This window comes from Poecile atricapillus, chromosome 6 (genome assembly GCF_030490865.1).
Source record: "Poecile atricapillus isolate bPoeAtr1 chromosome 6, bPoeAtr1.hap1, whole genome shotgun sequence".
Lineage (NCBI taxonomy): Eukaryota > Metazoa > Chordata > Aves > Passeriformes > Paridae > Poecile > Poecile atricapillus.
In genome coordinates, this window is record NC_081254.1 from 4037795 (window position 1) to 4102895 (window position 65101).

At 42.6% G+C, this 65101-nt stretch overlaps 3 protein-coding genes and 1 non-coding gene across 9 annotated transcripts in view; 2 read left to right on the forward strand and 2 right to left on the reverse strand.

Annotated features, from left to right (window-relative positions):
* The window catches only part of CTNNA3 (catenin alpha 3), a 397084-nt gene extending 376995 nt beyond the window's left edge, over positions 1 to 20089 (reverse strand). Inside the window, exons 1-4 of one of the 2 annotated variants that reach the window (XM_058841820.1) lie at positions 19944 to 20089; positions 12150 to 12256; positions 6946 to 7138; positions 1 to 105 (exon numbers count right to left, since the gene is read on the reverse strand). The exon at positions 1 to 105 is cut by the window's left edge and continues 62 nt beyond it. In XM_058841820.1, coding sequence (XP_058697803.1) covers positions 1 to 105; positions 6946 to 7138; positions 12150 to 12251 — 400 coding nt within the window. In that variant the 5' untranslated portion in view covers positions 12252 to 12256; positions 19944 to 20089. Of the gene's footprint in view, positions 106 to 6945; positions 7139 to 12149; positions 12257 to 15981; positions 16116 to 19943 lie in introns of those variants that run through there. The other variant, XM_058841819.1, reaches the window with a different exon arrangement.
* A 6935-nt stretch (positions 20090 to 27024) lies between these two features.
* TRNAS-UGA (transfer RNA serine (anticodon UGA)) lies at positions 27025 to 27106 on the forward strand. Its single transcript has one exon. It is a non-coding gene; the product is annotated as a tRNA-Ser (tRNA).
* A 4872-nt stretch (positions 27107 to 31978) lies between these two features.
* On the reverse strand, positions 31979 to 45060 carry DNAJC12 (DnaJ heat shock protein family (Hsp40) member C12). Of its 4 annotated transcripts, none has more exons than XM_058841828.1 (7): positions 44443 to 45060; positions 44164 to 44319; positions 40964 to 41075; positions 38020 to 38098; positions 36232 to 36371; positions 34816 to 35008; positions 31979 to 33094 (listed from the first exon to the last, which is right to left on the reverse strand). In XM_058841828.1, the coding sequence occupies exons 3-7, from the start codon at positions 41039 to 41041 to the stop codon at positions 33000 to 33002; spliced, it is 585 nt and encodes a 194-aa protein (XP_058697811.1). In that variant the 5' UTR covers positions 41042 to 41075; positions 44164 to 44319; positions 44443 to 45060; the 3' UTR covers positions 31979 to 32999. The 4 variants fall into 4 exon arrangements, with proteins under 4 accessions (XP_058697811.1, XP_058697809.1, XP_058697810.1 ...); XM_058841826.1 differs by having other exon boundaries at positions 44164 to 44340; XM_058841827.1 differs by lacking the exon at positions 44164 to 44319.
* Positions 45061 to 45248: 188 nt separating this feature from the next.
* On the forward strand, positions 45249 to 60564 carry SIRT1 (sirtuin 1). Of its 2 annotated transcripts, none has more exons than XM_058841821.1 (9): positions 45249 to 45698; positions 47999 to 48115; positions 48978 to 49219; positions 50402 to 50554; positions 51549 to 51696; positions 53922 to 54001; positions 56058 to 56244; positions 57071 to 57628; positions 58511 to 60564. In XM_058841821.1, exons 1-9 carry the CDS (start codon positions 45266 to 45268, stop codon positions 58831 to 58833), a joined length of 2241 nt encoding a protein of 746 aa, XP_058697804.1. In that variant the 5' UTR covers positions 45249 to 45265; the 3' UTR covers positions 58834 to 60564. The 2 variants fall into 2 exon arrangements, with proteins under 2 accessions (XP_058697804.1, XP_058697805.1); XM_058841822.1 differs by lacking the exon at positions 45249 to 45698 and adding an exon at positions 45937 to 46245.
* Positions 60565 to 65101: the final 4537 nt, after the last annotated feature.

A 65101-nucleotide genomic window follows, 5' to 3' on the forward strand; every position in this document is an offset into this window, starting at 1 on the left:
TGACAGCGGCCAGCAGGGCACGAGCTGCTGGGACAACAGCCTGCCTCCTGGGCAGGGAGCAGGGATCGCTGGTGAACGCCTCTGCCGACACCTGCAAGGCCTGACCTGCAAAAGGAAGAAACATTTCCTTAGGCTGGATGGCAGCACCCAGGAAAAATGAAGTCACTGAAGTTCCACCAGTTATTTGGCAAGTCACCAGTATTGCCAATAAATCTGGTATCTCTTTGTTGCCCTAATGCCTTGAAATGAAGGTCAGTTATTACAGATCGTGCAGGTTAATGTTCCACATCTTCCATGATGTTCCCTTTCTGTTCTACCGCATCATTTAATTCTGAAATAATTCCTTTGGCCTTTTCACTATTACTCTTAACTGTACACAACAAAGCCAGGGCCTTTGTTGAACTTTCCTAGTCACTACTTGCTATATTACTATGTACTTTGGTGTCCTTGCTATTAAATAATTCCTGGTCACAGAAGAGAATCAAATATTGCTCTTCTCATTGCAAATATAAGTTAATGGATTGAAAACCTTGTACACTCAGACATCTGACTGACAAAGTGAAACCTGTGCCATGGAGCCAGTGACTGCCAGCAGACAACAATACACCGCTCTCCAATGTGAAGTTTGGCAAATGAAATTCAACAATGTGGACAAGTGACAAACATCATAAATACCTGAAGGGAGGTGAAAAGGAGATGGAGCCCACCTGCTCTCAGTGGTGCCCAGCAAGAGGGGGAGAAGCAACAGGCACAAACTGACACACAGGAAATTCCATGTAAGCATCAGCAGATGTTTTTTCACCACGAGAGTGACTCAGCAGTGGCACAGACCAGCCAGGAAGGCTGTGGAGTCTCCTTCCCAGGAGATGTTGAAAACCTGACTGGACACGGTCCTGGGCAGACTGCCAGCCCTCCCTGACCTGTAGCATTGGAGCAGATGACCCCCAGAGGTCCCTTACACCCCTCAACATTCTACAATTCTGCGAGCAAACACAGGTCAGAAGGGTCAGCTCTTAGAAATGAGCATGACAAAAGCTGGGATGGCCAGATGAACACATAAAATCATAATCCTAAAGCAGAGCCATGAGATGCAGGATAGACAGATAGGAGCTACAAGTACAAACAGCAGAAAATGACAACTCCAACAACATATGATATCAAAACTTTCTTAAATTGCAGTAGACAGCATGACAGTCTGATGCAATTTAATCTATTTTTAATTCCCATGAAGTGGATATTCTTCCAAAATTACATTTGTCACAAACCATGAATCACAAAAAATGCCCATTTAGTGGCACAAGTAGGAATTCAGACAGACAGCAGCATTCATAGGATTTCAATTATTTCAGACAATCAAACAAAAAGCAATTCAAAGAACCGAAGCCAGGATCTATCATAACTACACAATCACTGTCAGGCAGATATTTCCAAGACTGTTGAGCACACCCAGATAGATGACTCCCAAAGTAAATGTTGCTCTACCATCAGCTCATCAACAACTGACAGCTACTGCTGTGTCAAATGACTGCTACTTCCACGTGCCTACAAAAATCTGCTCAGGCACAGGGAAATGTAAAAACACTCTTCAGCCATAAGTAATTTTTTAAGAAGTTAGAGGATTCACACACTTCATCCAGCACCAAAAAACATCCAAAAAACTCAAGATGAAAATTCCTTTAGAAACAAGTGAGCTGTGAGGCTGTTGGCAATCAGCCGCCAGCTCGGGCTGTGTCTGTACAGAGACTGCGACACCGCCACCAACCGCGGGCAGCGAGCGCCCCTCGGTGACAGCGCTCAGCATCACACCGACAGCAGCCAAATCCTCTGCACTGCTTTAGCAAAGATCAGCGAAATTATGCTTTATTCTTTTAATTCTTTGAACAGATTTTCTTTCTCCTTTAGAAATCCCATCCAAGCATCACATTTTTCTCTCTTCTATTTGTATTTAAAACTGGCTCTCTGCTCTCATTTTGTAATTTTAACTGCAGCAGTGTGAAATGCACATGGAATGCAGTGAACTTTATGCCATTCTTGTGTCCTCCTCCCACAAGGAGGTACTGCTGCCAAGAAAGTCCCGTCACCCACTCCTGAACTGCACTATTAGAGGCTGATGGCCTTACAGTTCCAGAGAAATAGTTGACAATAGGAGCCCATTTACTAAGGGGGACACAGACATACCAAAGTAAGTAGAAAGCATTTCCAACATTTCAGTCTCAAACTCGAGAGAACAGAAATACAAACTAGCAAGAAAAAACCCACAATGGTTTATAATACTGAATCCTAGAATGCTTTGTGTTGGAAGGATCAAAGATCATCTAGTTCCAGTCCTCCTGCCCTGGGCAGGGACACTTTGCACTAGCCCAGGTTGCTCCAAGCCCCATCCAACCTGGACAATTCCAGGGATGGGGCAGCCACAGCTCCTCTGGGCACCCTGTGCCAGTGCCTCAGCACTTTCATAGTGAAGTATTTCTTCCTAGTATCTGATCTAAAACACCCTCTGTCAGTTTAAAGCCTTTCCCACTCATACCAAGTCCCTCTCCAGATCTCTTGTAGGTCCCCCATGGGTCCTGGGAGCTCTGGTAATGTCTCCCAGAGCCTTCTCTAGGGGCTGAACAAGCCCAGATCTCTCAGCCTGCCTTAACAAGAGAGGTGCTCAACTCCGTGCGTTGTCTTTGGGGCCTCCACTGGACTGGCTCCAACAGGTCCACGTCCTCCTTCTGCTGAGGGCCCCAGAGCTGAGCAGTATTCCACATGGGGTCTCACCACTAACAGAACACTTATTAGCTCTTATTTACACTGCCAGGTACAGCCTCAAATTCTGCCAGCATGAACTACCACATTAAGCAGAATAAGTACCAGAGAAGGTTGGGAGTCAAGGTCACATCACAGCACAGAACAATCTACCCTTTCTAAAAACACGAGATTAAACCATACAAGTGACCAGTACAATCACCTCTTCTGTTACAACAAATACCATCTCCATCTGCTACAGCAAATAAAAGGATTCTGCTCCAGCCAGCCAGCTGAAGTGACACTATCAGTGTCAGGGCACAGCAGATCGATACCTCCTGCATGTTCCTAATATTCAACACCGTGATAACTCAGATTCTCACAATAGCTTTCTGGAGCTGTTACAGGACATTTCTCCCCTGCCACACAGGCTCTTATTCCACTCAGATACCACTGGATTCTGTTGCACTGCAACTATTTCACCACTGCATATCAGGAAGTTCCATTTCCACATCTCACCCAGTTCTTCCAAAGCGTTAATCAGAGCCACCACACATCCCCATCGTGCCTTACACCCACGTTTTCATTCTGCCTTTCCCACTCAGGGGCACCTGACCCAGTGATGCTGATGTCAAAAGCTGTTCTGCAGGGGACCTGCTCTTGGGTTGATGAAAGGAGTGTACAGCACAGGTTATTTTAAGCTGTTTGAGTTCTGCCTCCCAGAACAAGAGTCCCTTAGATGCAGAATACACACATGTACCTCTTCATGTGGGATGAGAAAGTTAAGTTTACTTTTTTTAGATGAGGGGAGGGACAAGTAAAAACACAAGTAAGATCACAGCGTAATACACAAGATCCCTATACCCTTCCTTTAGTAAATGCCCTTTTAAGTAAGCTCTCCCCTTCTTGCCAGTGAATGGTAGTGTTTTCCAGGCCATCAAACTCTTGCCTCCCCTGTTTAATATCAAAACATATTAAATATGGCCATTCGAAACATCAAAGTATTTGTTAGAATTTCCTTTTCAAGAGTAACTTAAGGCTCAAAATGTAACTCCAGCAAGTTACTTGCTTTCAATTCACTGCTCTGTGTGATGACAGGCTTATCTGGGAACACACATGAGCGTGATAACAGCTAAACACAAGAAACCCTGACACTGCAATAGATAGAAACAAGGCAGACAACAACTGTTGTGTTTCTGACTATATATAGTCAGTCAGCCATGGCAGTAAATACCAAACATTTCAGTTATGCCCGTGCAACTGCTTTGAGAGCTGTAAGCCATCACACCTTAACATAAATGTAAAAACTCATCATCCAAAGGATAATGCTAGACTTCAGATTTCTACAACAACATTTCACCACATGAACAGCAGCACAGTTTTCCCTTAAAATTGATTACATCTCAGGATGAGGACATGAATTTGAGGTTGATATTTAGTGTCAGAAGCATTCAGGGTTGAACAGTGCTCCTTACACCCTTTGCATAGGGGTCAACTATTCCACAGAACACTGAATTAGAAGACAATCCTTTGAAATGCTGCATGCACACGAAACCTCTCAGTGAGAGTTTTTCAATACACTTACTTTGACGTTTATTACACTATTTTAGAATAAAACTGTGGCCATAAGTAGCCTCCAACAAAGCTTCACCAAATCAGATCAACAGGAAATCGTGGCAGTTCTTCAGTTACATGCATACAATCCACCACCCACACACCTTCCTGCTGACCCACTTAGCAGAGCTCCAGAAAAAGATGTTATCAAGATGTGGGTAGGCCTTAAAAAGCACTTTCTTGAGATGAAACAGAGAACCTCTATTAAATGTTTGGCTCCAAGCCTGTAACTCTTTGGTAAAACTTTGCAGTTGTCAAAGGAAGCAGACACCGTATTTATCCAGGTAACATGTCTGTCATCCGTTATAGCAACACTTTCTTTCAGAGGTCACTAATAGAATCCAACTGAATTTGAGACTCCAAAATCTCATCTACTGACAGTGCCAAGAGCAAGCTGTAGTCAGTGAAGCTACACTCATGTCATGATTTCTGAAGACCATGAATCACACAGAGGTGAATTAAATACAGCAAACATTACCCCCACTCTTCATTTTTATTCCATTCATTTCCTCCTTTATTCTCCAAAGCATTATTATGAAATGAATTGTCAGAAGCAGATCAAAAAAATTCTATCACTCCTTTAAAAAGAGCCCCAAATCAATGAGCTCCAAAAGTAACAAAGAAGTGTTTTCACACTGGCAATTGATGTTCCAAAGGAATAAGTGTTTAATGCTCATGTTGCAGCCCCAGCTGAACAAGTTCAGCATGTGACATGAGGTGAAACGCAAGAGGAGGTGAGACAGGATTTATTCTTTCCAGATCTCAGTGTGCAAATCTGAGTTAGGCTGATGTGAGCTAAATTATCTAAAGCATTTCTTCAAAATTCCATTATCCAGGAAATACAGGCTGTAGCCATGCAAAAAACTTCCTAATTAATTAAAGATTGTCTTAATAAAAGTCACCACAGTGCCAGTCCCACAGAAAATTAAACACTCTACGCTGTGCCATGCGTGGCAGGTGGCCTCTTGCAAACTGGGCTGATGACCCACATCCCTTCAAAGAGCTTGAAGTAAATAACATGAGACATTGAACAGCAGCAGGATGTGGCCTGAATAACAGGCAATAAAGTTACATATGATGTGGCACACCACAAATTAAAAATAGCACACAGCTTCAAAGGTTAAAAATATCTGAAAAATTAAGAAAATGCTACCTTTTTTACAATTGTTTCAACAATTTCTTAAAACTAACCTGTGCAGTTTGGCAAATCCTTGAAGAGAGATGGGCTGCAAGCACTCACTTCATCATTGCATAATGATAGGTGATAACATGGACTTAACTTTCTTTTAAAATGTATGAGGGATATATAATCTACTTTATGTATTATTTATTTTTGTAGTTACCCCTGGTCTTGGCTGAGAATCTATAAGTAATATAAAAATATTTCACATTTTCAATTTCTCTATGTATAAAAATCAATATAAAACTATATATTTTATTCTTACCTTGTGTTATCAGCCTGTAATGGATGGGCTAAGATTTTAAGAGTACTCCAAAATGAATGATTTTGCAAGAGCCTCAGCTGCTCAGTGTGACAGATAACAGTGATACTTGCTGGTCATAATGCTTTTAATCACAAAGGACCTGAAGGTATCTCAGACACCATATGCATAGATCAAACTCTAAACCACAGCCATCTCTGGATTCAGAGGAAGCCAAAAGCAAGTAATCACTGCCCTGAACAACAGCAGAGACTCAGAAACCACCCCAGCTGCATGTGCAAGATGACTAAATAAAATAAATTTAAATTCAAAGAAAAACCTGATTAAGTGCCATCTTTAGTAAGGACAGGATGATATAATTAAAACACATATGAACTTTAACTTGTAATTTCTGCAGGAACACATTTAGGATGTTGGTCATGTGACTCACGGCCTTAGTGCTCACCCAAATATTCCCAGTTTCCATGGGGAAAAGTAAAACTCAAGAAAACAACAAAGAGCCAGAAAGAAAATGGCTACAACATTCTCTGCAGATCACAAAAGCTAGTCCAGTTCTGGGAATCAGGTTCAAAGTGGAGAGATTAAGTCAGGAGGACACAGAATATGACACCAGTCACCTCAGAGGAGATGCTCTATTGGGAGGGGATGACTTGTGGTAGGTTAAAGGATCCATCTTCCTCCTACTCTCAAAACATACCTCCACACTGGGCTCTTATTATACCTTCCCAAATGAAATCCTCACTAAAGCACAAAAGTGGGAAGATTTTAGGTTTTAAATTTTTAACAAAAAGGCCTTAATCCGAGATTCAGGTCAACAGTTCTTTTCAAGAAGTTAAGATATGCATTAACTTTCAGTCGTGTTTAATGCTCATGTGTTTAATCATGTTTAGTGTTTAACAGCCACTAAAATGATCAAGAGGCATCCTGTCCTCATGAAAGGAAAAACAAAACCACATTCCAAACCGCAAAACTTACACTGATACACGTATTTTTTTCCCAACGGGGCCCAGCTTGCGCACTTTACCTCCTTATAGGTGATATCCCAGAATACACAATTAGACAACTCCGAGTTCAGACATCTGCACATCACATTTCCCACAGATATCCCAGCTTTGCTTTGACACCAGGCATGGTTAAACCAGTTCCTGAATTTACTTACTCTCTTTCCGCACATCAGCGAGAGCCGCGTGAAGTTCCTCTTTAAACACAACTGCTTCCTTGGCAATTTTTTCTCCCTTGTCCAACAGATTCCAAGTGGCTTCTTCCACAGAAGCAAGCAAGACACGAGCTCTTTTGGAACGGCCCTTTTTCTTACTAGAAGGATTCTGTGGACAGTTCACTAATGTTGTAACCTACATTTAAAAGAAACAAAAGGGACAATAATGGTTTAAGTCCTACAAGTGAGCTTTTATTGATTTTAAAATTTAAAAAAAATGTAATTAAGAATAAGCAAAGAGATTCCCTCTGTTTTAGAGACAGACAGGCAAGCTCAGCATTAATAGCAAGAACGGGCAAAAGCAGTGAATTCAATCTGACACAGTTTTACTGAATACACATCTTCTTTGTGTTCTTCCTTCTGTAGGATCAAAGCAAAGTCAACAGAAATGTCATTGTTCTATTAACCCTGATGCCAGCTCCTGCCACTGCTTGTTTTAAAATGTGCTCATAACAAAATAAAAAAATACCAGTGCTGTCTGAGGAGGTTTCAGCAAGGCAGGAATCACGGAACCATTAAGGTAGGAAAAGGCCTCCAAACATCAAGTCCAGCTGTCAAGCTAACATTGCCAAGTGCACCACTAAACCATGTCCCTAAAAACACCACATTTGAATACTTCCAAAGAGGGTGACTCCCCTGTGTCCCTTGGCAGCCTGTTCCAATGCCTGGCACTCCTTTCAGGGAAAGAATTTAACATCCAATCTAAGCTTTCCTTGGTGCAACTTGCAGCCACTTCCTCTTCTCCCAGCACATGTTACTTGGGAGAAGAGACCGACCCCAGACTCTTGTCAGCGAGTTGTAGAGAGCCACGAGGTACCCCTGAGCCTCCTTTCCTCCAGACTGAGCCTCCTCCTCAGCAGATTTGTGTACCAGCCCCTTCCCCATCTCCCTTGCCTTTCTCTGGACAGGCTCCAGCGCCTCGATGTCCCTCTTGTCATGGGAGGCCCAAAACTGGAGACAGGGCTCGAGGTGTGGCCTCACCATTGTACAATCACTGCCCAGGTCCTGCTGGCCACACCATTTCTGATACAAGCCAGGCTCCCACTGGCCTTCGTGGCCACCTGGGCACAGGCTGGCTTGTGTTCAGCTGATGTCAGCCAGGCACCCCCAGGTTCCTTCTCCACAGAAGTGCTGGGGGTTCCCATACTTCCAGCGTAAGACTTGCAAGGTATCCCAGAGCAAATACCCAAAATGAGTACAGTCACCTTTCAAAATGCTTCCTCTCATTACAAAGAGGTATCCCAGTGGCCAGAGCTCTACACCTCCAAATTCTTCAGGGTGCTCTCAACATTAAAATTGTACATCAATTTGCCCAGGATTTAAATTTACTGCAGCTTAGTCCAAATTGTATTTTTACCAATGCACTTCAACATCCATAAAGAACTTATTTTTACAGACCATCCCACTCCACATTCCTCATCTTCTGAGTACAGCCTCCACACTCCAACAGAATGTTTCTGAAGGACTATTCTCTAAGGCACTGCTTGAGCTGTAACACTAAGGAAAGACTCCCAAAACATTTTTCTTAAGGGTTATACAGATACTTTAAAGCACACCTTATTTTCATGAAGTTCACCCATGCTTTTTAATCCTCCTGTTCTCTCTGCCAAGACATGGGTAGTACAGTGCTACAAGTGCCTTAGCTCACCTTCAGATCTTGTCCATGGATTCATGCACTTGAGTGCTCTTCATGAATCATCACTTCTAAACGTAACTGACAAATATCCTCCGGGTAACATTTCTATAAACACATCTATAAATATAAAAGCCCTGACCCCTGTACCATTCATGTGCAATTTGGGGGAGGAAGAACCATCCACTTGACATCAACTGCTCTGGCATGTCACAAGGGAGAGAACAACATAAATAACTCGGGCTCAGATTGTTAAAGAAGGCTTGGGTATTTTTCTGACTGTGGCTCAAAGGAAGAAAATGGAATTATTTATTGCACATAAATCAGCCAGCTGGTAGTGAATGCACTGGGAATAAAAATCTTTATCTTTTATCTTCTCTAATGTCAGTTTCAGAACATTTAAGGCAGTTTCAATGACCACATCTTTAACTGTGAGTCAGAGATTACAGGCTGATACTTCCAATAAGAAAGGCATAAAACACCATCACAAATTAGAAGCAGCCCCCAAAAAAACAACCAACTAAAAGGTATTTTTTAAATTTTATGCATTTAATCACTATTTCACTAGAAGATATTGTATTCTACTTCGCAGGTTTTTACTGTAGTTTTTTTAAGTGTAAAATATCATTCTATACCATGTTCATTGATATGTTGAGGAGGAAAGGAAATAAAACAAATGAAAAAGTATTAAAAAAATAACCATTCCTGCAGGTGAAAACTCTTGACTGTAAGACTGCATTTTCTGCATCACTCTCAGGAAATACTGGAGGCAGCAGCTGATCTCAAATACAAGTCAAAATTTGTTAGATAGCTCTTTGCTCATGGAGATCATGGAAAACAGAAAAACTGCTCTGAATTCTCCAACACAGAGCCCCAGTGAGGAATGTAACAACCTTTTACAATCCTACCCAGAAAGGACTGAACCACAGACTAATACAGTGTGCCATTGTCAACAGAGCTGGTACTGCAGTGGCAGAATACACAGTCACTGACATGGTTATAAGAGAAAAGAAAAACACGTCCCCATTATTCCTGCTGAGGATTTCCCAGCTATCAACACCTTCTTGTTGCCATGCACAGCAGGTCCCTCAGCCTAGCTCTGGGAGGAGGAGCACACTTGTGCTAAGGGCACAAAAAGTTTCCAAGCCATTTTCTAGACATGTGCCACCACATCCACAGAGCTGAATCGTGCCTCTGGTGCCTGTTATTGACATTACTTATTAGGCTGAAGGGGCAGGGTTTCTTGTGGGGTCATGGTTGTGCCACATACCAAGTTTCTAGGAAACTCAGCAGCAGGTCTTCCAATGCTACATTCAGTTACTGGCAGCACTTAGAGACAATCTCTTAATACTGCAGTAGCTCAGGAAGCAATGTCTTGATACTTTGAGTATCCTAATACTTTATCTTACTATAAAAAGTATTTTTAAGCATCAATCATAACACATTCTTCTTTTGTTAACAAGGTAGTTCAGCATAGCTAGATGTCAATCCCTAGACATTTAGGAAAAAAAAGACATTAACTCAGTGGCCTAATGACAACAGCAAAACCCCTGCCCACTGTTTCAAATCCAAAGTATTTCCCATACAAACAAACACTGGCTAATCCCACCCAGTGAGGAGAAGGTGAACTCACCATCTGTAAAACTCCAACCAACAGTGTGTGTTTTCCCTGTGAGCAAAGCTCTGTGCTGTGGATAACAGGTGGGAACACAAGCCTTTCAACTTGCCTGTTCTTCATCAGTGATCCAAGGGATTCCAAAATGCAGGGATTTGTCCACATGTTGTGTCAGCTGAACCATGCTAACTCTGCCAACTACCTTTTCTAACATGCCAGATGCATTGACTGAGAAGTAGACTGAGAAGTCTTCCTTTCAAAACTAACATCCTCAAAACACCTGGAATAAAAGGCCACAGACAGAGGGAAACCCCCAGGGCAATTCAGGGAAATTGCTTTATTCCAAGGATAGAGAAGTTGCCGACTCACAGAGGGTTTTACACAAACCAGTTGCTGTGTTATTTTCAGAGTTTCATAGTAATCACCACTGCCAAGTGCACATTGCAGGGAAGAGAGTCAACTCAGCAAGTGATCTACAGCTATTTCCACAACTGCTTCCTCGTCACTTCCCAGCCTGGTTTTGCCTCGATTTTTTTCCTGCATTGATGCCCTAACACTTTGCATAACTGGCTAGAACAGACTTCAGAGAACCTCAAACACTTCCATTGTTTCTTTCCTGCCACAGCATTACAAGACTATTAAATAAATAAATTACAAGAGAAATCTCAAAATAAAGTTAAACTGTGTTCCAAGCAGCAGTTGCTAAAGTGAATCTGGCGGGAAGATCATTTTTATCTGTGACTGGTCCAATTCTCTTTGTAATCACAGATTAATTTTCACTTATTACCCTTCCAGCCTCTCAATCACCCTTCATTGAGTATGAGCTTTAATCCCTATTTTTAGATTTTCAACATTTTCTTTCGAAAGATCCACTCAAAACATAAGTTTTCCTTCCACAGGTCTGAAACAAGCAAAGCATTAAAATTAAGAGAGGGAAGAAACAGTCAAACTAATCTCTTAGAACCAAAGCATTTCCAATTACAACAGCCTCAAACTTTTCAATGGCTGAGAAGAGCTGGGAGGAAAAAAACCCCAAAACTTAGATGGTTTCTTTGTTTTATTCTGGAACTGTGATTTCTTCATTTTGTCAGGTTTCTTTGATCCTGAAAAACTCAAATCAAAATTTTCTTTTCTTTACCTCCTCTAAAAACACCCACAGTGTTGCAGCTGCCTGAGCACAGTCTGACCTACTGGTCTACAGGAGGTTCTTAAATTCAGTCTATCAAGACATCTATTCTTACCACTCTGAAATTAATTTTATAACCCATCCACATATCCTTGACAACTTCCACAAACCACTGACCTGTTAACTGAGGGTTTTTACACCATCAATCACAGCCAGGCAAAAACAAATAAAGGCAGACAAAATCAGAGAGAGGCAGTTCACTTAATAGTAGCTGGAAATGAAGTCATGATAGAAAAGGTTACTTTCTGAGGAAAGTAACCTTCCAGAAGGGAAAAATGAGTAAGGGAGGAAAAAACAAAAAAAAAATCCAGTGTGACAATGAATAATTAATAAAAGAAAATAAATTGGATAAGTTAGGGAGAGGGAAAGCATCAAATGGGGAAAATACAAGTTTATTTTTAAAGAATTACTTATTTCATGCATTGGAAATCCATTTTCAGTGTATTCTACATTTAAACCTCTCCTAGAGAACACTGTGCAAGAGACCAGCTGGAACATGCAGCATTTACTGTGAGAGATTGGGTGGCAAAGTTGGAAGTGACCAAATGAATGACCAGATCTGGAAGGCAAACCCCAGGAGAGCTCCTGAGCCTGAGGAAAGTGCAAGTGAGCTGTGGGTGTGACTTTCAGAACAGTGTCCTTAGTCAAAGTTCTCCAGCCTTAATCCCTTCCCTCCATGGTTACCCAGCTTACTTTCTGCAGCTCTAAAATACCTGAATTATCAGCGGCTCCAGTAATTTCTCCACTGTAAATGTCTGGATCTGCAGATCCCGAGGATCAATTTTCAGTTTAATGTTTGGCACTTTTGTTGACATTTCACCTGGGTACAAAACAAGAGAAAGGCAATAAGCCAACATTAACCATGACTACGAGCCTCACTGCCTTCTGACAGAGCCCAGAGACTGCCCGTGTGAATATGAACTTGTTCCATAACAGGCTTAGGATTTCAAGAAATACATTTCAACTTTTCCCACTCTCCATTTCTAAATTGTAAAAAAAAATATGCTGATACTTACATAAACTGTAGAATCACAAAGTACATATAACTCCTTATATTCACTCAGAGATTTCTACATTGATGACATGTTAAAAAAACATGCAAAGATAACTGAATTAGAATACCATTGAGTAAAAGTCCTCTACTAGTCTGAGAAGCAGCTTTAAAGCAAAAATATTAAATTCCATTACTGAATTTATCACAAAACAAAAACATTAATGCTATGGGCACAATAACTTATTCCATAACAATAATCTTTCTCCATGTGCCAGGTTACAGGGGTAATAATAAGCACCTTAAGAACAAGCAGCATATACAACAGCCCTTTAAATTTCTGGAAATTAACAGCAGGAAAAAAGTGAAACATTTTGTTATTTTATACCCTGCAATAACAAATATTTTTTAAGTGTCAAGACAGATTAAGGTGAGAAAGCCTATTACTGAAGTCAATAAGATGGAAGTAAAGCTAAGTAAGGTCTTTAAGGTGAATAAATCACTCATTAGGAACTTGATGCAGAATCTACTGATGTGAATTAATAGTTTTCACCAAGTTCACTGGGCTGTGGCTCAGGCCATTAGCCTGAAATGTGTATGTGTGTCAACAAAGAATTATAACTGCTTTAGTTGGATTGCAACAGATTACTGTCCCAAAATAAAAGACATTTTAAATTTTGCAGTAACTTAACTTCCCATAAAACACAGCAGGGCAAAGCCTTTTTAGCCAATAAAGACTTCAAATACACAAATAGTGGATATCTGTCCTTTTTAAGCAAGACTTATTACAACCATTGCTGCTGTATAAGACAGGAATAAGGTACTGCAATTGTTGCAGGCTGGAGAGATGGATTGTCACCTTCCAGTGAACCTTGCACTGATTTAATACAGCACTGCAGGTTTAGGGTTTCTGTAGCGAGTGGTGTAGGAATGGATCTGGAGAGTTATCCACATTTCACTTACTAGCAAAGATAATATGAGCAATAATTAAAGAATTAAGGTATAAAGCAATTTAGGGTTTTGCCATTCTTACTAAAGGTTAAACAAGTGCTAAGCTTTTCTTTTATTACAAACTATACTAGCGGCAGACTCAAGTTCTCACAAATTCAGCTGCATCCAGCCAGGTGATAGCATGTGGAATTAAATGATTTTTCAGTTTTAGTTCTGAACCAAAAGACAAAGGAAAAAGAAACCTGAGATCAGACAGACCAGAAAAAAAAAAAAAAACCAACAAAAACAAAACCCCACTATTCTTTCCACGGATATGAATGGAAAGGAAACCCTAGAAACGTCAAAGCAAATTATCTGCCTATATTTCACACATTTAACAAGCACCATAAAATTCGGGCGTGTCAAAACTGGAATTGCCAGCGGTTGTCTCTGTGCCCAGTGCTCACAAGTGGCTCTGGAGGCCGCTGGTGTCTGTCGGTGCCACGCTGGGTGTCCCGGGTGAGCTGCAGCCCGCAGTGCGCTGCTGCCGGAGCGCCCCTGGCTGCCTGCAGCGCTGCCAGCGCCGGCTCCGGCTGTGCCTGGTGCTGCAGTCTCCGAGCACACGGCACGGAAGCTCCCGAGCAGCTTTTGTTGTGCCACCCCCCTTTATTCAAAAGGCCTTTTAAGTCAACGGGATGCCGTCCTCCAGCTTCACTGGGATTGCATCAAACCACAGCATTGTGCGCTCTGGTGAAGACAGATCCTTTTTAGCCATCTGCAATTCACTGGTTTTCTAAATCTTTGGCCAATATTTAATGAATCACTTTCTATTCACATTAGAAAAAAAAAATAAATCTTTATGATAGTGCTGGTTACCAGCCCTTATCTTCGATATTTTCACAAATCTCCCAAAATATGGGCACTTCTTGAAATCCATCACAACAGTTGCAAACAGATGGTATCGACTGTGCTGTGGATTTTCCTCTGGTCAAACATCCATCAGTTACAAGGGCACAGGTAAGCTGGAAGGAGACAGCACTTTGTGCTTCTACTGAGACCTAAAGAAACCACCGGCTGATTTGGTTATTTTTTTGCAGATACACTCATGCTTTAACCCTGCAGTGGCTTCCCCACAGTTCCTTGACAGAAGGGTGTCAGCACCTGCTTTACTCAAAATAGAGAAATTAAACCTTTTTGCTGCTTTCCCTCCATCCTCACAGCACAATCTGCAATAATCAGGTCTTTTCTCAGTTTTGGCAGATAAATATGTAGTTGTAATTAAAGTCAGTTCCTGTTACTAGAAGGTCACTGTGCTCCAGATTCCCACCACAGAGCACTCTCAAACTCGGGAAGTATTAGAAATCTAACCCCATTTTTGCAGGTCAGAAGAAATGTGAATCCATGTGTCATGACTTCCCTTTTCTGGGTCGTTCTGTGTTTTTTGCTTGTTTGTTTGTTTCTTACCCTCAGCATATTGTCTAACATCAGCACTTTTATTCTTTGCTTGAGCCCTAAGTTCAAAAGCCAGTTAAGCCAATAATAGCTTTTAGCCTTGAGTCAGGCCCATAATGAATCATCAACTGAAAGTCAATTGCAAAAACTATTGTCTCTGAAAATTTCAGTTATATTCTAAGATATAAATAACTCACTTAAGGGCTCACTTGCTGATTCCAGCAATAATTTTTAAGTAGAATTCTAATGCTTCCTGAAACTTCCTTAAAGCAGGAAGATAAAAACAGCTTTGCAAGGTAATGCAGCGAAAACTTACAAGATCTTAAACTATTTTGATAATCTGACTACATATTTTTAGCTTACCAGGCTCTCCTAACTGTTATATACCATATTGGGTAATCAATATTTAAATTGGATTCTTTAATTTATTTACTTTTTTTAATTAAGGTAAGGATAAGAGGTGATAGAAAGAAAAAAACACAGCCAGTATAGATCATCCTGGGATTTTCTCTGGCATTTCCACTTATTAAGTGAACCTCTGTCCTTCTAGATTATATCCATTAAGATGACAAAATCTCATGTGTTTGCCCCAGAAGAAGAAAATCAAAATCAACATTCCACCTTCCTTTTTTTTTTTTTTTTTTTTAATGCATTTTTCTTCTCCAATATAACATCCCCCTAACTTCAGCAGGGCCTTCACTGTGAGATATTTTGGTAAAAGGCTGTCTGAGCTCCCACTCCGTTAGATTAACCTTTGCAGGAGGCAATCTCAGCCCTGTACACCGGCAGCTCTTACAACACTTAGGATGTTAAGCATGTGTTACAAGACACAGCTGTGTCCCAGAACAGTCAGAAAAGAAACCACCTGCACACTCCTACCAACCTCGAGATAATGAAAACTTTGTCTTTTCATCAGATGTCCAAACTACTGAGTCTTTTGGTGTAAGAAGGAAAAGACACTGGAAAAACAGCCAAAGTCTACATCCATCTGCAATGCAAAGTGAGCACAGCACCTGCAGCTTTTTATTAGAATCTGTAAGTACACTGTATACAGACAGAAACTAATAAGTGTCAGAAAGCAGAGCCAAAGACATTCTGCATAAATTAGAAAACCTTTACTTCAGAACCCATTTGCTGCTAGATTGTTAGAAAGCCAACAGTGTATCACTCACCTATCCTAGAAAACATATGGTCCATATTCAGCACTAAAGCAACTGTCTATGCAATTCCCTTGTGTGGGGGACTCCAGTGCCACTGCCTTGGCTCACTACTGGGCTCCTGAGGCATCTGCAGGGGACTGCCCGACGAGCTCCCAGTGTATTTCAGGATGACTGACGGGACACAGTGGCTGCTGGACGGGTGGCAGGGGGATGGGCACCCTTAAAGCTACATGGTAGAGCACAGTCAGTGTGGCATCAAAGTTTAGAGCTGGAAAGGTTTTGAACAATTAGATGACACAGAGCATGAAATTACTTACACTTCCACTGGTTATTCCTGGAATTTTCAGCACAGCAACTGTGTCGGCACGCGTTCTGACTGTGTGCCAACTTCAGTCTGGAGGCAATGACTCACCCCCAGACCCCTGAACTGGACAGCAAAGGGATTCATAAAGCCCCCACCCTGGAACCTGGCACCAAATTTGTTTTCTCTGGTGTTTTTCTTTCCTATTGTATGGCACTCTACAATATATTATCCTAGCGATTTCAGAAAACACAAAGGCCCATTGCCTTCTAAAAAACAAAGAAAAGTTAAAGTAGTCAGGGTTTGTATTTCTTACCAAGATACATATGGACAGGGAACCTGAGGATTTCCAATATATTAAACATTGCTGAGAATACATAATAGAATGTTTTTACCATTTGTTCTTAATTTCAGTATTTCCTATACAGCTTCATTAATTGTCAACAAAAGTACCGAGGGAATAAAATTTGTTAGCCTTTTTGCTACAGTCAGTAAAGCAAGTGCAAATCAGACTTCATAGAAGCCAGAAAAGCAACTACTGCATTTTCCTTTAATCCTCTAGCTGACACATGAAATAAGATATTCAGGATGCTGAAATCTTCTAGTTCAGGCTAAGACAAGTCCAAGCTGTTGTACTGCAAAGAGAAGATCTCTTGTACTGTGGGCCAGACCATGCTCTGGAATGGAGCAGCATCTCCAACACCTGGGAAGGACCTGGCCCGTTTAACACCAGGTAAAACCTATAAAACACCTGCTAAATTATTTAAATATCCAGACAAAGCTGTCAGCTCTCTAATCATCTCAGATTTCATCATTACTTACCACTAGCAACACGAAACATGTCTATTAATGCACAGACAGCACAAAACAGAGCTGGAGAAGGTGGTGAGATTCAGATCCATTAGTAACATTTATTCACTGAAAGCTACTTTATTTAAACAGGCTTTGCATATCGGTGCAGGCTGGCAATGAAGTAACTGGAAGATTTTTTTTTAATCTTAGCCCCAAAAATTAAAACCACAAAAACACAGCACTTCTTTTTGCATTTCCTTTCAATTCTGCCTGTGTTTACTTTCTCCCTAGAGCACTTTTTCAATCCAAATTTGAAGAGCAGGTAAAACTCACAAGAACATAAAATTTCCACCAAGTTCTTCAACATAGTTGTCAGCATAAATAATGTGATACATCATACCCTACAATCAGTCTACCAAGAAAAAGAAAACAGCCTAAGCCTAGTTCTGTATGGATATTGGAGAATCTCCATGGCAAGCAATGGGTCATGATTGACCTAGTGGCATCAAAAGGTTTAATTATGGTTTATGAAAAACAACAACAAACTTTTGAGGTGGGATGAAGAGTCACACCTCAACAAACTTGTCTCATGCAAACTTTGTTATATCCTGACAGTATCTCACTACCAGTAAACTAAATAATTCCACTCATCAGTGGAGTTTCACTGGCTATGCACCATTGTGGGTGACAGCAGAATTAAAATAATAGTGCTTAAGCTAGAAATACTTCAATAATCTAATGTTTGTAACATTTCTTCCATGCACATTTTTGCAGGTACTAGAGTTTTCGGTCTGAAAACTAAGAGTTCTAGTATTAAAGGAAAAGCATTTACCTTAAAAAAAAAAAACCCAAACAAACCAACACACAAAAGAAGGTGGTGTGACATCAGATGGCAGCATTTCATTTAAAAAAAAAAAAAAAATCATTAATATTTTTCATTAAATTCTGAAATAAAACCCCAAAATCCTTCCCCATGAGAATCAGTGCTATTTTCACTGGGTGCAGCTTGAGCCCAGGACAAGGACTCCTCTCTGTTTTGGCACACAGTTCTGCCATGGATGGCTATCTGAGCTCCTAATGATAGGTTAAGGAGGTCTGGCTCCAAGCCCTCCCTTTGGTTATCACATCTAAAGTGTTCCTATCTGTGTTCAGAACCAGAGACCCTGTTCAAATAAAGCTCAAGTTGACCTTCCCCTAAAAATAGGAAATTGTTCCACTCATTAAAATATTAGACAACAGAAATTCCATGAGCTGCTACTAAAAGGTTTCAAATTTTATTTCCTTTAAATACAATTCCCCATCTCCCCTTATTGCTATTTGCTGGCAGTTATCTATTACAACATTACACTCTCCTTTTTTGCTTAAAAAATGCATCTCAACTGCAAAGAGGTAAAAAATCTGGGTTTCTTCTCTTTGTGGAGCTGCTACAGATTTTGCCAACAGATTTGGTTGCTTCCTACCCATGCCCTACCCTGGGATGCCTCATCATCACATACTGTTTTATATAACTCTTCTCTAACTGATATAAAAGTTTGCATTATTTGTTTTGTCCAGTGACCTAAATAGTGGTTTAGTATTCTAGAACAGTATCGTTTTCCACTGCTTACAGACATGCCCAAAACAACCCCAAAATTAAGGGTAGCAAATGATACTTTATATACATATACATATATATATATATATATACACACATACATAACATATTGACTCAGATACGCATGAAAATAAGAGAGAAATGATTCTTAGAAACTGCCTCAGTTTCGATGCTGGCAAGCAGCTCCCAAACAGATACAAAAACACAATCTCATGAAAAAGGACAGAAAACAGCATTTAAACAGAGCCACAATCCCTCCAGGCCATGCCTGCAAACATGGACAGCTCTCAACACCCAGATTAACCCTTCCAGCAGGGTTCCCACTGCTGCACAGCACCCTGCTTCCTCCAGCAACTCCTCAACCCATTTCAGTTCACACCAGGGCTCAGCAGAAAACCCCAACAAAGCTGGCAGAGCTCTCCTGGTGGAACAGCTTCAGGAATAGAGCCCAGGGACATTCCAGCCCATCCTGACCTCCCAGTGCAACACAAAGACATCTGGCTGAAGAGCAGACGTGAAGAAAACAACCAAAAAACAACCTGACTCTGTTCCAAGGTGAATTAATTTCCCAACATTGATCAATGGGTTTGAACTAGGAGAAAAACAGAACGAATTCATTATGGTTTCTCGATAAATGCCTAATTCTTTGCTGTTGGATGTCTCTGGGGCTTCACTAGGTCTGAAAACAGCTCTTGTCTTCAATTTTACCTAACAGAGAAGTGTGGTCATAAGGGTTTTGAAATATGCACAATGTTACACTGAATATAAAAGCTTTCCTTCACCCCTCCATTACAATAAATATTTTTTTATGTTTTGAATTTTTTTTAGATGGTATAAAACAATGCAGTAACTCATTATTTTCACACTGAGGTGTGATAAACACACTTTTACATAAACCTTCCTTCAGTCAGGTGCAACTTCCAGCAGATTACCAAAAGGTAAGCTTAATTTTTTTAATTAATAGCATCCATACAACATTTTATTCTTCCTTTCCCAATATTCCAAAATGGCTTCTCTTATTTGGAAAATATGCAAACACACTGCACAACCTCAGCTACTGGCTTGAAGTGATAAGATTAAAATATTTAGAATATTCAGAGGGTTTTTTTAAAATCGTGTCTAGAAGTTAATTTTTTAGAAGGCCGGCTGAGAGAACCAGCCTTTTAACTTTCTAAACTTTTGAAGTGATTCTTTTATTAAGCAGTTATAGTTCCACTTAAAGCTTCATGTACTTCCAACCAAGAGGAAAACTCCTTACATCCTTCCTACATCCTCCTTCAATCTTACCTTTGGAATGAAGACTCCAAGGAGAAAGGAAACAGCTGAGGGAAGAGCTCCACTTGTGGCAGCTGGACTCCACGGGCACCGACGGCCGCCTGTCAGTCCCGGCTCGTAGGGAACAAAACGGGAGGGCAGCGCTCAGCAGGAACTCCTCCCAAAATTGTAGTGCCCGACTTCACTGACAGCTACCGAGAGCAGCACTTCGGGACACCCCAGCGCATTCCTGGCCTTGCAAACCGGGTTTGACACGGGGCTTTTAGGATCTCCATCGCACACCAGGGAGGGCAATGGCAAAGCCCCCGCAAAAATCCATGAACATGGGAAAGGGGAAGAGGGAAAGCAAAGGCCACCACTGTAAATCCACACTCAAATATAGATGCAATGTACATCTCCTCCATTCACCTTCACAAAATACTGAAAACACAACTCCAGACGGATAATCCCATCATCTGAAAGATTTTCCACCGAGGCAGCCATTTTAAAAATTGGATATGAGTGAAGTTTTGCTAATCTGCTAACACAGCAAATTAGAGCACCCTGAAGTGCAGTTTACAATAGAAAAAGAGGACCCTCCTAAAACTCCCAAAAGCCAGAGGCTGCCCAATATTTGCATCTATTCTGCTAGAGACTGGAGGTCTTAAATCATTCCCTCTGAAAATTTGTACGAGGTCCATGTGTCAGGCTGAATTTTCATTTTGGAAAATTTCAACCCAAGCAGTTTGGCTATTTTTAGTTGATTTAGAGGTAAAAAGAGCACAGACAGACTCGAGGTTGAGTAACCAGACACTACCTAACAGCTCTGGGGAGACTCAGCAAGGAATGATGGGGGGAAAAAACCCAAACTTCAGGAAGGAGCACATAATGTGACTACACAGAATAGAGGCAGGGGGAAAAAATGACTTGGACATATATAAGAGACAGTATTGAAACAATTGCAAGGAACGGGGGAAAAAAACAATCACATTTGAGCCCTGTCATGTAATGGCAAACTAATTACAAAATCAGCTCTTCTGCACTTAGAGATGCATAGAAGGAATGCAGCAAAAGGGATTATGGATGCATCAAATATTATTAATATAAACTAAGCAGACTTTCCTAGATTATATAATAATTTATTATAGGGAATTGTACTTCGTATTGCCAGATTAAGCTTATAATTTTATTCATAATTCATTCCTCTCAGGTTCATATTTGAAACTTAAACCCTGAAAAAAAATCGTTCTTTTCTCACCTGCAACTCATGAATTTAGAAGGCATGAACAACAACAGACAGATAAGAAAGCTTCTGGAGTAAGATTTAATTTTATGAGTACTGTATTAAAACTATATCATGCGATGCAAGTATAAATCTCAGCACCTGCAGTATTCCTCAGCCTTTCTTAGCTCTCTCATTTACCTCATGAATATTGTTATTTAGAAGTTAAGAACAAAAACACAATTCACTTCACTGCAAAGCTCAATACAGACAAATGGATTTATGTAAATGATCTCCATTACACTTTTTTAATCACTGCATCTTTGTAAGTGCATCAGTGTTTTATTTATGAAGCAAATTACTCAAGAGGTGAACAGCAAGGCTCTTTGTTTTGATGGACTCACTAATGGGAGGTGTGAAAAATGCTCATTTTATTTAAAGCTTTTTGACCCATCATTTTGAGTCATCAAATGAGGAATGGGATTCAGCTGCTTAAGCTAAGCACCTAAAACCATTTTAGATACCATAGGATCCATCAGAAAAGCTTCTCAGGCCTCCCACAGACTTCAACCGCATATGCAAGGGCTGGATGTGGCTCAAAGTGTCTAAAATGGTGTTAACACCTGTGTTCAGACACCTCTCACAACCGGAGAGGCAACAGTTTTGAGTCCCTGGTGTTTCTTAAGAGGAACTACCTCAAAAGCTGTGGTAACTCCAGGACAGCAGTCAGAATTGGCAGGGTTTGGACAAGGTTCTTGCCATCCTAGACCAATAAAAATAATCACGTTCTTACAAAAGACCCTGAAAGCATTTTCAAATATTGGTGAGGCACGTGCTGGTAAGACTGACAGGAGTGTTTGTACTAATATGCCAAAAAGAGGCAGCACGGGCAACTATTCATTTCACTGGCAAGATGAATGAAAGCAGAAGTCACTATACCAAAGGAGACCCCCCAAAACCCCTGGATAAAATATATTTTTACCTACTTACATGCTCCTACCATTCATGCCACAGAAGTCAGACTGAAATGCTGAAAGCTCTGAGCAAAAGGCAATCAGGTTCCAGGATGTACCAGAGCATCCAGGAACACCTCCCTGAGCCACATTCTCTCAGTTAGGTGGGACTTCCATATGCGTCTTTGGCCCGAAATCCTCCCCAGTTTCGTTTTTTTTAAAGGGCCGTCGGCCTCATCAGCCGCCTGAAGACACGTGCACCTGCTTTCCAAGATGTCCAGATCCCCGTTTCCACTTCCCTTCGTTTCTTCTCCTCCCACAGGACACAAAGGTCCTCTTCCCTCGTTCCTTGGGGCGGTCGCGGCAACAGGGGCCAGGGGCGAACCTGAGGGGAAAAGGGCGCGGAGCTGAGGGGAGTGGGGGGATCTGAGCTGAGGGGAAAAGGGCGCGGACCTGAGGGGAGTGGGGGGGTCAGGTCTGACCTGAGGGGAGTGGGGGGGTCAGGTCTGAGCTGAGGGGAAAAAGGCGCAGAGCTGAGGGGAGTGGGGGGGTCTGACCTGAGGGGAAAAGGGCGCGAACCTGAGGGGAGTGGGGGGGTCTGACCTGAGGGGAGTGAGGGGGTCTGAGCTGAGGGGAAAAGGGCGCGGAGCTGAGGGGAGTGGGGGGATCTGACCTGAGGGGAGTGGGGGGGTCCGAGCTGAGGGGAAAAGGGCGGGAACCTGAGGGGAGTGGGGGGGTCAGGTCTGACCTGAGGGGAAAAGGGCGCGGAGCTGAGGGGAGGGGGGGGTCAGGTCTGAGCTGAGGGGAGTGGGGGGGGGGTCAGGTCTGAGCTGAGGGGAAAAGGGCGCGGAGCTGAGGGGAGTGGGGGGATCTGAGCTGAGGGGAGTGGGGGGGTCAGGTCTGAGCTGAGGGGAAAAGGGCGGGAACCTGAGGGGAGTGGGGGGGGTCTGAGCTGAGGGGAAAAGGGCGCGGAGCTGAGGGGAGTGGGGGGATCTGAGCTGAGGGGAAAAGGGCGCGGAGCTGAGGGGAGCGGGGAGGTCTGAGCTGAGGGGAGCCGGCGGGAGGCGCTGACCTGAGGGGAGGGGTCCTGAGCTGAGGCTGAGCGGGGTCTGGCCTGCGGGACCCGAGGGGATCTGACTCGACCGGAGTGCTCGGACCCGAGGAGGGGCCGGCCCTTGCTCCTGCCCCGCGGACACGGTCCCGCCGCTCTTCCTTCGCCCCGCCACAGGTACGTCCCAGAGGGAAGCCGTGCACTAAACCTCTTTGTTGGGGTTAATTTGAAATCATTTAGTGTCAGTGTTCACGTATCCTCCCTTCTGTCGTACACTGTTTTTTCAGGTACTAGGTTGCTCCAGCCTCCCGTGAATCCCCCTCCAGTTTGATTCAGCAAACGAGGTTCTGCTTTTTTATCTTCTGCTGTAAGACTCTGGGTAGGATTTCACAGCTGTCAATGAGAGCTAGACCTATTGAGACACTGCACTTATGGCAAACACGCTGAAAACTTAATCAACCAATTAAAGTTCCCATGAAAAAAAGCAAATTTAAAATCAAATATGGTATTCTTATCTGCTTTGGGTGAAGACATTCCCAGTCTTGGCCAGTGATCATCCGGTAAGGAACCTGGCCAATTCACATTTCCACATCTCAGGTACCTGGATTTCATTCACACAGAAGGCAAATTAAAAATTCCTAACTGGTGAATAGCTAAATGTACCCCCAGAATGTCAGCAGGGCGTGACTGTCTGACCAGACACAGCACCTTAGACACAACCCTGTGCCCACCAGTTTAGATGCCATCATATTTTCTAAAATTATTTTGATTCAGCTAGGCCAAAGAAAATTTTATAATCAGATTCTTTAACAAAATGTTACGCTCCTGCAATAACTTTTGATGTTAGTTGTCACTTGAAACAGTTCAGAAATAATTATGTTTTTTTAGAGAGAGCACATTCCAGTATTCTGACTCTCCATTTGCCTTCAGCTATTATCTGTAAGTAAATCCAGTAATTAGTAATTTATTTCTATTTTCAGCTGTTTACACATCTATTTACTTCTGATGGAAGCACTGAGTTAACATATTTCATATTTGTGCGTTACTATTTAATCAACCTTGTCAAAATGATACTGAATCCCTAAGACATAATTTTATGCAAACAATAAATAATATTATCTAAAGAGATGACTTGAAAAACAGCCTGCTCACAAGGCACTAATTCCCATTCCTACTGAGAAACCATGCAGTGTGAAGTTAGTAGCTGGCAGTTTAAATTGCAAAATTAATAATATCACCATGTCAGAAGTGAAATAACAATGACTGAAATTCCTAAACTTAGTTCTGGAGATTTACACAAATCTCCAGACCTCCCATCGCTCAAGTTTTGTTTCTTCAAGCTATCTTTTGGAATTTTCACCAGGAACATTTTTCTTGCCTAGGAAATGCAGGCTATTCAGGTGGGAATAACCAAAGATTAAACAGGGTTATTCATGAAGATCCCAAGGTTCTCAGACAATTCAACAAAAGCACATCACCACTGTGTTCCTCCACCTGCAGCCCACCAGTGACAGAAACCAGAGCTGTAAAAATCAAACTTCCAACCCTGAGTGCTAATTCTGTACAGCACAGATTTCTGCACCAGCACAACAATCATACCCCTCACGGGAAAGGTGTCATTAGTACATCTTTAATAGTGTAAAAATAACCCACCTGTAGTAGCTTGAAATGGGACATTGAGCTGAAAGACCCAACAAACTGGAAAACAATGATTAAATGAACAATAAATCAAAGACAAAGTCGTGTAATTTAAGATTTGAAGCGTACAAGAGTAAATCAGGGTCTCCATACCGACCTCTGTGCCCAGGGTGGGGACAAAAGCAGTAGGGGAAGGGGAGCCAGAAGCCTGTTTCACTCTCACTGTTCAGCTGGGAACAATGTTACTCTCTACACTGTTACACACACATCATGAAATTCAAGTCTCATTAATAACCCTACCATGAGGGTGGTTTTGGCCCAGCGTTTTCCTACCATACTCAGCACAGTCGGATTTTGAAAGTGTATCCAGTTGCCTTCTGTTTTCATAAAAAGGTAGGAAAGGTGTGGATAAACCAAATAGGAACAGGCTTCGTGTTAAAAATCCAGTAAGTCTGGTAAAGATGTATCAAGGGAAAAAGGTTCCAATCCAGTAGTACACACATGCCCAAATTTGTTGAGAATATTTGTTAAAAATCAGAATGCAACAAAACATTCGGCTGCATTGACACCTACAACAACATTCAGTGATACAATTTGATAATCTGGTAACACTTAGCCTGCAATTTCATTAAAATTAAAATAGAACTAATAGCATTTTTCCAAAACTATCTATTACAGAACATGTGATTAGAGGCAAAGGCAGATTCGACAGTCTGCCAACTTTAAGAGCCACATTTTCAACAGCAAAATGAAAACTTTAGGATGGAATTGTACAGCTCTTTTTGCACATCAGTTCTTCACTGAACAATCAGGCAGGAGCAGCAGCACTTCCTCAACCCAGCAGCCTCAAATCCTTGTGCAGGAACACTTGGCTTTACCTAGCCAGCAGAAATTTTTTTATTGCTCTTCTAGGTGATGTTTATAAAATAAAATATAAAATAAAAACCACCATGGGATGCCAATTAATTCCTTGGAAGCTGCCCAGCAGCCATTATATCACAGCAAATGCTGTCATCCTTGACAAACAAACAAGGAAAAGTTCTACATGTCCTGACCAATGGAACGAAGCCACTTTGGATTCTCTACCTGAAACTCGCCCCCAGATCCATCCTTAGGCATTCACAGAATGTGAAACTTTAGCCATATATTGAATTTTCAGTAGTAAATTCTTATTTTTGTTTTGTTTTGTTCAGTAGTAAATTCTTATTTTGTTATGGTTTCAGCTTTGCTAAATGATCAACAAAGCTAACAGACAGGAACAGGAGGAATACAGAAGAAATATTCTCCAGTGTGCAGCATCAGTTTTCCTCCTGTTATTGTTTTTTTTTCAGGGAGAAAACACAAAATTCTGTAGTCTTGTGGTGCAAGCATTTTCTGTTGCAGAACACAATTTATGTTGGAGCCATCATTTCATTCACATTCTTCAAGGGAGATGTAAAATTCACTCTTGAATATTTGAAGTTACACATAAGCCAACACTGCTGTAAGTACCTTTTTACTTAGGCAGAATCTAACCCATTTCTTCTGTTGCAAGCATCATAGATTTCCAACAGGAAGAAATGTTAAAACCACTGAATTTATAAAGCTGATAGGTATTGATTAAATAAAAGGCCACAGATCAAGTGGTGGAGAAGGGAAGGAACACGCATTGCAAAAGCTGACACGCTTTTTCTTAGTTCTGCTAGGAAATTAACGCAATTATTAAGAGTGCTTTTGGAGCAATAATTCATACCAAAAAAAAAAAGGGTGGGAATCACAGTCACCAATATCACTCCAGCTACTTAAAATAATAACGAAACAAAAACTCTGACCACAGGAATGAAAAATCCGGTAGAATTATTATTTTTATCCACTGCAACACATGTAGAAAGCCAAATGAAATTTAATTCCCGCTGCACTACTGCCGGCGCGATTAACTGCTGCGAGCGTAAAGAAATGACCTGCCGCGAAGTAAATTACATGTAAAGGTCATATGACAGAGACAGCTCGTAATGATTGAAAGAAACAGTAAAACCAGGAGAAATGTTTATTAAAATCTAACTCAACCCCAAATGGCCGCTGTCCCCTGCGGTTTGGGATTGACTCCTGCGGAGCGGCGGCCGCCATTGCTGGGGGGCGGGGCCGCCATTGCTGCGGGGCGGGGCCGCCGGCGCCCATCGGCGGCGCCCATTGGCTGCGCGGGTCGGGGGCGGGGCCTGCGGCGGGCGGAACGCCCTATAAGGCTGCGGCCCGGGCACGGCAGCAGCATCAGCAGCGATGGCCGAGTGGTTAAGGCGTTGGACTTGAAATCCAATGGGGTCTCCCCGCGCAGGTTCGAACCCTGCTCGCTGCGGCCCGGATGGGCTTGGGCTTTTTTTGTTCCTTGCCGGCCCTCTCCTATTCCTCGGCATGCGCAAGTTTTACCGCTCCCGTCTCTGTCGGCTGGAGGCCTCTGCGGCAGCCAGAGCGATTATCCGGGACGGGGCAGGTCGGAACGCAGGCTGAGCCCAGAGCACACGGCAGGATCGCGGCCGGACGCCTCTGGAATTTGGCCCCTGGGAGAGACTCCACAGCCTCTCCGGGCAGGCTGCTCCGGTGCTCGGTCACCGCTCTTCCTCGAGTTCAGGGATGAGTTCCACTGCAGAACTTCCCGGGCATTGCCTCTTGTCCCGGTGGTCCTATTGCCGGGCACCAGCGAGCAGAGGATGCACACACACACACACACACAGTATGGAAAAACCCCACGGAAATCATTATGCCATTAATAACCATGAAAAACAAAAGAAGGCAGCATTCCCCGACCGTCTCTAACCCGATTAAACTGAGCTCTCACTGCTCAGATGGCCCCAGCACTAGTGAAGGGCTGAAAAATTTGCAAAGTTAAGAAGCAAAAAGCTGGAAATATGAAAAACGCCATTTCCACTGGGGTCAAAATAGGCCAGAGCAGCAACAACCACTTTTCACTCCTCTCTCTCTCCTTTAAAGACAAGAGAAAAAACCCAACACAAACATATGCAAACCCATTTCCTCTAGCATATTTTGCTAGTGCGACTTCATTTAATCAAGAAACAGAGGCAGGGAAAGAAGAGGAACAATAAAGAACGAGGGAACAAATAAAAGTTATTTAAGCTGGCAGCCAAAAGAACGCTTCCAAGTGCTCCCTAGCGAGGCTCCCGGGGATTTCAGGCTTGGGTGTTTGTTTCTAACAGAAACACACAAGTGCATTGGCAGAGGCAGGCCGAGGATGGAGGTGGGGATCCTGGGGAAGGCTCAGATCCCTTGGAAGCGAGGGCCTCGAGCAGCAGAAGGCACCAAAGGCACCCAGACCCAAAGAGCTGCAATAGTCCCTTACCCCTCTGGCCATTCCTGCTCATTCTTCATGTATTCACAGACATCAGTCACAGAAAGGCTGTGAGGAAGAGGAGGAGCTCACAGTCCTCCACCCAGCAAAAATCTGAGGGCCCCGTGGAAGCTCTCAGCTGGCAAAGGGGCAGCTCTGACAGTCCGAACAAAGTGAATGTAGTCTGTGGAAGGACTGATGGCCGGAGTCAAACTGCATCTCCTCAGAAAAGCTCTGTCCTTGCTGCCAAGAGAAGCACTTCTGACAAAGCAGCAAGCAAATTGTTTTATGGAAAATGTTGAGAACCACAACACGTGTCAAGTGTGAAAAACGAGGTTCACATCATTTTTATAGAATTTAAAAGTTTAATAAAAAAGACAATTAGGAGAAAAAAATAAAGTATACAGATGTGGCCGGGTGTCTCTGCATTCAGCCAAGAGAGCTCACCTTACTGACAAAGGATTGTCCCTTAAAAACAGAACCCTACTGCATATCCATAAATTCTCATACATATTCATACATTCTTCTTGGGATCTTTGGTGTTCTTCTGTTCAGTTTTCTCTTGCCCCCTTCCCAATAGATCAATCTTCTTGGCACCATCGAGATTTACATTCCCTGATACCAGAAATGCAATAAATTCCTCCCCCCAGAGTTCTGGTCACTGCTGTCTTCATCTGGATAAGAGAGTTTACAAAAGGAAAAAAAGGTCTCCAGCTATCTTTGTCAGTCTTTGGGTTACACAAACAAAAGCAGTTTTTGTTTTAATGCTGTGTCATAGCTTAACATACATGTATTATACCACTATTTCTAACAGAAATAAAGGAAACTATGTTAATACAACAAAATTTCCCATTCTTATACACAGAATATTTATTTTAATATTTGTGAAAAGCCAACAATATAATATGTAACTATAACATCAAGACTGGAAACTTTCTGAAGGTCTGCAGCAAATTTTATTTTTCAGAAGGAACCCTCTCCTTTACTGCTCTGCCAGATGGAGAGAGAAAGAGCAAACCCGTGTGAAGATGGAATGGAGGAATGAAAATTCATTTTCTGCAGCCTCCATCGGGTGTGACAGGTTAGAGCCATCAGAGCCCGAAGTGAGAGCTCCCAGTCACTGCCGTGACTCAGACACGAGCCCTGCAGAGCCCGAGCGAGGGAGGAAGGTGAGGGTAACACAGCCAAGGGGACAGCACAGGGAGCCTTGTGCCAGCAGCAGGGGGAGCGTGTGCACCGGGCTGCAACAGAAACACCCAGCAGAAACCGACTGATAATCATCTGCCCAACAACCCGCCCAGCGGCTTTATCTTCTGCTGTGTAATTTCATCAGCTTTACAACAGCCTCGCTGCTTACACTTTCATATCCTGAAATGAGCGATGAGCCTGCTGGGACGGTGAGATAGCAATGTTGGTGCTCAGGAAATTAAAGATACACAGTATCTCTTTTAATAATCAGGATACTTGCTTCTATTATAGAACATATAAACTGCCTTTCTAAAAAATCTCATTTAAAGAGGAAAAAAACAATCAAGGAACGACCGTACCTATCATCCAGCATTACTCAGCCTGAGATTTTAAGTCATATACTGTCAGTATTCATCATCCAAACTAACTCATACACTGGCACTTGGCAAATACTGGCAAAACAAAAAAGGTTGAGAATGGTTTTATTCTTGACAATCTTCTATATTCTGCACTTGCACAGGTATAAAGGCTGCAAATAAAGATACAATAATTTATATAATTCCAGAATCCCCCCATGCTATTTAGTTTCAGTGTAAGTAAGTGGATAATTGGTTGCTTATTTTCTGTTTGAAATAGCTTCAAAGACCTAGAAACACGGCACTGAACAACTTTTATCACCATTATCACCATCCCCCTGCACCCCACCTGCTGTCTCCTAACTTCCAGGTGAAAACTCCTCAGCCTTCCCAAGTCCAGTAAAGGCCAGGCTTTAGCAACACTTTTCCCTGGACTCCAGAGGACCTGGGCTCACCTCACCACTTGATTTATGTTCATGCCAAATCACTCAGAGCTACAGCACAGTAAAAATCAGAGCCCTCACGTACCCAAAACATTCAGAACCCTTTAGTGCCCAACTAAGCACTCACAAGGGGAACAAAAGACAAAAATAGGAGCTCACCATGTCTTGCAGAGAGCTGCCCTCCTCCAGCCTGAGGCTCCCAGGCCCAGATCTAATAAATAGTGTCTGGCTTTGTTGCTGTTGTTCCCCACCCACACTGACAACCCTTTGATGCTGTTTCCACTCTGCAAAGAGAGTTTAGAAATCTCAGTGGGCTCCTGAAAACCACAAACGCCTCTGTTTGCCTCAGTCACACCTTGGCAGAGCCTGAGATCCACCTCACCAGCCCTGCCCCAGCTGAAGTTCCAGCAGGTGAATTATGTTTGGTGCTCACCGGTGCAGGGGCCAAAGCACCACGTTATTGCTGTCACTGGGACATTCGCTGCATCTTCCCACCCTCCCAGCAAAAAACTTCTACACAAAAACTTCTACAAAAGTGCAATCTATTTAAAGAACCAGATGAGCAGGTTGTGCTTGGGGTGTGATCTAACACTGACCAATTTGTCAGGTGCATGTTTCTTTACTTTCTAATGTGAGAGAGAAATGGGCTGCCCACTCATTCCCATTCCAATTAACTGTTGTTATTGGCCAACAAGTCAGGCCCCTCATGGTTTTGGGGAATAAAAAGCAAAACAGGCTACACAGGCTCCCCTTGTTTTCCAGTACATCTGGGTTTGCTCTGTTAGGAACAGATTCATTCAATTTAAGAAATACAGACAATTGGACCATTTCAAGTTTAACACTTACAGAAATAGGGGGGAAAAAAAAACCAGTCTGTATTGGTGGCATTGGTGTACTGGAGCACCAGTTAGAACCTGCCCTCCTGGTAAGGGCAAATACAAATTACAGGACTGCTCTTGAGCAGGTTGTTGCAAAACAAAACTTTTGCCACGAGCTTGTCCTGGCCTAAGAGCCTTCCAAATATCTGCAATTATTCATCCAGAACAAACATCCAAAGGTTCTTTGCCAAAACCAACCACGCAATAATTGGCTAATAATGACATCAGTTTTAACGACACAGACTATTAGTTTGCTGTTCAAAGGTCTATTGTATGTCCATTTCTCAAGGGAAAGCAGCTCATTAGGTGCTAAATCATCCATCCATCCATCCCTTTTACCTTTACCAGCAAGTGAAATGGGCAGAGGAGAATCTGGGCTGCTGTCTGATTCAAAGTGCTCCAGCTGGCTGCATTCCCACCTTTTTGTTACAGTGAAAATTGTTCTCTATTGCTCGGTGTCCTTCTCATACAGTAAGAGTTTCTTGTTGTTTGTCATTGTTCCCAGTCCCTCTATAGAAAATGGATCACAAGTCTTTCCTGAGCAAACACCTGTGTATGAAGTAAAGCAGCAAATGCACTAGATAAAAAGCAAACCAGTCACGTTTAACAGATGTTACAGAGAATTATTAATCTCATCTCTCTCATGCACTGAAGCACGTTCCACCTCGGTGAAGCAGTGCACCAACAAGGATCCTTATTTAAATACCGAGGTAAAAACCCCTTCTCCCTTAACCGTGTCTGGATTTTTAGGAGCAGGAAAAGGCCTCGCACTTGGGTGAGAGTCTGAGGCAAACTGTGCCTCAGGCAGCACAGCCACACACAGCCCTGCAGCGAGAGCCAGGCCTCACATGGATTCCACGTGGGGACAACACTGCACTTGCCAGTGCCACTTCCCATTGCACTGCCCAGGATTCCTAACTGCACCCTCAAGCTTTTACCCACTGATAACACAAATAACAAGGAATTCAAAAGGAATCTCTGTGGTGGTGGGGGATTTAATTAAAGGATGAAAGCAACCCCTTTTCTGTATGCACGAAGTTTTATTTGCTGCTGATGGAATCATTTGCCTGCACAAAACCACAAAGTCAACAGCTGACATATTAGCCAAGTTTGCAAAGAAGAAAACAAACACAAAATAAATAAACAACAATGTAGAATTTGAAAAGGTGCCCAAAGGATCAAAAACTTTTCATGTGAGATTTTGTACACGTTAGTGCTGACTATTCTGATTTTTCATTCCTCGCCATACAAAACCCTGATTAAACCATGTCTAGCACACCTGAGCAGGGAGGGGAAGTGCTGTGACGCCACAGGACAATGCTGGCACACATACACAGGGCTTCAGTTTTCCACCAATACATCTTAAGACAAAAATTGCTATCTGGAGAAGTTCTGGAACTGCCTTCCAAAACAAATAGCTGGTGTAAAAAGTGTTCTTGTTAAGGTAGAAGACGAGTGATTTTTAGGAGTGCTTGATCTGTCAGAGACCTTGGGTAACAAGAACCTTCTTATTTCATCTATAACATCAGATCACAACTCTCCTACAAGTTTGTAATGGGTACATTATAAATCACTGCAGTGAGTACAATGCAATGGAGATGTGAAGCAGAGCAGTGTTGAGACATAAGCACAGTTCTGTTTACAGTCCATTGTCATAAAGCTTTCAGAAGATCCTCGCTGAGTAGGATACCCTGGAGCCCAGGGCTCTACTGAGAGTATGTTTTTTATAACTTCACACTATGGAGAGAAGTATTCTTCACTACATAATATTTGAGAATACAAGAAACAATATATAAGATGTTTGATAACTTCACAAAATCACTTAATGTTAACACTGGAAAAGGCTTTGCTTACTGAACAGAAAAACCTCGATCTGTAACGCTCACAGCATGTGTGATAAACCAGTATTTAGACATTGGCTGGAACAACACACTACAATCAGAGAATACAAAAGACAAATAACTTATAACTGCTGGCAAAAAAAAAAAAAAAATACTGAACTGTTGAACAGCTGATCTCATGCTCCTGTGTGTTCCTCATTTCAGATCTCATAGTTTCTGAATTTCCTCAGAAGGTCTGACGGAGCATCACCGGACCAGCGGAAACGCAAGTGCCAGTAATTCCCCTCTGAAAATCCTGAGGGGGGAAAAAAAAGAGAAAGAACTAAATTATTATAAACATGTATAAAATTATATTTTCTGAAATGATACTTGACAGTCTTCCCCCCCAAAAAAAAGGTAAGGAGAAAAGTGGTCAGTTGAGTGCTCTTGAGCAGCACTGACAAATCCGAGCACTGAGTTGGAACAGGAGCTCAAACCCCGATCTTCAGGACAGAGATCAGCTGGGAAGGGTCTGAAGGAGGACAGCAAGGGCTCTGACAGTCCCTAAAGAGGACTCACAAAGGAAAACTCAACAAATTGCATTGGCTTCATCTGAGGAAGAAGATGGGGATGTGATAAATCTTCCTTTTCCAGCAAACAGAATGCTATGAGCAGAGCTGGTGCTCAAATCTCTGGTTTGAGCTGAAATAACCATGTAGGTGGTAGGTCCAGAATTCATCCAGGCCAGCAGACAGGAACAGACAATGCCACAGTTTCAAAGTAAAACCCTATGTATAAATTTTTGCTGGACCAAAACAAAAATGTTACCAACATCCTAACATCAGGTATAAACACTGAAGTGCATATGCATCCTGTCAAATATATTAGAGTGTTAACTAATTATTAATTTATTTATATATTTACATTAATTTATCAATGTAAATAAATGTCACTGGATAAATAAAGTATGCACTTGATGAGTTTGATGTTTTTCCCATTCAAATATCTGGAAAATAAATTTTAAAATAATTGAGAAAGAAGGTGCCTGCAAAGAAAATTCACCATTACAAGGAACAAGATGATGTCTTCTTTACTTCAAAATTTTACTGTTCTACAAAGGATACAGTGATGACTTAATTACAAAAAAAAAAAAAAGGTAAATAATATTAAGTTATGGAGCATAATTTTCCAAAATCAAGTTTTCAGTTAGGTCTGAAATACACTTCTTTGTAGAATTTTCTTATCCATTTTCTGCCTTCCACAAATGTTTGGGATTACATTAGGTTTTGCTGACCTCACAGTTCACCCTAATTTCCTGTTTGATTAAACTGGGGAGAAATGCCAGGGCTTTGTTGAACAATAGCTCCGTGCTAACACAGGCCAGGGATGATGGAATTCCTGAAGGATCAGGCAGCCCATGGTGCTAAGGAAGCTTTGATCAGACCTAAACCACAGCCAGGAAGTGCTGACTGGTAGGGGACACTTTTGAAACACACATTTATCCTGGTGCATACACTACTTAGAAAATACAAAACTGTTTGAATACAAGAGAAGTCTTCAAGTCTCAAATGTTAGACCTCATTAACTCATCAGTTGCAAACTGTGCAAAAATATTAAATAATGGATAAAAAACCCAAGATCTAAAAATTTTAAAACTGTGAAGTAAAATATATTTTTAAAAAAGTCACTGAAAATAACTGCCTTCTCTTTTTACTTTTCATTTTCATATATCAGGAAAACAAAATTTTACATTTTGGTTGAAGCTTTTTTTTTTTCTTCTTCTTCTTATCCAGTTGCTGCTTTTACTAGCAAACAAACAAAGAAATTTGGGAGAGGGAGGAAGGAGCGTCTGAAAACTTCAAAATTAAATAACTAATCAAAAGCATAAAAACCAAACCAAAATGCCAACCCAAAACCACATTTAAAAAGCTACAAGCTAAACACACTGTTCTGGAGGAGACTTTCTCATGACTGAATGCCCCCATTTCAGGCCAATCCCTGGGTACTACAGTTTCTGTAACTGCTGTTTTCACTTACTTGGGGAGTCTGGGTTCTTTGAAGACTCTGGTTGCACATCAGGAATTGCAACATCTTCCTGCTCCCTGCTCCCTTCCAGCAATCCATCTCCTGTCTGTTGGGTCCACATCTCATTGGTCATGTTGTTGGGATTGCCAAAGTCAGGAGCTTCCAGCATTTGGTCCTTCTTACTTTGGACAGCCCAGTGCATTGACTAAAGGAACACAAACATAACAAAGAATGAAACCCTGTGTTTTAATGGGCTTTTAATTACTTTCTGTTTCTTACATCGCTGCAATAAATGGTTAAACAAAGCCCACTGAGAAGCCTGCAGGTCAACAGGAGGGGGGAAAGCAACAGCTGCCACCAACAGCATCGGAGAGGACACTTCGTGTCAGGTGGGGTGAAGAACAAAATGTGCATCAGAATTTTAAGGGCTTTTTGTCCAGTTTCTTCTGTCATGAATTCAGACATTTTTTAAAAGGGCTTGAGTGGCTTCAGAAATGTTCATTTTCAAAGCTGTCCTTGACTTCAAAGTACCCTTTGAAGGCAAGGCAATTTGAAAAGGCTTAATACTGAAGTCTGTGGAATAACATCTGTTTGGAACTGAACTAAGCTTAACTGGATATTTCCAGCAAACATTTAAGCTCAGGCATAATGCTGTAGTTGAAGTGTCTCAAACCTCTCTCCTAAACAGAATTTAGATGGGCAGAATTGACATAGGAAACTTATTCACCTGCCTAAAAATATGACCATGTAGCCCTGTAACTATCATTCACTCTAATAAGGCAGGAAAAAAATAATCCAATATTATGGAATTGAGCACTACTAGGGACATGCTACCAAATCTTCTCAATAGCAAAATCAGGAGGAATTTTATATATAAAAAATTCCTGCCTCTGTCCGAGGTACCACAGCAGCCCAGCAGGGCCCCTCCAAAGCTCTGTGGGAAGCCCAGGGTTTCAAGGAACTATCTTCTGGATTTTGTCAATGGGATCTTTATTTAATCAGACAGCATCATCTGATAAGCAATATACCAAAAGGAGACTATATAATAAAAAGGTCCTAGCTTTAACATAACTTTGAAAAGAAATAAAAGTTTCCTACAAAAGCAAAGTGTACCAAAGCATTTGAAAACAGCCCTTAAGTTACTTAAACTTTCTATAACACACATAAAAGCAGCAATTTGATAAATTCACTCTAAAACTACTGGCCTAAAGCCCTTCTGTGAATGGGCTTCTGAAGCCCTGCAATGTTTCCTGAATTTCCTTAACATCCATAGTGCAGGAATGTCTCTGCACGACTCCCACCCCCAGACCCCGGCACTGCAGCAGAACTGAGAACCATAACTCATCCCCTCACTCTCTGCAATCTTTGTTTGGGGCCAGCCCTTCCTCCCCTGGCTCCTGAGGGCCCAGAGTCACCACCAGCACAGACCGTTTTCACAGAGCTGCTCAGGGCCTCCCACTGCTGGAACGGGATGGAGACTTTGCTCCGGCGCCAGAAATCATAACGTGCCCGGCTCTCTTCGTTAGTCAGAGTCTCTTTGGCTTGCTGAAGCTTCTGGAAATTCTCCACTAGGACACAGACCAAAAGGACACCAAAAACAATGTTTGTTTGGCAAAGAAATGAGTTCAGATGCAAAAGGGGACCTGGCAGCAGCCGCTCAGAGCAAAGTAGAGGAGAAGGCAGAAGGAGAAGCAAGTGGCCAGGGGATGTGGTTCTGGTCCCAGCTTGCACAGCTCTGCGTGGCTTTAGGATCACAGCACCTTTGGTGGACTTGAAAATCAGGACTGAAATGTTCCTTTGTCTACCAGCTTCAAAAGCCCCTAAATTGAGGTTGAGAGAAACTTAGAGAGTACACAGGAGAAAGGCACAAGGCAGCCCCTGCTGACCACCTTACAAGGGGAAATTAGAGCAGCACTGCTTAGAAAGAACACACTGAGATCTACAGCAGTAGAGGCAGAGCACAGCAAAAACAACCATGAGCAGGGAGAAAAAATGATAAGCAGGAGCTGACAAACAAGAAGAATAATCTAAATATAGTTCAGATTAATTAACTTGTGCATGTTATTAGTTGTGTTTTCTACGTATGCTAAAATGTTATCCAGACATTGAATGAGAGCTCTCGCTTTTCCCTACAGGGTAATTCTTCATGGAATGGTTACTAAGGATGCAGCTGCATGTTACTATTTGTGGAAGGGTCATAAAGATTTACACTTTATCTATGACTCACCTATGTTACAGTTCTCTATTATTATTACAATCATTCATTTATTCCAGTTTACAAATTAGAGTTCTTTTGAAATACACTACACCCAAACACTAATCAAAACTGATAACTGCAAATCAAACATGAGACTGAAGGAACAATTGGATTAGGTTTTCTTATTCTAGTGTTACTAGTTTGCAACAAATAAAAAGTCTACTTTAATTACTCTTTATTAAGCTTTAAGGTGATGAAATAAAAAACACAAAGTAAATTCTCACTAGTACTGTAAAAAGGTATTTAAAGTAAATAAGGCATGTCCAGGTAAAGACAGAACATAAGATTTCTTTGTGACAAGCAAAGCTGCTCTGATATTTGGCACTTAGCTGCTTTTTTGTAGCTCAGCCTTGGTGAGCTCTGCCTGGGGCTCTCTGTGGTTATGACTGGCTCCAAACCACTCAGGTGCTGCTCAGCCCTCCCAGCTCCGAGGAGCTGCCCCCCTCATCAACACAAACATCAGCTGCTGCTCTGCAAACAGAGGCTCCTCGTGGGGCTGCTTTCTCTTCACTTCCAGTCATTCAATTCCATTAAAAGAAAATAAACCACATTTTATGTGTTCCTCATGGGCTTGTTCCTGGCAGCAAATTAACTGATTGACGCAAGTGTGGCACTGGAAAGCCCCTGAGCGTGGAACTGCACCAACTCCACAGGCCTAGGAAGGGACAGGCTCCAGAAATAAATCCTGTGTTAAAAGATGATCTACTGTAGAAAGAAAAAAATAATGCAAGGTTCTAGAAATCAAAAAAATCCAACAAGTGTCTTCCTGCTCTGTCACAGAGGAGTGTGCAAGTCTTAGGAAGAATATCACAAGCTTGCTATTTAAATAGAACATGCTCAGTGTGCACAATGATTGAAATATATTGAGGAGAAATAAAGTTTAAAGGCTGAATTTATTATCTTGGCCATGCTAATAGAAGAAAAAAACAGATTGTTTTTACACAGGAAAGAATACATACCTGCTTTGGGGTTTCCAGGATGCTTGTCAGGATGACATTCGAGGGCTTTAATCTTATATTCGGCAAGAATCTGTTCAACCTAAACAAAATATTGAGACAAAGCAAGTAAGCACAGAAAGATTTGCAACTTTTCTTTTTGAAAAGAGGCTGGGAGGAACAACAAAGAATGCAGAAAGATTCTGTCCTGTTCAATTTTACAAGCAAAGTAGGTAACAACAACCATCTGCCACCAGTGACACTGCTTATTTAATCTCATTTTCATGCACTCATCCTTAGTCTTGTTTTTGTGAAGCTCAGTCATCCAATATGGATGTGCAAAGACATCTGACCACAGAGGCAAAATGCATCACATCTTTACTTTGTTTAATCAACTCTAACTTTCCACAGTCTCACAGCAAGAAGCAAAGGCTCTCTGTATTGCTGAAGATCAATTTGTGGGTTTAGGTGGCTTCCTTCATGGTCTCTTCATAGGGAATTCAGCCAGCACCCCATGAGGTTTCCATCTTGGATACCCCAAGATAACTTGCTCGATAACCAGTAGTTCACACTCTTCCTTCAAGTTAATTTTCCATGCAAGAAGTTTGGCTTGGAGTAGAATAAATTTATAATCAACATTAGAACATTGGCATGGATTACTTTATCAGTTAATTGCAAATTCCCACAGTTTGTTATACCATAAAATATTACAGCCACTGGAAAAACGAAGACATGGTAACAGTTAAAATACAGGAAGCCACTGGAGTGGGCAGCAGCTTAGATTTTCAAATGTTTAGTGTTTTTCCAAGTATCTTGCTGGTTCTTACAATTCAAAAGCCAAAACCTCTTTATATTGTCCCAGTTCAGCTCAAGCTTTCACAATTTGCCCTAAGGCACCAAATTCTTTCCCATACTACAAAGGCTGTTTATACAAATTCCTCATTAGTCAAACCATGACAGCCACATACAATTTAAATTATTTACTTCCAAATTAAGTATTGTAATATTTTTTATTTAGAATAAAATTACAGTTCATTCAACCAGCTGGACAGATTTTGTTGGCATCACATTCTGGGGAAAAAAAATGTGGCCTACGGTATTATCTTACAAAATCTGCACTTTTCATCTGCTCAGTAGCTCCTTCCAGAGGGACAGATGAAATGTGGTGTATCTGCAGTCAGTGAGACACTTTAAAACACCTGTAGAGAGAACTTGGTGAGCCTGGTTACTGTATAGCCAGCTACCATCTCAAAAACTTAGTTACTTCAGGGGGAACTTCAAAGTTCAAATTGGTACAGAGGGTTAAAATGTAGCAGAAGGGTAGCACGGAAGTCCTCAGCTTAAAATCAAAATCAGTAGAAAGAAAAGTTTATACAACATACATGAAATTAATATAAAATATACAGTGAGGTGTTTTGGCAAGAAAGATATCCAATACCCACTATACACAAATGGCATTTCTCTTGAAGAAGGATGGAGATTAAATCTCCCCTCTTCCTGTCACATCTGAAGATGAAGTAGGTGTCTGTGAGCTCAAGTCTACCAGAAGCCAAGAATGAACTTGGTTTGTGTTTACTTGAATACAACAAAAAATCTGTAGAAACTGAGAGCATTCCTGCTTGAATTTAACCAGGTCCAACCAAGAGCAGGATATGCAGCACCTAGATGAAAGTGCTGCAGCCCACAACAGCCTGTGCCAAATGTTTGACTCCTGTACAAAGTAGTGAGTCTTCAAAATCCCTGTAGTGCTCCACATTTCTGTGAGACCCCAGAAGAGCTGTGCAGGGTCCTGAGGTCAGCCTGGGATCTCTGAGTTCTTTCTCTTGTGTCAAAAACAGTGCAGCAACATCTGCCGCTTCTCCCAACAAATAGTACTTGACAGCTTGTTTTTCAGGACCCACTAGCATTTATTCCAGCTCTTTAATTTCATTTTCAAGCGATTTGGAAAAATCATTCTCACATGTACTTGAACTGTTCATTAATTGCTAAGCCCTTAAGGAATTAGTGTGAGGCAGGAAACGAGAAAAAGCATCTGCGAAACAAGGCTGCGTGGGGACTTGAGCACTGCCCTCTGCTGGGATCACTTCCAGCTGTGTCCTCAGGAAAAGCTTTCCATTTCCCTCTGGGACACACGAAGATGTTTCCTCCTGATCTTTATACTTCACCACTAGGACAGGTGAGAGCATCTGGCTCCATTTACAGAGCAAAAGATGGCTTTTATCTCCACTGAATGCATCCCTCATTACAGCAGAGTAATCAAAAGTCCTTTTCCAAATCAGAAACACAATTCCAGTTAATGTAACAGCTAAATTAAAAGAAAAAATAATAGCACACTAGACTAACAAAAGAAAAGCTGTATGGACACTTTTAACATGATGCACACTTCATGTAGCTGCAAATCACTCAAAAATAGCTGAGCTAAATCTGCTGCATGTATCTGCTACCAAAACAAATTAGTAGAACAAGTGTTTGAATGTAATTAAAAACAGCATTTAAAAAACATTAGTACGGTAAAAGATATATTGTTTTTGTTTTCATCTGAACCAGTGAATACATTTTAAAGCCTATTATAATATGTATAAAGCCCGAGAAACTCAGCAGCATTTTCAATGCCCTAAAGCTATGAACTTTCATTGTATTACTTGTACATAAATAGCTCATTTTCGGTTTTCAAAACCAATCATATATATTCCAAACTATTATCTGGATGCTGTCAAACACATGCAGTTGGCTCTCTCCATAATCCGCTCCTGCTCTACAGGGCATTTTCAACCTAAGCCTTACTCCTGGCTCTTAACGTCGGAGAAAACGCAGGAGGGAAAACTGAGCTTTCCAAGGGAGACCCCACAAGTGGCAAGAAAGAAGGTGCAGGAGGCATTTTAAACATTCCTGCCCGCAGCTTCCTGCAGATTCACGAGCACGTTCAAACTGTGAATAAGCTGGCGCGGAGGGAGAGGGAGGCTCTTACCGTCGATAGCTCATCGCATCCCAGCAAGTTGTAGTAATCCTCCAGCTCCTCCGGGTTGCAGTTCAGGATGGCATCCATGGGCACAGAGAGCTCTTTCCAGGCGGCGGGGAGGCTGTGGGACAGAGCGGCAAGCAGTGAGCGCTCCCAGGGGAGCCGGAGGCAGCCCAGGGCAGCAGGCAGCTCCGGCCGCCGCTTTTGAACGCTGCGAGCCCAGGCGCACGGAGCTGCCCGCTGCCATTGGCCCCGCTGGCCGCGCCCAGCCGCTCCCGGCACGGCTCCCTGGGATTTGTAGTTGCCACGGGCACTCCCGCTGTGCCTCCCGTCCGCACCGCAGCTCTGGACGCTGAAACGTGGCAGAGATTTCTCTCTCGCCGTCACCTGCGCAGCCACCGCAAACCAGGCCCACAGCCAGAGGCTGCCTGCCCTGCACCTGAGCCATTTTCTGATCGCTTTTATTTGCAACTTTTGCCACCATCTTTGACCAGATGGTTAGATGGGGAATTACAGAAAAGAGGATTAGTTCTGAAAAAACAATGACGGGGTGCAAACTTTGGAGAACAAAGCACCAAGCTTGCAAAAGCCTGTTGGAGGCCTGCCAGTCACCTCAACAAAAAGGGGGCAACCTTCACTCCCTGCAGGCTTCCTTGGGTGCACAGACCTCAAAACCAAACAGCAGCAGTACATCAGTCACACCTGACAAATTGAAACTACCCGAGGACATGAAACACTCAGTGTCTACTAGCAAATGAAATATTCTTTCTCCTGCTAAATTACTTTCAGACTGGGTATTGAAGGTCTGGACTGTGCGCAAAACATGTTCCTTGTGAAACTCATTTTACATTGAGGTGAAATACCTTAATTTTAAACTATGATTTATGACCAAGGCCTCAGCCCAACAGAGACTCTGGACACCTTTGGTGTCACCCATGATATGTCAATTTCAAAAGATTACTTCCTAAGCATAATCACCTGCTGAAGTTTTCCCCTGGAGCCTTAGGAGTTCTGGTTTTACATTTCCCACCCCTGCAAGAGCTCTGCAACCCGAGATGTTCCATGTCATTAAACCCTGATGTTTCCTTGACACTTACAAATAGATGCTGTGAGTAGTTACACAGTTCTAGATGCTGTGACCGTGTAGAACAGATCCCCAGGATGTGACCAAGACTGGAAAAGGCCATGTGTGAATCAGTGAAGGACCCAGTGGCCATTCAGAGCTATTTAGGAATAACAAATATATAATTTTCGCATCCACAAGTGCTTTAATATCTGTGTTAATAATGTTCTGCAATGACATTTAATATGAAGCTTCTGCCATTTTCTCTTCAAGGTTGCATTGTCTGAAATCTGCTTTTACTGCATGCTTAGACAGCCCACTAAGATTATAAAATATACTAAGTAACCAAAAGCAATAATATTAAAAGGAAGAAGTGCAATCCTTGGTGAAACTGTTTAAATCTGATAGAAAACTCTACCAACGTATTTCTCTGAGGAAATAAAACAGTAGAACTTTTTTTTCAATGTCACTACAAGCAGAAGAATTAGCAATTACAAATCTCTCCATCTCTGCCATTCAAAACTTAATAACCAGAAAATACAGGAAAGAAAGTCAAATCTTTTAATAACAGAACATGTAAATATTTAAATAGGTTGTACTCTGTGGGAGGACAAAAAACAAACAGCTGTCCCTCCTCCCAACAGCATTCCTGTTTCCAAGTATTTCCAAGTGCTCCTTGCGTATTTGCCTAAGGTGAAAGGGAAGCTCTTTAACCCTTTTCCCCTGTGGCTTCCAGCGGCGATTTCCGTGCTGCCAGGTCCTGGGGCCGCACTCCAGTGCCAAAGCTGGGAGCTGGCAGCTGTGTGTTCCCAGGAAACGAGCTCCCCGGAGCCGCAGGGCAGTGCCCACACCGTGCCCCTGCCCCGAGAGATCCCCGCTGCTTGGGGCACAAAGGCCACATGCATCACACAAAGATTAGCCCCAGGACATAAAGTTCATTTAAAAGGGAATTGCAGCACAGGAGATGGCACAGACTATTGCCTACACATGTGGTTGGTGTTGCTTAGGATGTACAAACTGTTCTGGAAGTGAGGAAATCTCATATTTGTTCTCTGTACCCAGCCACCAACAAAAGCTGTCTCTCAGTTCTTACACAAATTGACAATCCTGTTTGTTTAGAGCCTAGAGCAAATCTAAATTCTGCTTCAGTGTAACAGGACATTTACCAACAACTTGCAAAAGTCATAAATACCCCTTTGAACAAAACAGTAAAGTCTGGAAATCTCTATTTGAATTTATTCCTGTAAAGTGCATCAAATCTTCCAGGACCAGTTCTCAACTGACTTCATGGGTTTTACTTCCAGAGGGCAGAGAACACATTTACGAGAAGTGCAAGGCACAATGTTTGAGTTCCATCCTTGTCTTCACACACAAGCTCAGAGCTGCAGAAGCAGAAGAGGACCCAAGCACTGCCAGACTGACTTCCCACAGTACAGGCAACTCCTCTGCTAACGCAATGTCTGCAGGATCAGAGGAGGCTTTAGGATCCCCGAGCCACTCTCTCACCGATACCTTCACAGAAAGCCTCAGATCCTACATCTGCACCACCTGGATTATTTCTTCCTTAGAACTCCCTTCCCATAAATGACCACCAAACCAATTTTAAAGCCCCTCCTCCCCTTTATATGCTGTTAAAAGCACCTTGCACGTGCTTTTTAAGAAATACCAGTCTTGCCTCAGCTTCCAGAGGCAAGAAGGAAAAAGGATGCTTGCCTAAAAAGTTGCATAGAATAATAAAAACTTTCTGATCTGCTAACCCTGCAGCTTGTTTGGAGAAGCAGGTAGTGTGAAAAACATTATGTGCAATATTTTTCAGGGTTGTAAACACCTTAAAAAAACAGAGGGGAAAAAAAAACCCCAAACAACTAAACCTCCCTCCCCCTACAAAGACCTCCTATAAAGTTAATTATACATAAAGTAACTCCTTTTAAAGTCGTATGTATCAAAAATTTTAACCCCGAGTTTTTTTTAAAAGCTGTTGGTTATCAAGACCTGCAAGAGGGAAATTCCACCTGCCTAACCTGGGTCTTGCCACTAAATTTAGGAATTCCATTGTATTAAATCCACTAATACTATTCTGCAAACAGCTCGTGATGCCGAACAGTAAAAACAAACCAATATTTAAATTTCTATGCACGAAGCTTACACCAGAATTCTGTGTTGGTGGCAGTCCCGGGAAAAAGGCCGAGTTCTATCCAGTCCGAACTCCCAGGGGGAAAGAAACTGCGCCACGGAAAGTCCACGCGTGGCACCTCCTGTTGGCTGAGCAGGGACGGTCCCGGCGGGGCACCAGGGATTGTTCCTACACCAAGACAAGAGATCCCTGGGAAACCAGGGAGACCAGCGGCTCACACCCCTGCAGAGCACGGGAAGCACCGGGAATTTGGGGCCGTTATTCGAACAAATCCCAACTCTCGCCGCTTACCATCAGGTCCCTCCTACACCGCGCAGGCTCCATTCCCCAAGCAGCAGTGCTTTAGACAGGTGCTGGCCGCCCAAAAGAGCTCCCTGCATCCCGGGAGCTCGAGTACCGCGATGCAGAATCCCAGGTGGGGCTAACGTGTTATCCCGCAGGATGAGGGGCAATACCTCACAGCCGTGCGCTCCCTTAGCAGGCAGGCAGGCAGCGGCCGTGCCCTGTGAGCGCCCTCACCCTCAGCCCAGTGCGCTCAGGGAGGCCGCTCCGAGCCCCCGGCCCCGCTCCGCGGCTGGGAACGGGCTCAGGGGCAGCCCTGCCGGGCCGGTTCCCCCATGCCCGCTGCCGCACAGCCCAGCAAGAGCCCAGCACCCACAGCTCCGCAGCGGGGAGCTCGCTCCCGGGAAGGGGCACCGTCTGTTCGATACCCTGACGGAGAGCGAGCCCTGAGGGTTTCTCACGCGGCTGGCGAGGAGCGAACAGCGGAGCCGCCATTTGCCGGGAGCCGTCGACCGGGGAGCGCGGAGGAACCGCGGCCGGGCTGTGAGCGGCACACGGCAGGGACGGGAAGGGAGGGCACGGGGGCCGGGCCGGGCCGGGCCGGTCGCGCCCCTCAGCGCTCCCTCGGGCTCCTCGCGCCGCCATTGGGGACCCGCCTGAGGGAGGGGGCGTGAGGCGGCACGAGCGCCACGTGACGCCGGCGGCGCCCCCCGGTCACGTGCCCCGGTTTGTTGTTGCCCGGTCACGTGCGGCGGTCACGTGCGGCGGCGCTGCCCGCGGCGGGCGGGGGGGGGCCGGGCGCGAGGGGGGCGGCGGCTGCGGCGGCGCCAAGATGGCGGACGGGGACGCTGCGCCGCTCCGCCCGCGCGGCCCCGCCGGCCCCGGCAGCGACGGCGCCGAGCCCGCGGCCAAGCGCCACCGCCGCGGATCGGGGAGCGCCGCGCCCGCTCCGCGCCCCGAGCGCGCCGCGGGGCCGGCGCCCGCGCCCGCCGCCCTGCCCGCCGAGCCGCCGGGGGAGGCGGCGGCCGCGGCGGCCGATGGCGGCCGGGCGGAGCGGGAGGACGGCGGCCGGGCGGCGGCGGCGCGGAGCGGCGCGGAGAGCGGGGCCGCGCTGCGGGGCCTGCCCCGGGCGGAGCCGCCTCCGCGGCGGGACCAGGGGGAGGGCGCGGAGGCGGCGCCCGGCGAAGACGCGGCGGAGGCGGCCCCGGGCTGCGGGCGGGCGCAGTGTTCGAACGGGGCGGCCGCGGCGCCGGCCCCGCATCCCGGTGAGGACCGACCCCTCCCTCCTCCCCTCCCTCCCTCCTCTCCTCCGCGGGTCCCTCCTCTCCTCCGCGGGTCCCTCCTCTCCTCCGCGGGTCCCTCCTCCCCGCACGGGGCGCGATGTCACCGGGCCGGGCGCTGCGGCCGCGGCTCCGCCACCCGGGGCGGCTCCGAGCCCGCCGTGGCCGGGCCTCCTGCGCCCGGTGCCGCACACGGACAGCGGCTCGGCTCTCAGCCCTGAACACACCCCTTCTGCTGTCCTGCTGGCAATAAGTTATTAAAAATGAAAAATCATAAGCTCGGTTTCCTTTTCATAATCTCTGCCGTGTTAATTGTTTTATTTCTGGTCCTTAGAAACTTGCACATAAGCTCAGGAGCAGCAGTCTTGACCGGTTCTTTAAAGAACTGCAAGTGACAGTCTTGGCTGAGGTTTCAGCGACTGCAGCACAAAACTAAGCTCTAATCTTTCTAAAAAGTTTCTTTCAGATCATATTTGAAGTGTACTGGTGGGCAGCGTCACTGTGAAAGTACCTCACAGTAAAGACAGATCAGGTTTGAGTTGTTTCTTGTTGGAGTTGTTAATTTTGGCTTTTTTTATTTAAAGCACTGCTTTGGAAAGATTTATTGAAATGTGTCAGACGCTGCATTCTGCCAGTAGAGTCTTTACATTTTATCCTGGAATGCAGTTAAACATATTTCATCTTTGTAGTAAAATCCTACAGAAAATTTCTGTCTGTGCAAAAGCAATCCAAAAGGAACGGAGATACAGGATAAACCTGGAACAGCCTCAGTATTTAAAAACTCCATTGGAACAGCTCAGAGCAAAGTTAATGATCTCTCAGCAGTGCCTTAGACGAGGCGTTTTGCTCAGGTCCTGCCGAGCCTCGGGCACGTTTTGCTGTGGCTGGCTCGGTTCTGGGCTGTATTACCCCCTCTGGTCCTGTGAGGAATACACAGGGAGTGTTACAGTTTAAATTGTTACTTTTTCCTGCTTGTATCTGTCAGTGTTTATTAAACCCCGGGTGCTGTGACCTGTGTGTGAGGAGTCTTTCACAATGGAAGCTTTTGGGTCTTGGTACAGAAGCCATAAAGTCAAACTGGCATCTCACAATTACTGATGTGTGTACTAATGCACTTTTTCCTTCTCCAAAATTCTCAGTGTGTTCACTGACTTCATGCATAACAAGATGGAACTGAAATGCTGTAGATTAATAGGAAATAGTAATGTCCATGAGCACCTGTGGCCTCAGAAGAACAAGACAGCAAGAACCAACAACAATATTCTGTCACTGACCTCTTTCTGTTCTAATCAAAAATAAAGTATGCCCACAAGGGAAAGGAGAGCACAACCTCTGAATAAAAATTGATGCTGTTTGGTGTTCCCTATTTGAGAATGAAGTGGAATAACAGCTAAAATAGTGTAGGGGGTTCTTCAGATAGAGACTGAGAACTGCTGTACTGCCTTAGAGAGCACAACTGAAATTTGTTCTTTGTTCACACCTTAGATTGTCAACAAATGAAGCTACAGGTGCTGAGGCTATTTCTAATAAAGCAGATAAAAAAGATTGAGTAGTGTGAGCTCTAATAAGGTGCTCAGGTGGGAATTTCGATTTCTCCTTGAGTGTGAGCTCAGAGACACAAGTGCCTGGTTCTGCCCTGCTTCATTGAGGGTTGAGATGAAGTTAAATTGAGTTACTCTGGCTTAAGGCCACGGGCTGAGCCAGGGTGACTCTGGCACTCTGAGCCAAACCCAGCTGCAGGGGCAGATGGACAGGAGAAATGTAGTGAGGGTGGTTCGAGGGATCACGTTCTGTGTCACTGAAATATCCTAAGTTGTGCATGTGCTCAGCAATACAGCTCAGCTGCAAGGTAATACCCTCACAAAATGCTCTTAAAATGCTCTTAAAACCTGGTCAAAGATCTGTCTGCTATGGTGACATGTTTTCATTTTACCCAGTTTTTTAATGAGCTGAATGCTGTGAGAATTGTAAGGGAAAGACATTTTTAATTACACTTTTAAAACATTTGGATTTTTTTTCCTATGGTGAAATATCTATAATGCCCAACACTTCAGGGAATGAGATTCCACCAAGGTCAGCATCCAGCCCCCTGAAGCCCAGCATTAAGGTAGCAAACCCTGCAGCAAATCTGCCGACAGCTTGAAAACATATCAATAAATGTGAAGAAAAATGGACATTTTCTGTACCTAAGTGACAAAACTGCTGATTTTCGTTTTTGTCATCTGTTTGAAGATATCCTGTGCCCTTGGGCTGGAGTGTAACCCCCTGGTCGTGCTCTCTTGCAGATAACTTCCTCCTCAGCAATGAAATCATAGCCAATGGCTTTCACTCCTGTGACAGTGATGAAGAAGACAGAGCCTCACATGCAAGTTCCAGTGACTGGACCCCAAGACCACGTATAGGTAGAAGCCTGGAGCATGTTCTTAGCTGCTGCTTTGCCTTTGAACAGTCACTTCATCCTCCCCAGTATTCAAATTATTTTTCCTGTTGCAAAAATATTGGCAGTTAGTGCTTCTGAACAGCTTAGAGGTGTTGGCTGTACCCTGTGTTACTTAAGGAGTTTAAAAATGAACCTCTTGAAACTTGCTGTATTGTGATTAAAATTGTCTATTGTCTTCTTTTTTTCTTGAATAGAAATCCTGCCACGATCCCTATTAAAAGCATAAACACAGACTCACTGAATTAAACTAATTTATGGCATATTTCTATAGCCTGCCTACTTGGTATTAATTCTTTAAGGAACAGGAAGATGATCCCTGTTTGATTTTAGGACAGTGAGCCCTCATCTTGAGTTTCTGCACAGATTGATTTAATGGCTTGAGGAGGTCATGTCTGAAATAATTCATGTTAGATGACCAAAAACTCAACAAAAATCCATGGATTGCTGGGCTCTATGTGTCTGTTTAGAATGTGGTTTATAATACCACTGGAAATTATATTTCAGCTTATTCCTGTAAATACCAAATGTTGGGAAAATACAGATGGAGACACATTGTGAAAATCCTGTTGCACTTCTAAAAGAGGTTAAGATTGCTGTGAACTGGGATTTCTACTTGACTTTCTATGAAATATAAAGATAAATAAATAAAATGCCCAGCTCTCACTTCAGATTTTAGACCAAAATACAGGCGGGTTTGATGAAGGGAGCATTAAATTGGATTCATGACATTGTATTAGCAAGCATTAATAAATGGAACAATGAGTGTGATCACCTGCAGTATTTGACTCTGTTTTTAATATCTGTATTTTTTAAAATTTTCTTAGGTCCCTACACTTTTGTGCAGCAGCACCTGATGTTAGGTACAGACCCACGGTCGATTCTGAAGGACCTGCTGCCAGAAACGATCCCCCCTCCTGAACTGGACGACATGACTCTGTGGCAAATCGTGATCAACATCCTCTCAGAGCCACCCAAAAGGAAGAAGAGGAAAGACATTAACACCATTGATGATGCTGTGAAACTTCTGCAGGAGTGCAAGAAGATCATGGTGTTGACTGGAGCTGGGGTAGGTATTGCTGCCATGTGAGAATATGGGGACAGGTTGGTTCAACACTCAGCACAGTGCGCAGGGATGGGAGAAAATCACTCTGCTGGGGGGAAGAGTCCAGGCCACTGCAAGGACTGGAGCTGCCTTTGGAAATTGCACCACCTCTCTTCTCAGAACAAAATATTCTTACACATAGAAACTTGTAAACAGCTGCTTCCATGCAAAATAGTTATGGAATAGGAACACATTACCTGTCCAGAACATTTTCTATCCTTTGTCTTCAGATGGTTTTTTTAAACAATTTTTTTTTAAATCCCAGATGGAGCTTGAGAGACTAGAAGAATAGGATTTGAAAAGAAAAGAGTTGGGGGGCAGAGGAGGCTGATCACAAGGACAGTTTGATCAGATTTCAGCAGCCTGAACGTTACTTTGAGCACGTGCTGCTCTGTGATGGTGACAGAGCTGCTCACTGTTTGACTGAAGAACATTTCTGAGCTGCTGCACATTTGCAGCTCTGTACCTGTGCACCACATCATTCCTTGCTTCTGTTGTTCACACACAGATGGTGTGACACGATTCAGAGCAGATGAGTAATTCCAAGCAGCTTTTAGACAAGCACTGCTACTCCCCATCTTGCTCTTTCCATACACCTGTTTTTCCTCCTCTTCCCATGCTATTTTGGGGTAGTCTGAGACAATGGTTTCAGTCCTTACTGATTACTACAATGCTTTGATAAGCAATGTTGATCAATAAACAACTTTTATCAAAAATGGTTTGTTCTTCAAAAGTAAGACTATTCTCTTACTGTGTTAGCATGTAAAAAAAATTTAAATATCAACCACCATATCCAAGCCTGAGTTGGCAGAGCAGTGAACACTTATTAATTAAATTAAATGCAATAATGCTCTCAATTTTTGTTAACGTCTTACAGAACTTCCAGTGGTAAAAGCAAGTTCTGGTATCCTGTTACTACCTGTGCAGAGTGTACTAAAGGGTTTTTTGTAGACTTGTCAAATTTTGTTTCTGCTGTTTCTCCTGATTGTGAATTGGGAATTGTAATATTGGACCAAAAAAAAAAAAAAAAAAATAAATACAGAGAAGCCAGACTGATTTTGTTCTTAATGTTTCTGAGCACACAGAAATGTGGATTCCCAGAGCAATGCTTTCTAGTCCAATTCAGATTGCACAAATATATTTCAGGTGTCAGTGTCCTGTGGAATACCTGACTTTAGATCCAGAGATGGCATCTACGCACGCCTTGCCGTGGACTTCCCAGACCTTCCAGATCCTCAAGCAATGTTTGATATAGAATACTTCAGAAAGGATCCCAGGCCGTTTTTTAAGTTTGCAAAGGTATGGTTTTCCAACTGTTCTTGTATTGGTCAGTAAAGACAGATGACAATATTGAAATGCATAACTCAGGTAAAAACTAGAAATGCTTTTACATTCTATTTTTTCAGCTTATTTTACTGCTTCTGTTTTAAGTTCATGATATAAACAGCCATTTCAGATGGTTGAAAAGATCTCAGTGATATTAAACTGTTCCAAAAGCAGTGATTATATCTCTTAGACAAGAAGGAATTGTAGAAGCTGTAGACATATGGAGAAACAAACCAAAAAAAAACCCCAATTGCATTTAGTCTTCAATTTCTTTGGGACCAAAGAAAAAATCAAATCCAAGCTGTAAGAATTTCTACAGGACCAGTAAGGACTTGAGAAAATCAATCACCACTGTGCTCATTCTTTTTTCCATTTGCTCACAGTTCATTCTACTGGTCTGTCACGTTACAAAGGCTGGAAAAGAAAACCCAATGCTTTCTTTTTCTGCTTGGCTTTTTCTGAAAGCCTCCCATCCAGATGCTGTTAAATTTTGCTGCTCATTAGTATACTCAGTTCCTTTGGGTTTTAATATTAAAAAAACACCAGCCCCTACAAAAAAAACCCCACCCCAAACCAAAAAACACAACAATGAGCAAAAAAAATCAACTTGAAGCCTGTCTATGCACAGGATTTACCAGAAAAGTCCAAATCAGATTTAGGTGATACTCCTTAATTTTTTACTTTTTCACTCCTTCTCCTTTTCTGTCCATCAGAATAAATGCTTCTGATAACAAATTTTGATTTGTTTTTGATTTCATTTAATTCTCAAAACCAGAAGGAGATCTGAGCATTGCTTTTAAGCAGTGTAAAGAACAGAATCCCAGCTTGCACGGGGCAGTTTGTGCTGCCACGCTGAGAAGTGGAGTAGGATGTCAGAGCAGTGCAGACACCACGGGAGAGGGCTCTGGGATTGCTGGGGACTCTGAGTATCCATTTCCCATGTCTAATGTGCTTCTGAATTCCCTAGGAAATCTACCCAGGACAATTCCAGCCATCTCTCTGTCACAAGTTCATCGCTTTGATGGATAAAGAGGGAAAACTCCTTCGCAACTATACTCAGAACATAGACACACTGGAACAGGTTGCAGGAATCCAAAGGATAATACAGTGTCATGGTTAGTGGCTTTAGTTTCACTTCTTTTCCCTGTGGGAATTTTTACTGGTGCGTGTGACAAGGAGTTTAATTTTCTTTCCTTGAATTCCCGTCTCTTGCTAACAAATATTCTGATTTTTAAATGGTAAAATTTCGTTTTAGACAGCTTACATATTTAAACCAGAAGTGTTTCAAGCAGAAATAACTCCTTTCAGGAACTGAGCTTGATGAAGCATCAGTGAAGACTCACACCCTTTTGGCACAAGCTTAGACTGTAACTTCTAAAATGCATTTGGTGCTTCTTGATCTGTGTGAGAACATAACATGGAAAGCAGTCCTGCCATAGGTCCCTCTCATTCCCATTCCCACAATGGAATGGGAGTCTGGGTGTTATCTGACTCTTTATTTAGGTTATATTCCACTGAAATCTTAAAATATCCTGACACTTCAGTGACTCCACCTCATGTATAAAACATTGAGGATTAATCACCAGTTCAGTTGAACTGAAGATCATCTTGTTATACCTCCAGTGGCATACACATTCTGTAATTACGAGGACTAATTAAGTGGAATTGCTTTAATTGCTTGATATGCTTTCCATTTCCAAGGACTTGCATATGTCAAGCTGAAAGTCCGAGGATTAATTTTCAAGAAAAGTATGCAGAAAATTACTTCTTAAATGCATGTTTGGATCATTTAGTAAACTTCAGACAAATAAATCATCTAAAAGCAGCCCTGGCATGTTTGTGAGGCCCATCCATCTAATTGCACCTTTGCCAGGGGCCGAGCTCACGTGGTTTCCATACCTGCAGAGCTCAGCTCAGTGCCAGGTCCGTGGGTTTTGGTTCCCCAGGGCTCTGAATGGGGCCCAAGCAGCAGCACACAGCAGCATCCCCAGCCCCAGGGCTGCTTTGTGCCTGTGCTTTGTGTGTCACACATTTTCTTTTGGTTGCTGTTCCAGCTCAGGCATTTATCACAAACCTCTTACCTGGCTGGGTTTTTGTACGTCGCTGCTGGGCTCGAGCTCCCCATGGGATCATTTTTAGTGTATGTCCTCTATAAGGTGATTCTGAATGAAACAGATGATTTAAAAACATGTGCAGTTGGAGATTTTCAGGCCTTTGAAATTAGCAAAGGTGGTTTTGAGCACATCAAGCTTCATCTGACCTGCAGCTGCTGCTCTTTCCCAAATGGTCATTGGCTAATGGTGGTGTCTGAGGAGAAACCAAAACTCCTTTGGGGGTTCACACCACTGCATTTATTCTTCTTTTTCCTCTGGTTGGGGAATGGCAAGTTCATCATGAGCAGTTAACAAAGAGCCTTGCAGTGATTTGGGGAGTTCTTACATGAACCTTCAGACCCATGTGTCACTGCAGACCTACAGTTCCTGCTATGAAAACTGTGCTGTCTGAGATGTGTTCTGCTGGATTTGAAATGGCTCTTGCCCTCAGCCAGTGCAGCTGGAATTAGATTGTATTCCTTGCTGGAATTGCTGAAGCTGAGTGAGCAGAGACTGTGGTCTGCTGGCTGGGAATGGCTCATGCATGGGCACCAAACTTGTGATGGTGAAAAATAATTCACCTAACAGAGGTGCAGGAAGGTAGCAGCAGAGTTGGGTTAGCTGAATTGTTACTATCAGCTAATTGGGATGAACAAATAATTGTCATACCTCCCACAGGCCTTGAATCCCTCATGCTGGGGGAGCTGCAGTGCTGAGCAAGGTTTCAGAAGCTGTGCAGTGATCAGCAGACCTCAGCTGCCAGTTGCTCATAAATGATCTGCTCCAGGATTTTCTGTGCTTTCACTCTCTTTGTCTTACCCAGATACAATGCCCTGAAAGCGTATTGTCTTTACAAACGCGTTTTCTTGGTTATTCTGTGCTCCAGTTTGTGGAGTTGCTGTGGGTTGCTGTTTGCAGCACCTCTGTTGTGTCATGAGAAGGACAATTTCTGTTCTCTGCTCCTTGTCTGTGCTTGCACAGGTCAGGGGAACGAGAGGACACAGAATCATTTGTGTTAACCTGCATGTGGTATGTGGCTACTCCTCAGACAAGATTTCTGCTGACACCTAGAAGAACAACAACTTCTAATATTACAAGGATCTCATCTTAATTTTACATTACCTTTTTTAATGCCTGATTTCTGTAGCACTGCAACACAACAGCCTTTTTGTCAAAACAGTTTGGGTGTAAGACCAAATCTGAATGACTGAAAATCCTGATGCCACCATACGGGTTTTTCCCCTCAGGTTCCTTTGCAACAGCTTCCTGCCTGATCTGTAAATACAAAGTTGATTGTGAAGTTGTTCGAGGAGATATTTTCAATCAGGTAAAAAATCTACTTTAACTCACTGCAGCTTTTTAATAAGTAATTATCACAAAAAACCCCAAACCAAACCCTGAACCACCACACTGAGCTTGCTTACAAGATCTGCTTTTAAAAGCCTCCATCTCTCTGCATGTATTTCATGAAAGTGCCTCTCTGTATTTCAGCATTTCCTCTGGTATTTAAAGGTATACTCAAATACTCTACTGCAAAAATTGGCAAAAGTCAGAACAAAACCTTAAGAGTCCATTTTTAATGGTTCCTCTGATAAAAAGTAGAGGTTAAATGGCAAGTAGAAAGTTGGATTTATACCTGGTTTGTGTAAATCTGAATTTAGAGTCACGCTGAGAAAGTGTCCTTAGCCTTTTATAACACTGGCTGCTCTTTGAGCATGTACCTGTATTAAAAACGTGTTTCAAACAGCAGCTGATACATGGAGAAATTGCCAAGCACAGAGCAGGATCTAAGCAAGGATCAATCCTAGGACTCCTCAACTCCTCCATGTTCCAAACTCCCCATGTCTGGGTGCCAAGTGACCCAGGACCGAGGCAGGAGTTGGTTCTGCTGTTGGAGCAGATGAACCTTTGACTTGCAGACACCCTCTCTGCCTTTCTTCCCCTTCTTCTGAAGGAACAGACGTGGTGATTCTCTGAGCAGAAAGATATTGCTTTTGCAATGGAAGGGGACTCTTTCTGCAGGCTCCTTGGTTGTTTTGATAAGTGCCTCAGAGTCCACAGCTGCAGCTTTAGATGAGAAACATGGAAGGGATGTAAATCCTTCAGGCATTACATTTGAAATGGAATTCAGTGAAAGCCTTTCAGAAGAGATGTTTGAGTTAAAGCTTTAAGAAATGCCAATCTCATAAGCCTGAAGCCTTGTAACACAGAAATACTGAATGTGAAATTTGGTTTACTTTGCTAATAAGAATATTATTTTTAAGAACATCTGCAGATATTTTTTGCTCTTTTACCTCCAGAACCAGCTGGCTGGAGTTAGATTTTCTTGCTAATACATAAAGATCTGAGGAAAAAGTTCATGACTCATTCTAGCTATCTGCTCCTTTTTGGGGAATCCTTTAGTTGGTTTCCCTTGACTGTGGGATTACTGGGTGCTCTCTTGCTCAGATGCAGGGTGAAGATCTATATTATTTTTTTTCTACAGCTGCTCTCTGTATAGTAGGGACTTGTTATGCATTTAAATATCAGTTTTCAGGTACTTTTCTATTGCAATAGGTAATGTACATATCCTTATACCTTTATAGTCTAATTTGTAGCTTGTTTTGGCTTCTGTATGATTGCAGCTCCTTGGAATTATTGTGAAGTGTTACATTTTAACACTACAGCCGAAAAGACTTGAACTATTAGAAGGAAACTGCTCAGTGTTGTCTGTAGATCTATCACTCACCTTCTTGCTTTTCTTCTCTCTTAAAAAGTCTTTAGATAGGAAAGAGATGAGAAACCTCCCTGGCTGAGGAGAAAAGGCAATCTACTTCTCCACAAACCTCACTAGAGTCCCCTTTTGTTAGTGAAGCAGGATTTTCCTCTATTTCTGGAGGAATTAGAAAGGTTTAGAATGGAGACCAAGCAAGTTGTGCCCTCTGTTCTTGTTCTGTATGCTCTTAGGCAGCTGCCTGCCCCAGTGCCCTGCAGCTTTGTGTAACACATGTAACCTTTTGGAGGAGAGGAGAAGCTCCAGGTAAAGCTCTACAAAAGGCTCTTGGACTAGGACAGTGTTTCTATCACATCCTCAACTGGAACCTGACAGCGAAATCTAAGTTTTTGTTCTGATTAAACCAAGAAATATCCATTCCTAAATGGATTTTTTGGATCCTCCAAATGGGAGGTGTGCTCAGTTGGTGTTGAGCACGACTTGTAGCCTTTGGCTTGTGGTAGAGACCTGCCTGTAGCTTTATTTCCCTGAGCAGGTGCTGCAGGCAGGATTACATCCCCAGAACAATGAAATGAGGAAATATCACTGCAACTTCCCCGTGTGTGCCAAAATCAGTGCCTGTGAGTTTTTCAGAGCCCTGCAGAGCAGTAAGAGTGGGTGTTGTGTGCAGGTGGTGCCCCGCTGTCCCCGCTGTCCCCCCGAGGAGCCGCTGGCCATCATGAAGCCGGACATTGTGTTCTTTGGGGAGAACCTGCCCGAGCAGTTCCACCGTGCCATGAAGTACGACAAAAATGAAGTGGATCTCCTCATTGTCATTGGGTCTTCACTCAAAGTAAGACCAGTAGCATTGATCCCAAGTAAGTGACCAGTGTCTCTGGGAATACTTTAAAAAATTTGGATCACAAGTGGAATTCTCGGTTAAGAAAGTCCAAGCTCTTAGAAACACCTTTGGCTCAATTCAGTGAGCATCACCTTTTGTAAGATGAAAGCTGCTTGCCTACGTAAAGCTGAAATGCAAAATTGAGGAAGTAACAAATTCTAAGTGCTTTTTCTACACTCCAGGTAGAGCTCCAGGTAATTAAATGATTATTTTAAAAACCACTCTCTTAAACCTGAATGACTTTGTTCTGAGATTCATTTCTCTCCCTGCTTGTGATATCCTTTAGAAAGGCTTGGAGGTTTTAGAAAGGAAGCATCTCAAAAGCAGTGTGTTCCTCATGTGCACTTAAGTACATAAAATAAATGCACAAAATCAATGCAAGAGATTAATTATCAGTATTAATTTTAATCTTTTTAATACTGCTGTGTTTTTAATATTACTGTATAACAGTTAATATTTATTTAATTTAATTTAATTTTTTATTTATTTAATATTACTGTAGCCAGTATTTCTGTGCACGTGTTCCTCAGTGATGCTTTAGACTGCAAAAAATGGGAGGGGGGAGAAAAACCCATCTAAGCAGGCTACAGTAGGCACAGCACCTCAAACCTTTGTTGTTAAATTTGGGACTGGCTTGCCTTCTTCCTTACCTGGCTGGTTTTGTCTTGTTGCAAGTGAAGAGAAGCCTGAGCTTTCTCAGTAAAAAATTTTGCTGGAAGTAAATCCCACGTGACTACCTTTGCTCTTTTTATCTATATATATTTTTTTATCTATATACACCTTTTGCTCTTTTCCATCTCTAGGTTCCATCCCCCATGAAGTGCCTCAGATCTTAATTAATAGGGAACCTTTGCCTCATCTACACTTTGACGTGGAGCTTCTCGGAGACTGTGATGTAATTATTAATGAATTATGCCAGAGGTTAGGTAGCGAATACACAAAACTTTGCTACAACTCCGTAAAACTTTCGGAAATCACGGAAAAGCCTCCGCGGCCGCACAAGGAGCTGGAAGCGCTCTCGGCTGAGCTCCCACCAACCCCTCTGAACATTTCAGAAGGCTCCAGTTCACCAGAAAGGATGAGCCCCCCTGAGAGCGCGGCCGTGTCCCAACACCCACCCGAATGTAAGGTAGAAAACTGTGAGCCTGCCTCAGAAACTAAAGGGACCTGCTCGGAGGAGACGCTTCAGGACACGCAGGCGGTGTCAGAAAACCCTGAAAATCCTGCTAGTGAGCTAATGAACTCTGAAACAATGAAGGAAAATGGATCTAATGATGGAGAAAATAAAGAAAAGAGTGAAATATTGAGGAAGTGTTGGGTAAACAGATCTGCAAAAGAACAGATTAGCAAAAGGCTGGATGGTAAGTGTTAATGCTGTTCAGTTTTCGCCTCCTTTTGGCTGATATGTTTATGCTAGACTTATTTTAAAGTGATAAATGAGCTACTCTTGAGGCAATCAGTGGGTTTTGGTGGCTATTTTTGTTCAGACCAGTGTCTACATAACTCTCATTGAACCATTTATTTATTTTGGAGAAGCCTGTAGGAAATATTTTTTGTATTTCATAATAGGTTTTTAAATCACTGATTACATCCTCACCTAAAAGATCAAAGTTTAGGAGGCTGAAGGTAGGTATCAAAAAATAAATCCCTTTGTAACATTCTTAAATGCATTTTCAGAAAAGTTAGTTTGATCTTGAGGTGTTTGGAAGTTGGTCACAGTAGAGCACGATTTGATGTTGCAGTAGAGGGGGAAGACAAAGTGATGACAGCACTTAAGAACCTCACAGCTGGAGGGAGGCACAAGTTTAGACTTTCCAAGGAAACCCTCCAGTGTGCAGTCTTGTAACTGATGTGAGGAGTCAGGAATTCAAGTGCCATTTTCCAAAGGAAAGGCTGGTTTAGACTTTGTCTGATGCTCCATGCGGGAGCCCCCACTCTGTCACAGGTAGAGCAGGTCCAGCTGGGAATGTGTTGCCATGAAAAAAGCTGCTGAACCATCAGCATAAATTCTCTTTGGTGTCAGAGGGAGGGGGAGGAGGAACACTGACCTTTCCAGTGAAGCATTTCCTTTGTCCTTCATAATAAATACACAAACATGGACATAAATGCATTTTCATGTCAGTTAGGAGTCACTGCTGAAACCAGACCTACGCAGGCAGGCGCCTTCTAACCCCAGCTCTGCCAGATCTTGCATCCAAGTCATTTACTTCAGCATGTCATTGACTGTTCAATTTCTGTTGCAGGTACTCAGTATCTGTTTTTGCCACCCAATCGCTATATCTTCCACGGTGCTGAGGTTTACTCGGATTCTGAAGACGATATCATATCTTCCAGCTCTTGTGGCAGCAGCAGTGAGAGCGGCTCGTGCCGCAGTCAGAGCTTAGATGTGGAGGACGAGAGTGAGATGGAGGAGTTTTACAATGGCATAGAGGATGAGGATGCTCCCGAGAGGGAAGAGGAGCCCGGATTTGGGGAGGATGGAGCAGAACAGGAGGAATTGGCAGCTGAGGAATCAGCTGAGACAAACGAAGCTGCAGGGACGGAACATCCGAGCAACGCGCTGTAAAGTGATCGCCGACTGCTTACAGGAACTTCCCACCAGCATTAGGAGCTTTGGCATGTCAGAATGAATGTTTATGTCTGAATTTAGAGCAACAAAACCATACGGACGTAGTTTATAAATAACTAAAACAGATTTTCATGCTTAGTTTTTTACCTTTTTCAATAAAAATCTATTACTGCGCACTCAACACTAACTCATCTTTTTTTTTTTCTTTTTTTTTTTCAAGGTACTAGGATTATCTAAACAACTGTCACTGTGTTCACTTTTAAGTTCATCTGATCAGGCATCTGTGTATATAATACATATTTTTGCTTAATAAATTTCAGCTTATATTATTTTTAAACCGTTTTGAGAAAGCCATTGGAATGTTGAACTAATATAAAGGGAACAGCTAATTTAGACCAAAGAATGGTATTTTCACACCTCTTGCTTTGTAACACTTTGGTTGATTTAAAATCTTCTTAGGCTTCTGCTAAACCTTTCATTCATGCCTAGTCTGTCATTAAACACTGGCATTTTCTAAGACCTACTGTGGCAGCTAATTTTCTTTGCTTTAAACAGTTCCTTTGTACGTTTGAGACATACTTAACTGCGAGCAGATAGCGAGATGGAAACAGACAGCAGCACTTGTGAGGAATCCAATGGTTTTGAGGTTGATCAAGGAGTGCTGTGAAAATGCTTGGGTTGCTGTGTATGACTTCCTGTGGACGTGAAGCGTTCTTGACGTTGGCTCCTTAGCAATTAGGATTTTAAACAGAAAGGATCCCCCCAGTAAAGAGTCTGTCACGCTCTATCCAGCGGTCACATCTAGAGCAGCTTGCTTCATAAATAGCATTTGAGGAATTGCCAAGGCTCCAGTGTGGAAGCAGGGTTCAGAAGAGCGCGTGAGAAGGCGCAGAAATGAAGCTCTTCCTCTGTGCTCACGGATGCACCGAGCCCAGGAGAGACTGACTCCGGTGGTGGGAGCCTCCTGACGCTGCCAGGGAGCCCCGTGGGATTTAGGAGCTGCTGGCCTGACCTCCTGCTCCATCCAGCTGGGAATTCTCCTCCCAGCTGCCAGCTCCACCTCGGACACGAAAAGCGGAGCGGCTCCTCCCGCGCTGCGGTCTCAAGTGCTAGGCTGCCTTAAAACTGGATGTTGCAAATGTTCAAGTGCAGATTGTTTCCAAGCCTTTAGAACTATTTTGTACAATTGCACAGTGCAGTAGTCAGTGAAACGGCATTTTTCTATAAACCACTTTTTCAACATTGGCCCAAATGAACTCTACGATGTAGATTATTCATATACTTTGCTTTAATATTTATTACATTTTGGAAGATGTATAGTAGCTGTTCTTTGAACATAATCCAACAGTTAATAAATATTTAAGAACAGCCTCCTGTATTCATCGGGAAATGTCGGCATGTTGTCTCATTGTCCAAATTTAATACAGCTCTTATTTGGCTACATTAAAGAATGCAATATGTTTAGTTTTCACTTGCATGTCACAATGTATTAGTTTGTGCTATAGGAGATATTTTAAATTGAAATACTTTGTTTTAAATTATTTTTACAGTGAGGATTGTTTTCTGCTCTTTTATATTGTATATAGTGTCTTTTATGTAATCTACTGGCATATGTTTTGTAGAAGACTGTTTAAAATGACTGGCTATCTTCCTGCAACTTTTGAAATACAAAACCAGTGTTTTATACTCGTACACTCTGTTCTAAAGTCTATTAAAATTGTCATTTGATTTCTGGTTTCTGTTAATTTCCAGCTCTACTTTAAAAACTTACCACAAAGAAACTTACTAGAAAGCCAGGGTGTACTCTGGCTCGTGGCATATTGTTAAATATATACATAAAATATTATATATATAAAGAAATATATGCTCTGGCATATTATTTGAACAGAAGAGGAATCCCAAACTATCTCCTACTCCTCCCTTTCACACACTGCCCTTTTCCCCACTTCCAAGAGTATTTAACACAATGATGAGGCAAATGCTGGGCATGAGGAAACATTTGCTATCACAGCTTTTTGTCATTCCAAAGTACTCAGCACCTTGCATGAAATTTGTCAGGAAGCACGGCAGAGCATGTCCAGGTCCAGCTGTAATTTGTACAATCTGAAAAAAGGAGATCACTTATTTTTCTGGTAAGATGCCCTATGAAAACATCTTAGCCTTTACTATTTATATTGAATAGATGCACTGAAATAAAAGCAAAGTACAAGCATTTGTTTGCCATTCCCCAGCCACTTTCCAGCCTATTCTGGTACATTAGATACAATAATGACCTTGCAAAAGTATTTAAATAAACACATATTTAAATATCTCATCATAATCTCTCCTTAATGGCCATGTATTTTCTATGGATCTGGTTTGAGCTCAGTACATTTTTAATTAGTGTTTCTGTTAATGAAAAATATATTTGTAAATGCATGACAACAAAGGGACAGACAACATCCAATGAGGAGGGGCTGTAGGAGCACAAAATTCTAATGAAACCAGAATTCAGAATCAAACTGAAAAAAGTGAGAAAAGGAAAACCCAGGGAGTACCTCAAGCTCAGTAATCTATGCTTAAATACTGAACCAGAACAGTCAAACTGAAAAGCAGTTGCATTTACTTCTCTACAAAGTGACTGGAGAATAAAACCCAGTGCAAAATGCTGAATTTCAGGCTAAAACAACTGGCCATGTCCAGGTAACAATGGGCTCTGAGCTGGCTGTAAATCTAAATCCTCCAGAAATCATGTGGTTGTACCCTGAGTTACTCTTTGCTAGGCAGTTTCAGGAAGACACAGACTGTTAGGACTCAGTAGGAAATAATAACAATAAAAAAACAATAATAATAATAATTGTAATAATAATCCTAATAATGGTGCACCAAGGGAAAAGAGTTACTGGTTACTCCCCCAGCACAAGGCCCAAGGCTCAGAAAAGCAGAGGCACTGAAGTAAAGCATGGGGTTTTTAACTCTGCACAATTATTACTCACTACCTTTTGCAATGGCAGAATTTGCTGTATTTGCTCAAAAAAGGGAAGGAAACTTGACTTTTGCACTCCAACTGGAATCTTTGTTTATCTTTTGTTTCCTCATGTAATGAGCAGATGGAGGGAAGCAGTGAACACCTGTGGACATTCACTGCACAGGTGAGGATTCATGAGCTGCTGCTAAGACCAGCCTGCAGCACTGGTGAGATAAATACCCCAGCACTGTACACATCAACAATGCTGAAATTACTAACTTGGTAGCTCCTATGTGGAATGAGACTCCCAAACCTCATTTTCCTAATCTGAAACTGATGTGATTTTGGCTGGAGAAAAATAATGATGCTGAGTGCTGTCTCCTAGCTAAGGTAAGGGGCTCTGATGACACCTGCCACACCTTATTCTGCTGTTTTGTAAAGTCCATAGTTATGTTCAAAGCCAGGGGAGATGCAGGAACTGTTCAGACCAGCAGGGCTGGAGATATGGTATTTCAGCACAGTTTTAGTGTGTCTATTATTTATTGTCAGTTTGGTTTAGGTGCTCTCCCCCCAGAGAGATAACACATCCTTCTCATCCACCACTTGTGCAGAAATGGGCAGGTGAAGGTTTGCAGTTCCCAGGTTTTAGCATGCTCACAGGAAGGGAGTCAGTGCAAGAGGGAGTGGCACAGAGAAAAACTGTGTTTAGGCACAAACAGGCTCTGTTCCCCAAGAAAATAAAAAACCTGAGGACTCAGTCACATGCTCAGGGAACTCAAGTGCACAGAAACGCTGGCTCTGGAGTTACTTTGTTGATTAACTCTGCACACAGAGCAGCAAATAGTCAAGGGGATTTCCTGGGGCTCCAAGGTGCTGTATTCATCTGGTGATGGCAGGTGACAGAAGATGCTCTACACCTTTCAAGCTCCAGATTTGACCAACACAAACATGAACAGCAGACTGGAGGACTAAACAGAGCAGGCTGGCAATTACCCAAACCCCACTCTGACCTGGCAAGTTAGAAATATCCACTTGGCAAGCAATAGACCCTGACACTTGACAGGGGAAACAAGTATTTTGTTTTTCCTCTTCTTTTTTCTCCCCTTCAAAAACTGAGTAAGGCAATTCCTCACAGTAAATACAAGTACATAATTCTGCTTGCACACAGCCACTCTTGAGGGGTTCAATCCCATACCAGTGCTCAATGAGAGTTTTTATCTACACTTAACTGCAGAACCTCGTGTGCCTTTAAGGAGCTCTCTTTTGTAGTGATTTACATTTGATTACATTAAATGTTATTTATTACTGATAAATCAAGTTTATTGCAGCAGAGAGCAGTGCAGTGAATTAAAACCCTCTTCAGAGCAGTTTATTAACACTCTTAAAGGGAATACCATGGCTAGAAGCTTTAACTATGATCAGTAACAACCTCATTAATAGCAACTCTCACAAAGTGCCAAAGGAGACAAATCATTTTGCTTAAGCTGGGCTCCCTGCTCTAACAGTTCTACGCTGTGTTCTCAGCTTTGCCCTGGAAAACGAGGGACAAACATCTGCTGTACCTGTCATTCAAGAAGCCTGGGCAGTTCTGCCATGCAAATCCCATCTCCACACTTTCCTAACGTGACTGGTGCAATAAATCCCGTCCATGAGTGCACTGCTCTGGTGACAGCAAGGCTCCTTCAGTAGTCATGATGGAGATGGACACAAATGTGACATGAACTGGTCTCCTCCAGGGAGGATTCTGCATCTTCATCAGATGATATCAGAGAAACTTTCACAGCACTCAGTTTAGTCAGCAAGAACTGCACATCCAAAATAAAGGGTATTTATGATGTCTAGTGCATCCTGAATTGGGCAAGTGAATAACAGCTTGGATTCTGCCTCAGCTTACAGAATGAGGCTCTTCAGTCATGCCTCAGGTTAATACTGACATTGATTAAAAATCATGCACAAAGCAGGGAATGTCTCACAGGGAAATGAACTGCACACGTGTACCACTGGATTTGGATATGCACCAAATAGATGGATATTTATAATAAATAAATTATTAATAAATTTATAATAAATTTATAATAATTTTCTATAAATGTATTTATTTATAAGAACTAAATTATTAATAAACTTAAATATTTAGATATAAATAAATAATATGCACATAAAGCCCCTCTTATTCAATGAATGCCAACTGTGTATAAGACTCCCATGGGAAAAAAACCAGCACTTGGACATGCAATAAAACATAAGGAAAAAAGGAAGAAGATAGTTTTACACCAGCCACTTCCTAATTTTTGAATATCTACCTTTGCAATCTTGACATTTCATAACTAAAAATGGTGTTTTGGTATTACCTGCTAAAATGACTGCATAATACCTTTTTTTTTTTCTTTTCTCCTTCTCTTTCTTCCATGTAAAATAAGATCAAGCTGCTTTAGTATTTGCTGGTCTCTTGTTTTTCGCAAGAGGGAGAATTTCCAAGCCAGGTAACAAATGTTGGAAAAGATGGAATATGGGCTGCACACAAAGAAATTACTAAGAGGTTATGAGAAAGCTGGAAAAACAGTGTTAAGGAAAAAAGACTGATTTTAACTGTACTGACCTTTTTTTTTGTATTATATCAATATGTACTGCCAGCACAGAAACTGGACTTTATATAGTTTATGAAATGACTGCATTTCCCTGCTTTTCCTAGCTGTACTCTCCAATTTAATGCACTGGAAGTTGCTCTCCACTTGAAGAACTCTGCATGCTGCAGGCATCCGTACACACCAACCAACAAAGGTTTTCATTCAAGTCTTTTATTATAGCTTGAATTTTTTCACTGCATTTAAAAATCTAAAAAAAATAAATATTTGTTTCACAGCTGCAAGTCACATATGCATTAACACCACAAAATCTGGAATTGAACCAGAGAAGGAAAAGTCAAATTCGAAAGTGTCCAGCTAAGCACAATCGTCTCAGGGCAATTATACTAAAAATAAAATCTTAAGAAAAGGGAAGAGGGGTGTTAAAGGTTATTTCAAATGCATTTATCTGGAAAAAAGTGAAAATTCTATTAGAAACCATAAACTACGCTTTCAGCATTTAAAAATAAACGTTTAACCTCTTGACAGCAACAATTGGCTGGTGCATCTTTTTCTTCTTAAGCTGTATTCTCGACACATGACTGCAGAGGTTTCAAATGATAAATTTTAACCTCTTTTACAATTGTGTCCACTTAATTACAGAATCAGTCCTTAAAAATAAAACAGTGGCTTAAGTCAGCTTGTCCACCCACATATTAAAAATGCCATTGGATGCGGTTTTGTATCAGCACTA

Coding starts and splice junctions, on each gene's coding strand:
- SIRT1 (XM_058841821.1), top strand. CDS start 45,266: ATGGCGGACGGGGACGCTGCGCCGCTCCGCCCGCGCGGCCCCGCCGGC. Junction 50,555..51,548: donor CGTTTTTTAAGTTTGCAAAG/GTATGGTTTTCC, acceptor TGAATTCCCTAG/GAAATCTACCCAGGACAATT. Junction 51,697..53,921: donor AAGGATAATACAGTGTCATG/GTTAGTGGCTTT, acceptor TTTTCCCCTCAG/GTTCCTTTGCAACAGCTTCC.
- DNAJC12 (XM_058841827.1), bottom strand. CDS start 41,041: ATGGATGCCATCCTGAACTGCAACCCGGAGGAGCTGGAGGATTACTAC. Junction 35,009..36,231: donor TGAGCAGCTCTGTGAAAACG/GTCTGTGCTGGT, acceptor GTGTTCCTTTAG/TCAATGCACTGGGCTGTCCA. Junction 33,095..34,815: donor AAAGAACCCAGACTCCCCAA/GTAAGTGAAAAC, acceptor TTCCCCCCTCAG/GATTTTCAGAGGGGAATTAC.